The sequence below is a fragment of the Arachis hypogaea genome, chromosome 15 (assembly GCF_003086295.3).
Source record: "Arachis hypogaea cultivar Tifrunner chromosome 15, arahy.Tifrunner.gnm2.J5K5, whole genome shotgun sequence".
Classification (NCBI taxonomy): domain Eukaryota; kingdom Viridiplantae; phylum Streptophyta; class Magnoliopsida; order Fabales; family Fabaceae; genus Arachis; species Arachis hypogaea.
The window spans coordinates 116904710-116976798 of NC_092050.1; the positions used below are offsets into that span (position 1 = coordinate 116904710).

Here is a 72089-nt window from a genome sequence, read left to right on the forward strand (position 1 = left end):
AGTTCATGAGATTATACCTCAAGAACTCTACAAGGTGGCTGACAAGTCCTCCACTATGGCAAGGTTAGCCTTTCCTCACCTCATTTGCCACCTATGCAATTCGGCTGGGATTGACATAGAGGGAGATATCCTCATTAAAGAGGACAAGCCCATCACTAAGAAAAAGATGGAGCAAGCAAGAGAGCCCATTCATGGAGCTCAAGAGGCGCATGAAGCTCATCACCATGAGATCCCGGAGATGCCTCAAATGCATTTTCCTCCACAAAACTATTGGGAGCAAATCAACACCTCCCTAGGAGAACTAAGCTCCAACATGGGACAATTAAGGGTGGAACATTAAGAGCACTCCATCATCCTTCATGAAATAAGAGAAGACCAAAAAGCAATGAGGGAGGACCAACAAAGACAAGAAAGAGACATAGAAGAGCTCAAGGACATCATTGGTTCCTCAAGAAGGAAACGCCACCATCACTAAGGTGGACTCATTCCTTGTTCTTACACTCTCTGTTTTTCGTTTTCTATGTTAAGTGCTTATCTATGTTTGTGTCTTCATTACATGATCATTAGTAGTTAGTAACTATGTCTTAAAGTTATGAATGTCCTATGAATTCATCACCTCTCTTAAATAAAAACTGTTTTAATTCAAAAGAACAAGAAGTACATGAGTTTCGAATTTATCCTTGAACTTAGTTTAATTATATTGATGTGGTGACAATGCTTCTTGTTTTCTGAATGTATGCTTGAACAGTGCATATGTCTTTTAAAGTTGTTGTTTAAGAATGTTTAATATGTTGACTCTTGAAAGAATGATGACTAGGAAACATGTTATTTGATAATCTGAAAAATCATAAAAATGATTCTTGAAGCAAGAAAAAACAGCAAAGAACAAAGCTTGCAGAAAAAAAATAAAAAAAGCAAGCAGAAAAAGCCAAAAGCTCTTAAAACCAAGAGGCAAGAGCAAAAAGCCAATAACCCTTAAAACCAAAAGGCAAGGGCAAATAAAAAGGATCCCAAGGCTTTGAGCATCAGTGGATAGGAGGGCCTAAAGGAATAAAATCCTGGTCTAAGCGGCTAAACCAAGTTGTCCCTAACCATGTGCTTGTGGCGTGAAGGTGTCAAGTGAAAACTTGAGACTGAGCGGTTAAAGTCAAGGTCCAAAGCAAAAGAAGAGTGTGCTTAAGAACCCTGGACACCTCTAATTGGGGACTTTAGCAAAGCTAAGTCACAATCTGAAAAGGTTCACCCAATTATGTGTCTGTGGCATTTATGTATTCGGTGGTAATACTGGAAAACAAAGTGCTTAGGGCCACGGCCAAGACTCATAAAACAAGCTGTGTTCAAGAATCATCATACTGAACTAGGAGAGTCAATAACACTATCTGAACTCTGAGTTCCTATAGATGCCAATCATTCTGAACCTCAATGGATAAAGTGAGATGCCAAAACTATTCAAGAGGCAAAAAGCTATAAGTCCCGCTCATATGATTGAAGCTATGTTTCATTGATAGTTTGAAATTTATAGTATATTCTCTTCTTTTTATCCTATTTGATTTTCAGTTGCTTGGGGACAAGCAACAATTTAAGTTTGGTGTTGTGATGAGCGGATAATTTGTACGCTTTTTGGCATTGTTTTTAGTATGTTTTTAGTAGGATCTAGTTACTTTTAGGGATGTTTTCATTAGTTTTTATGTTAAATTCACATTTCTAGACTTTACTATGAGTTTGTGTGTTTTTCTGTAATTTCAGGTATTTTCTGGCTGAAATTGAGGGACTTGAGCAAAAATCAGATTCAGAGGTTGAAGAAGGACTGCTGATGCTGTTGGATTCTGACCTCCCTTCACTCAAAGTGGCTTTTCTGGAGCTACAGAACTTAAAATGGTGCGCTTCTAATTGCGTTGGAAAGTAGACATCCAGGGCTTTCCATCAATGTATAATAGTCCATACTTTGGCCGAGTTTAGACGATGTAAAAGGGCGTTGAACTCCAGTTCTACGCTGCTGTCTGGAGTTAAACGCCAGAAATACGTTACAACCTGGCGTTCAACTCCAGAAAGAGCCTCTGCACGTGTAACATTCAAGCTCAGCCCAAGCACACACCAAGTGGGCCCCAGAAGTAGATTTATGCATCAATTACTTATTTCTGTAAACCCTAGTAGCTAGTTTATTATAAATAGGACTTTTTACTATTGTATTAGACACTTTTGGAATCTTTGGACGCCTGGTTCTTAGATCAGAGGGGCTGCCATTCGGCCATGCCTGGACCTTTCACTTATGTATTTTCAACGGTAGAGTTTCTACACTCCATAGATTATGGTGTGGAGCTCTGCTGTTCCTCAAAGATTAATGCAAAGTACTACTGTTTTCTATTCAATTCATCTTATTTCGCTCCTAAGATATTCATTCGTACTTCAACCTGAATGTGATGAACGTGACAATCATCATCATTCCCTATGAACGTGTGCCTGACAACCACTTCCGTTCTACCTTAGATTGAATGAGTGTCTCTTAGATCTCTTAATCGGAATCTTCGTGGTGTAAGCTAGAATGATGGCGGCATTCAAGAGAATCCGGAAAGTCTAAACCTTGTCTGTGGTATTCCGAGTAGGATTCAATGATTGAATGACTGTGACGAGCTTCGAACTCGCGAGTGCTGGGCGTAGTGACAGACGCAAAAGGAGGGTGAATCCTATTCCAGCATGATCGGGAACCTCAGATGATTAGCCGTGCCGTGACAGGGCATCTTGGACCATTTTCACAAGAGGAGGGGATGTAGCCACTGACAACGGTGATGCCCTTGCATAAAGCCAGCCATAGAAAGGAGTAAGATTGATTGGATGAAGACAGCAGGAAAGCAGAGGTTCAGAGGAATGAAAGCATCTCTATGCGCTTATCTGAAATTCTCACCAATGATCTACATAAGTATTTCTATCCTTATTCTATTATTTATTTTTGAAAACTACATAACTATTTTATATCCGCCTGATTGAGATTTACAAGGTGACCATAGCTTGCTTCATACCAACAATCTCCGTGGGATTCGACCCTTACTCACGTAAGGTATTACTTGGACGACCCAGTGCACTTGCTGGTTAGTTATGCGAAGTTGTGAAGATATGTTTAGACCATGGTTCTGTGCATCCGTTTTTGGTGCCATCGCCAGGGAATCAATTTCGAACAATAATTCACAACCTGAGTAACAATTTCGCATACCAACCACCTAGCGACGAATGACGACGATGCCATGGAAGACGGCAGCAGAGTGCGACGGAGGAGAAATCCAATTTGAAACTTTGGAGAATAACTTAGGGGTAGTTAGAGTTCTCTGATTTTGGGGGACAAAATATAAAGAGTATTTTTGGTATTTCAAAAAAATAGAGATGTTTTTAATTAGGTTTTTTAGCTAAATTATGAGAATATTCGATTTTTTGATGGAATATTCTGTTATTTCAAACGGTTTTATGACGGTAGGGACTAAATTGAAAAAAAAATAACGTATAGAGACCTAATTGAAAGGAAAAAAAGTATAGGGACCTAATTAAAAATTTCGCGAAATTATAGGACCAAGAGAGTAATTAAACCTAATATTAAATGAAAAATAACTAAGTTGCTCATTTATCTCATCAGGTAATTACTTATCTAATATTCTAATGAGCAAGAACCAATTTGTCAAAAAAAAAAAAACTAATTTGTGTGATACAAAATTATTGGAATCAATTTGAAGATGCACACTTGCACTCTAAAAATAAATAAATAAATAAATAAACGACACAATTTAATCTAAACCTAATTTAAATACAAATAAAAAAATACGAAAAAATGAAATAACTTTCACTCAAGTTGGCAAGCGGAGCTTGATGTCACGATAAATTTTAGAAAATTAAATTTAATGGTATTTGTATAATTTTTTGGAGTGTTTGAGAATGTTCTAAATGATTTCGGAACGTTTTAGAATATTTTAAAAGGTTTTGAAATACTCTAAAAGGTTCTAGAAGACTCTAAAAAGTAATTGAATATTTTAAAAAAGTGTGGATATATATAAAAATATGAAAAGTAATATAGAATAATTTAAAAATATTTAAAAAAATATGATAAGATAGATATTTATAATTAAGATTTTAAATGATTAATATGACCCTTTAATTATATTTAATCCTAACTATTTATTGACAAAATAAATAGCTATAAATAAAAATGAGAGTTAGAATTTAAATATATGAGTTATTAGTACAAATAATTGAATAATAAAATATTTTTTTGACTAAAATTTCTTTTTTTTTTCAACGCTCTTTTATATTCTTAATTTTCTTAAGAAATATTAAAGATCAGACTAAACTGACTTGATCTTTAACTTAAAAAATTAAATAAGTTCAAGCAGTAGTGGTAGAATGTGTCCATGACATTAGATATTCCAACTTAACAAGGGATCAGTAATTCACCAAATGTAGAGGGGACATAGGGATGCAATTAAATTGCCTCGTAATTATACCCATAGGTGGATCTTGAGAAGAGCAAAATAAAAGCGTTGTTGCTTGTCGGTAGTCCTAACTCCTACTGCTGCTCACTAGCACTCACTCCTCCTAAGTCTTAATAATGGCTTCACTACTGTCTCCCGCACTTGTCTTGTTTGCTGTAAGACTTTCAGGATTTGCAGTTGGACTCCTTGTTCTGTTCTGGGTCCTTGCCTTTAAATCCACCTTTCTCCCTTCTTCTCTTTCCCAACAAGACTTCATCTATGCTGTATGCAGTGCACACATTCACACCACTACTCTCTTTTCTCTTTACTTTCTGCTTCCCTTTTTTACACTTTCCATTCCAAAAACTTAATTTTTCTTAAATGCTCTAAATAATTGCAGGTTCTTCATCCTTTGCTGATGGTCATTGGGTTTATTATCTTAAGTGGAGAAGGTACTTAGATTTAATTAGCTTTAGAATTGTTTGAAAGAAATCATGATGTAAAATTTAATTAATTTATTTATTTTATAATTAGTGTATAATTTTTGCAGCAATTTTGGTGCACAGATGGTTGCCTGGTTCTATGCGATTGAAAAAATCAGTGCATTTAGGGCTTCAAAGTGTGGCTCTAGCTTCTGGAGTATTTGGAATTTGGACTAAATTTCAGGGGAAGGATGGGATTGTGGCCAATTTCTATAGTCTTCATTCATGGATGGGTTTGATTTGCATTTCCCTCTTTGGAACTCAGGTACTAATACACTTACATGGTGGTTGTTTTCTTTATCTATGGTTCTTTATTTTTTCCCCCTTAATTATCATGAAATTGTATTTCTTACCATAGTTCAACTTTTTATCTAGTGCAACGTGCAAGCAACCTTCAGTCATATTTATTAACTTGCTAACAAAAATAATTGCTTCCTAAACTAGATAAGACTCTAGCTTAGGAAATGTGTGGGCCATCTTTTGTCATGCGACCAATAATTTTATATATAGGAAAAATGATTGCATTCCCCAGGTGTTGCTCCAAGAGGATCCCATGGTCTCTATTATATGGAGAGAAGCCCAATGGGCTTTTGCTTCATTGATTATGGTTCTGGTCGAATTTTTGTGTCTTGGAGGTTGGCAATTTCACTAAAATTGTTCCTATTCGTGTAGAGAATAGAGAATAGAGAATAGAGGGGTAAACTTTTTTAAATAGAACAACTTGTGACAAATTAGTTTTCAGTATGTCAAATTAAAAAATGCCCAGGAAAAAAAAGATATGTGCCCTATGGCAAAAAAGAAGAGAAGGATATATACCCCTTCGAAAGTAAAATATCTATATATTTAGTATTATTTTTTTTTGAACATAGGTAGCTCAACACAGTAAAGTGGAGCATAAAGAACATAAGACCAGAAAAAACATAAATGAAAGTTGTAATTCGTTGTCATCTCCGGCATTGCTATCAACAATCAAACAGATAAACTCCACACCATTCCTTGTCTCTACCCTTTGGAAAACTCTGCTATTCCGCTCCAACCAGACATTCCAAATAACCGCACAAAAGCCTATCAGCCATTTTTTTTGCTCAGACTTTCCACCTGCTACTCCAGTCCAACTCTCAAAGAACTCCTTGACTGTTCCCGGAATGGCCCAAGCTCTATCAGTAAACGTCAACCATGCACACCACACCTATCACGTGAACTCACAAGCAAAAAATAAATGATGCACAAATTTTATGTCTTTTTTACACAATACACAGATATTGTCATGATGATTAATAATGCCAAGTCTACTCAGCCTCTCCTTCGTGTTTACCCTGCCTACTAGCACAAACCAAGTAAAAAGTTCAACTCTTGGAGGAACTAAGCCTCTCCAAATGGAGCTTGTGAAGTTGTAGCTCGTAATGTCGGCTGAGATAGTCTCTTTTTGTAGCACCTGCACAAAAGAATTAGTAGAAAAACTCCATTTTTATCAAATTTCCATACAACTGAATCCTCTCTATTAACCGATAACCTTACAACCCGTAACCGATCGTGAAGTTGATTGAGCAACTCTAGCTCCCATTGGAAGAGTTCTCTCCTCCATTGGAAGTCCCAAACCCACTCTAGCCCATCCCAAAACCCACAGTCCCCTATTACGGATTCTTGCTGATTTGAAACAGAGAAGAGTCTCGGAAAACAATCTTTTAAAGAGCCATCTTGTAACCAAACATCCTCCCAAAAACGGATGTTTCTGCCATTTTTCACCTCCACGGACAGACCCCGATCATCATATCTCAAACCTGTTGCTCCTTAATATTAAGCTGGCAAATATCTTTCCACGGCCCCCTTCTAGATGGCAACGGTTGGTTTGAGAACATTACCGTTGGGTCCAACTGATTACAAGAGCAAACAATCTTCTTCCAAAGCGGGCAGTCCTCCTTAGAAAAGCGCCACCACCACTTGAACAGAAGCGACGCATTCCTAATTAGAGCATCTCCCACCCCCAAGCCATCTAGCTTTTTCGGAGCTTGAACTATCTCCCATTTCACCAGTGGTATCCCTTTATTCCCATCTTCTTTACTCCACAAGAACCTTCTTTGAAGCCCAATGATCTTCTCTGCAACTCCCTTTGGCATCTTATACAAGCTTAAGTAGTAAATCGGCAGGCTATTGAGAACAGATTTTATGAGGACCAACTTACCCGCTTTGTTGAACGATCTCGCTTTCCATAAGCTCAGCTTGTCTTCCACCTTGTCTATGATTGGTTTCCAAGTCTTCACTAATCGAGGATTAGCACCAAGAGAAATTCCTAAGTACCTGACAGGTAAAGCCGCTTCGGCACATCCCAACAGACCACACATATTCGTCACCCATTCCTTCTCATAATTGACTGAAATTAGGCTCGACTTTTCAAAGTTGATACTCAGGCCAGACATTAACTCAAAACAGCGTAGGAGCCTCTTGTAATTCAGTAACGTCTCCGTTTCCTGTGGACAAAATAATATGGTGTCGTCTGCAAATTAGAGATGCGATAATTCTATATTGTCCCTTCCCACCAGCAGTGGAGAAATTCTGCCATTTCTAACCGCCTCTCCCACCATCCTATGCAGAACGTTAACAACAAGAACAAACAGGAAAGGAGAGAGAGGATCGCCTTGGCTGAGGCCCCTCTCCATCTTGAACGGCTTGGTTGGTGACCCATTGATCAACACTGACATAGATGCTGTAGTCACACATTCCTTCACCCAGGTTCTCCATCTAAGACCAAAGCCCATCTTCTGTAGCACTATATCCACAAAGCTTCATCTCACTCTGTCATAGGCTTTCTGAAAGTCTAATTTAACAATTGCCGCTTCCTTCTTTCGCAGCTTGAGCCAGTGGACCGTCTCACAAGCAATGAGAGCACCATCATGTATTTTGCGACCCTTTACAAAAGCAGACTGAGTCTCCCCCACTAGATGTGGCATCACTGATCGCATTCTTCTTACCAGCACTTTGGATATCACCTTATATAAGCAGTCAACCATACTAATCGGTCTTAAGTCTTTGATTTCCTTGGCCCCCACAAATTTTGGAGCTAGCGCCACCCAAGTAACATTTGCATCTATTGGTAGCTTTGCATTCTAGAAAAAAACCAACACAGCTGCAGTAAACTCCTGACCAAGCTCATCCCAGCATTTCTTTATGAAGTTCATATTATAGCCATCACTACCTGGAGCTTTACTGGGCTCACAATCCCACACTGCCTCTCTTACTTCCTTCGTCGATGGCATTTCCTCTAGCACTGCTGCCTCTTCTTCAGTAATCTGCTTGACCAGCCCATCACGGATTCCAATCAAAGGGGCATGCTCCTGCCTATACAGTTCTTTATAAAAACCCATAATCGCAGTCTTTATTCTGGCCTGATTCCGTACCAATCTTCCATCCAACACTAGAGAATCGATTTTGTTGTTCCTCCTTCTTGCCGATGCTAGATTATGGAAGTACCTAGTGTTCTTATCCATATCTCTAGTATGCTTGGACCGGGACATCTGCTTCCAATGCATCTCTTTTCTGACATACCACTTCGCACAGCAAGTCACCAGAGTCTTACATCTAGCCTCCATTGTTCCGTCATAACTACCAGCACTAACCTTATCATCAATCTTCTTAATCTCTTCCTCAAACTTCTTTATTCTGTTGTCCATGTCCCCAAAATTATCCCTATGCCATCTCCTGAGTGGTACTGTCAACGCCTTCAACTTGTTTGTAAACATGTCACCTCCCAATTTCCTCCACTCATCCTTTACCAATTGCAGAAACCCTTCATGTGTAAACCAGGAGTCCAAACTGCAAAAAGGTCTTGGACCCGCACAGATTCTAGAGTCTTCTAAAATCAATGGGCAATGATTTGATAGGCCTCGCGGTCCTCCTTTCAAACGAGTATCTGGAAACTCCTCAAGCCACTCCAAACTGACCAGAATCCTATCAATGCGGCTACAAGAACTACCTCGAAACCATGTGAACTTCCGGTCGATTAACGGTAAATCGACTAGCTGTAAATCTTGTACCCATTCCTTGAAATCCTCCGCAGATGCCGGTAGGCTAGTAGCGCCTTTCCTTTCTTCCAAATGTAGTATCTTGTTAAAGTCTCCCATGAAGAAAAACGGAACCTGACATAGACCCATCATGTAGCTTAACTCCTCCCACATCACTAGTTTCTCACTCCGAACATGTGCACCATACACCAAGCAGAATGCACATTTGAAATTATTTTTTATCAGAGAACCTTCAACACACAGCCAGCCATACCCTTTATAGCAGTTCAATCGTTTAAATAAAAAATTATCCCACATTAACAATAAACCACCGGATGCACCGACAGATTCCACAAAATCCCAATCCACTGTATCACAACCCCACAAGCGTGCTACATCAAACCTAGACATAGACTCCCTCTTGGTTTCAATCAAACCTAGCATATTCAATCTATATTTTTTCTTCAACTTTTTCACCATACTCCACTTGCCATGCCCTCCTAGGCCTCTAACATTCCAACAACTATAAATCATTTAAAATAATTTCTACACACCTTGTGATGTTGTTTGGGTCTGCTCCTCCTAGCTTTCTCTTTTTTTTTTTTGCCATCTTTCTTTTTGCTGCGATTGCTTCATTCTGACTTTGTAAAATTGCCATAATATCTTCTTCATCATCATAAAAAGCTGCACCTGACTCCACTGCTAATTTCAATGTTTCCTTATTCTCTACTAACTATCCTGCATGTAAGCCCCTCTGAACAGAATCTAGTGGTGCATTATTAATATCTGTCTCAAAACCAGCATCCTCATTATCCCGTTCAGTCACATTGCCTTGACCCACATCTTCATCTTCCCCTACTATCTCTTCCAAATGTACAGACCGGCCGCTTACTTCTTTAACCAAACTATCCACTTTCGGTTCATCATCAAAAGCAGCCGGCGATTTTCGTCCCACCGTTCTCCCAGCTCTTTCACCGGCGTACTGTACCAGGACAAGGCTATGGTCCTCTGCTTCCCCGCCAGGACAGTCGGCAACGCCTCTCCTCGACGCAGAGGGACGCGCGCTTTCCCGGTTATCCACCCCATCCACCACGGGAGGCGTCGTGCGGCTAGTCTCATTGAGAACGCCCCTGGTTGAGTCCCCCCTTCATACATCTTCGAACCGGGAGTGCAGGGAGGCAGCTGACCCTGTCCAGACCCGCGTCGATGTTGCTGGTCTGCCCTACCCTCCTTCTTCGACCCGGATCCACGAGCACGCAACTGACCCGGTCCATCTTCAACTCCACGTTCCAGATCCTGGCTTGTCTCATCATGGTCTCCAGGCCCAGATCCGCGAGCCCGCAAGGAACCCAGCCCAGCCTCTTGTTCGTCTCCTTGTTGGAGCTCCACGCCACTCAACTCTCCTTGGGCCTCGCCTACACGGAACATATGGACTCCACTCAGCAGCCCATCACGCCAATATTCCTTCTCAAGCCCATTGCTTGAATGCCCCAGCAGCTGTTTGGTGTTATTACTAACCTTGTGGGCCTCTCTCCCTTGTAAAAACCCATTTACCTCATCTCCAACGTGAATAATGTTCCTTAGCTGTTTGGTCCCACTTCTTTTTTCAATGCATAACTGTGTAACAGTTTTCTCTGATTCACTCTCTATACACTCATCAAATCCCCCAAAATCAGCATTGTCATTAACACCTTTAAATTTGAACTGATCCGTCATCCGTTGTCTCTTCATGGCCATTAAATTATCTTGATTGCAATCATTCAAAAAAAAATGCCTGTTGTGACCATTGTACCCTTGTTTTCACCATCGTCATTAGCTCGTGTTCTGATTAGGTCTGCCGCCGGATCCCACATTGCCGCTGTCAACAACATTTCTCCGGCTTGTGAACTAGCGTTTGCATATATTGACTTCACGCTTGCGTCTTCCAAAAAGCATTCATCTCCGTATATTTCACGCCCTATTTCCTTCACAAAAACATCAAAACCACTAGTCCCAACCGTGATATGAATCCTTTCCTTGATATCGTCAAAGACACAGGTATCAATTAACACTCTCCCAACACTGAAGGATAATGCAGACTTCGTCACATCATCACACTTGACTACTTCACCCCATAAACTGCCTATTGTATTGAACGTCTCCATTGACCAGACATGTAATCGCACTCCATGGCATTCTAACCACACTCTTCTAGTCTCACTACGTTCGGATTCCTCCCATCTCCAAACCCTGTAAAAGAATTGTAAGAAGCTATTCATTTTGAAGGTAAACGCTTCCTCCGCGTTCTTCACCGAATCAAACACTAGTAAGGCTTTGTAAGCACCAAGCTCTCTGACTTCAACAATCTGAGAAAAGTTGTTAACGATGGCTCTCCGTAAAGCTTTGAAGTCCATTGGTCTTGTGGTACCGCCTACTAAACTCCTCAGCAGCCAATCGAAATTCTCTTTTGCTACTGGCACTTCAATCTTTTTCGTCCAACCCTTTCCTTGGTTATCCTTGACTGGTCTTATCTTCTTACTTTCTTCCACCCTTGTAGAACTTTCACCCTTCTCGAGCTGCCTGATCTCCACCTCAGATCTTGCCATTTCCCCCTCGCGTGCCCCAGTATTCTCTCCTCCCATAGCCCTTCTGTATTTGGCCTCACTTACATAGATGACCTTTCCACTTATTCTTGTATGATGCATTTCGGCTATGGCCTTCATCGCTCCCCCCTTTTGTTGTATATCGTATAAACGCAAACATATACACAAATCCATTTTTCAGCTTCCAACCCAGATAGATGTCGTTAGTTCGTCCTATCCAATGGAACAAGTGAAATAATTCCTTCTTCGAAACATCATTCGGCAGATTGTTGACAAAAATCGAAAAGAAAACATTTTCCAAACGTTGTACTCTTCTCGATTCCAAATCCTAGGATCTCGTTTCTGAAAATTCCTAGTTCTACCCCACTCAGTGTTCCCCTCTCTCATTATATTTAGTATTATTAGATGCTGGAAGAATATATCTTTATTCTTTATTCTGAAGTGAAAATCAAAAGCAATATTTAATTTCAATATGCATTTATGATTGAATTTACGTAAGTTTATTAAAAAAGTTGTGGGATTAAAATTAATTTTACATTATAATTCGGGTTAATATGTTATAAAAAATAATTGTTATGACTAAAAACTATTGAATCTATATTTCCTTTATCTAACTAATAATTTGTTTGTACGTTGTACACTAATGTTAGTACAAAACAATGAAACCCCAAAGAATTGTCTATTGTTAAAATATTGTTATGATTTTGAAAGGTAAGACGTTATCTGGGTTTTGACAATATTTTATTTTTATTTGATTATTATTAAAAAGGATTAATTACCAATTTGGTATCCGAAAAATTCAGTTACTCCAAAAAAGTCTTTGAAAATACAACAAAAACAATCAATAAATATTATAATTTTTGTAAGTAACAAAAAAACTTTCATATTTAACAAACGATTTATCTATTAGATCTAAATTTTTGGGACAACATTTGAATAAATATTTAGAAGATATATAAAAAATTTGGAGCAAAATTTAATCTCTAGATTTTTCTTTTTATTTTTTCAAAAAAATATGATCATTCACAATACTTTTTTTTTTAAAAAAATCACTTGATAAAAAATGACCAAATTTTAAGCATAAAAATATTTTATTTTTTAATAATGATTGAAAAAATTTGCATCAAAATTTGATTTCTAAAGTCATTTTTTAGAATATATATTTAATATATAGTTTTTTTCGTTGTGTTTTTAAATCTTTTAAAAATTTATTTGTCGTTAGCGTTTTTTGAGATTCGTTTTGTCAACATACAAATTTGCGGATACCATTTCAGTAATTTACTCTATTTTAAAATAATTAAAACAATAAAATAATAAAATATTTTTTATTTTTATTTTACCCTTATTTGGGAATGGATCCGTAAAACTAGGGATGAGCATGGGTTGGTTTGTTCAGGTTCATGGTAAAATTAGAATCGAACCGATAAAAAAGTAATTGGTTTAGATTTGCATTTTTTTGTGCTTGTACCCGAACCAAACCAAACCGATTAAGAGTGGATTGGTTCGGTTCGGATAGCGGGTATCCGATGACTTTGAAATTTATAAAAAAACCAAATTAGCAAATTTTTATCTTAAAAATTCAACAAAATACAATAAACATGTAACATCAATAGAAATAATGCAAACATATTAAACACCATATACATTAAAAACTAAACTCATCAAAATCCAAATATATTAATAGTGAATAATCTTTGTCTAATGAAAATATAAAAGTGCAATAGAAATATTAGAAGTTAAATACAAAAGTCTAGTGAATAATCTTTGAAAGAAGCTAAAACCAAAACACATTAAAATCTAAACATTAGAAGCTAAATACAAAAGTGCAATAAAAATATTTGTCTAGTTTCAAAGTCTTCACTCCATAATCCTTCACTCCATCAATCAATCATATTCAAGAGAGGAGTTGTGACCTTCAAAAAATCAGCATATAATTAGCTAATGTCAATATATAAAATTGATTAATTAAAAGTAATTCAACAAATAAATAATTAGTGAAAAAATGTTAACCTCAAATTGTTGTAAACAACATCAACTCCAATGGCTTGATTAGATATTGTTAAAGCTAAAAGCTCTACATTAATAGTAATTAAATTATTATTAGAGACTCAACAATAACAACAATTACATAATAATTTAAAAAAATATAATTTAAAAATAATTACCTAATTCAAGTTTTTCTTAGTCCTCCAGTTCTTGCTTTAAGTCATACATCTTCTCTTGAGTCTTCAACTAATTTTGTGAGCAAATTAGAGACTCAACAGTAGAAGGACACTTCTAAATTGATCAAGCACATGACCACTAGTACTAAATGCCGACTTAGAAGATACGGTAGATACGGGAATAGCCAACAAATCCCTAGCCATGTGAGCAAGAGCATAATACTTCATTGATTTCAATTTCCACCAATGCAAAATGTCAAAACCGGGAATGTTATCCTCCACATCATCTTCCATGTATCTTTCCAATTCATTCCTTTTGACCTCATCTTGCTTTTTTTTTAACCCTCAATCTAAACTCATCACCAACAATTAGATTTAATATGTGAGCACAACATCTCATATGCATGAACTCCCCATTTAACAATGTTGACCCATTCCAATCACCCATGCCTCTAAGTAAATGCGAAATTGCAACACCATTAGCACTAGCATTGTCAACAGTTACACAAAATATCCTTCTAATACCCCACTCTTGCAAGCACTGTTCTAAGGCTCTCCCTATAGTTTCACCCTTATTATCAGTAATCAAACCAAAATTCAATATTTTTTTATGCAATGTCCAAGACTCATCAATATAATGTGCAGTCACACACATATAATTCAAATTCTGAATTGAGGTCCAAGTATCGGTAGTAAGGAAACCATTTGGCAATTTTCAGATAACAAATTTTTCAACTTCTTTCTCATATCTAAACAAAGCCATACAATCTCTAGCAATTGTCCAACGGGAAGGAACCTTAAACCTAGGTTGTGCTTTACTCATAAATTGTCTAAAGCCTTGAGCCTCAACAAATTTAAAAGGAAGTTCATCAACAATTATCATATTTGCAAGAGCAAGACGAGTTTTCTCTTGATTAAAATCAACAAGCTTCATAGTGACTGCATTAAGGTCATCCTCAAATTGGCTCCCAAGTGCAATAGTTTTCTGCCCCTTTTCAGCTTGCTTATGAGGGTTTTTAGTGACAATTCTTAAATGTTTATGCAAGTTTGTTGTACCATGACTAGAACTATTGCATGCATTTTTTTTACAATAGTTGCAGTAGGCTTTATTAGGAGAAATTTTTAGAAAAATGCGCCCAAACACTACTAGGTGCTCTACTGGGTTTATGTTTTACCACATTTAGAGGCTCGACAGTAGTTTCAGCAACTTCGGTTTGTGTTTCTGATGAAGGATTTGAGGCAGGCAACGGTGGGGGAGCTGGACTTTGCGATGTTCCACCAGAAAGACCATCGTTCTCAGCAGCGGGAGTGGCTACACTTGGAAAAGAAATACTTCCAACAACCGTATCACTTTTAGGGTTAGTTTTCTCCTTTTTTTTAATCTGCAAAATAAATAAAATAAGAGAAGTCATGTATTTGTTACTAACCAATTAGTACAATTGAAAGACCTTACTGTAGAGTATTTATTAACATTGCAAGCAATATGTCCCCAAAATGAAAGTTTACAATAAAAAATAAAACAATATAAACAATATAACACTGTAGAGTATTCATTTAATTACTCAACTAATCAGAGTATAGTTTACATATGATTTCTTCATAGTTACTATCTTATATATAGTGTGTACCGCTAATATAAATCTAAATCTCACCATTAGTAAAATTCAGTTCTAGCTTTCTTTCAATTTTTTCTTCGTTTATCTGCTACCATGAATGATAATAGTAAATGAATAGCATAATATTTTTGAAGTTAAAAATCAAAATTAGCTTATAGAAGATCCTCAATTCAAAATCAAATCTAGCTTTTACATAAGAGCAAGATTCTATTAATATTTAAAAAATTGAACAGCACGATTGCTTCAGAGTGATCAAGATTGATTTATTCAACAACAACTAAGAATGTATAATTTCAAAAATTGAATAAAAAATAAAACAATTAACACTTTAACATATAACATTCCCAAAAAATTATAGACTAACCTGACTGACTGACCGGAGAAGACGACGCTGGAGCCTGGAGGAAGCTGGCTGCTAGAGAGGGAACGACTGACTGAAGACGAAGCTGGCTGTTGGAGAGGGAACCGCGAACAATGACGCTGACAAAGATACTGACTGAGACACCAACGACGGAGAGAAAGTCGGTTGCTGCGTCGCTGCCGCTACTAGGAAGACGATGGAAAAGACGATGCATCAGATGGTCCCACGGGCGAGGTGGAGAAGACGATGCGCCTGACGCCTAATGGAGAAGACGATGAAGATTGGAGAAGCTGGTTGCGTGGTAGGAGGAAGCTCTGCCTTTGCTAGGGTTTCTACTTTCTGGGTTTACTCCATGGTTGCGCCGTTAGTGAGATAGTATTAGGGTTATAAGTTGGAAAACACATAAAAAGTTATATATATATATATATATATGATCGGGTTCACGGGTTGGTTCGGGTTCCGCGCCCCCAAAACCGATATCCGAACCAATCATCAACAAATGTCATCGGTTTGGTTCGGGTTGGACCCGATTACCCGTCGGTTCCAGAACCAATTTAGTTGGTTCGGTTCGGGTTCGGACGTGTAATCGAGTACCCGCTACCCGTGCTCACCCCTACGTAAAACTCGAGTTTGAGGGAGAGGGAGATCAGAAGATCGGATGGGGTGTTCGATTTAGTGCGTGTTGAATTCTCCTCTCTTTGTGATTGATGGATACCAAAAAGAGGAGAATCAATTAGGGTATGTGTAGTTTAAGTATTATTTTGTTACTCAAATTCTATTTTTATGGGAATCAAATGTACTAGGAGGAATGTGGGAATTGAAATGATTGTATTTTGATTCTTTAGAATCAAATTTATTTAAAAATAATTTTTCAAACTTTGAACCAAACATAAAAATATAATATTATATTAAAATTTCTAGGAATTATTTATAATTCCTCTAACCACACACACTCTTAGAATTATTAAATAAACTAATGGACACCCAACATGTTAATCATCTAAGAAGTGGATATTTAGTTGGAATTACACTAATTAATGAGAAATACTAAAAATTATTAGAATTTATTATTTTAAAAATTAATTGATGGTCAAATACAATAAATTCTGATGATCTTTTAATATTTTTTTAATTAATAATGTCCTAATAAGTTAACTAATTAGATTATAGAAAGTTAGTTGGAGTTATGTTTTAATTAACAAGGTCCTAACTTATCAATCAACTAGGAAGAGGAAAGTTAGTTGAAGACTTAAAGTTGTATTAATTGGCTCAACTCAATTCAACTTGAATTATCAAGAGGACTCAACTCAATGTCAAGAGGACTCAAGAGTTACTCAAAAACTTTTCCTTAGCCAAAATTCCAGATTATACTCCTTATTGAAAATAATTTCAACAAACAGTGTAAAAAAAAAAAATCCCAAAACTCACTGCTCAAGAATAAAGTCGCAAATCCACTAAATTACAAGAAACATAACAGTTGTACAATTGAATATAAATTCCAAATTCATTTGATTCAACGAAGACTTCAAAATAAAAAGAATCCATTAACATAAAACAAGACTAAAAAGGGTAAAGAGATACAAACCAACAAGTAGATGTTCCTCCTTAATTACAAATTTAAATTCAACATTGGATTTCATTACCAAAAATTGCTAATCGTTCATTGAAAAAGGAAAGTGTTGCAGAGATTTAAAAAGACCATGTAGATGTTTCATTTGATTTTTGGTAATCTCGACAGGATGTCGAATTAAATTTGTATCAAGATCTCAATTTGAGGAGCAAATACGACTCCTCTAAAAAAGAGTGAACTAAACTCGGAAATTACTTAGCGTAAGTATCGAATCTATGTATGTCGAAATATTTGTGATAAATTGTAAACCAAGAAAATAGATAAAGCGAAGTAAAAACTTGGAAATAAAATGCTTGAAAGAAAAGAATCAAAATAAACAACGTAAAGACAAAAATAGGACTGCACATGGATCGAATAATATCCGCATATCCGCGGTAATTATCCGCATCTGATTCGCAGAGCTATCGGATTGGATCGGATCCAATCCGCACTATAGTAGGATTGGATTGCGGATTTGGCAGTGATATCCGCGGATCCGATCCGCAGATCCACACATCTCATATTAATAGCATAGTTTAAGAAAGTAAACCCTAATGTGATATGATTTTTAGTGTGTTGTTTTATAAATTTTATGATATCTTGTTTTTAATTTTTTATGTTGTACTTTAACTTAGAATAATTAAACTTAGATATTGTATTATTATTTTTCTTTTGTTATTCAAGAGAACTTTTATTGATAATAATTTAGAAGTAAATAGGCTTAAACAAGTGAAAAAAATAGATTTTCTAGAGTAAAAAAGGGCCTTAAAACAATTTTTTTTTAATTATGCGGATATACCCGATATCCGATCTGATTCGTAAGTATGCAGATCGAATCGGATTGGATTGGATCCAACTTGAAAAAATGTGGATATCGTATCCGATCCGATGAGTGCAGTGCGGATCGGATAGAATTATAGGTTATATCCGATTCAATCCGTGTGTAACTCTAGACAAAAATAATAAGAAGGGAAAGAAATGAAATAAATAAGAACTGTAAATAACAAGTAAATTGAAGCTTAAAATAAATGAACAAAATAAATAAAAGTATCCGAAAAAAATAAAAAACAATAAAATGAAATAAAAGGAAAAATCAATGTAATGAAAAATAAAATGAATAAAAGAAAATTGACTCAAGACACTCACATGTACTTGCACTCCATCGATCTCCTTGGTATTAGTGTGATTTTGGATTTTGTAGAGTTTTATGTGATGAGGAGGTGTTCAGATTAAAATTCTCTTTTCACTTCTGCATTTCTTTTATTTATAGACCACAAGGATAGATTTGCAGAGTGTCTTTTTCTTCCTACGATTTAGCTTTTTCCTATTTCTCAGGTCACGACACTGTCTTAATTATGAAGAATCTTGACTCCCAAGTTTGACATCCCACGTCTTCTCTTACCTTGATCTTTAAACCCCACGTTCCATAAAGTACTTTTGGATAAAGTCTTTGTGTGATTATCTCATTTTGATTTTTAAAAGTCACTGACTCGACTCTTTAATTATTTTCTTTTCACTTTCTATGATAAGTCAAACCCTTATGCTAACGCTTTTATGGAACAACACATGTGTTATGATACTTTGACCTATATTCTCATAGAACAAATCACATGCTATGATACTTTGACTTATATATTATCAACTCACCTTTAGGTCAAACAATCATGGTCGAGTTATTTGTAATGTAGAATTTTTGTGCTAACATATTGCCCCTTGAAACTTGTCTTCTCAAAAAATAAAATGAGAAGTTTCACTTGATTACGTGCCTTGCACGTGCCATTTTTTCCAAATTTTAAAATTTTGAAAAGACAGTTATGCAGAAATGAAATAGTTCATGCGTTTTTTCTAGGAATATATAACGTTCCCCATGGGCTTTAATGGGCCTCCTCTTTTTAAACCTTTTTACATTCTCAGGGTTTACTTCTTCATTCAATTCCACCATTCTCATCATTCTTCATTTCTGCAAAAATCCTTCTCCTTTTCTTTGAAATCCCTCCTTGTCTTTTCCATGAATTCTCAATCTGGTCTTTATTCTAGCAGTACTCTTGCTGTTGCCGCCACTTCTTCTTCTACTACCATTGCTGCCACAACCTCTACTACTGTTCCTATCACTACCTCAACCATCGGAGCCACCACATCATCTTCTCTTCCTACTTCCACTATTGGCACTGCAGCGTGCAGCTGCCACTTCTGCTCCTGGCGGAGCTTCTGCTGCTCACATCTCTCCTTCATAAGAAGAGGGTGAGGAGGATGTTCAGGTTATAGCACCTCCTCCTCTGGTTGTCGATGTGGCACAATTCTATAATAATGATGGTACTCTACGGGCTCCCAATCCTGACGTTGAGACTACCAAATTCTGGAGAGCCAGGTCTTGCTTTCATTCAAAGTCATAAATGTCTTATATTAATATTTGGGGCCACGTTCAACTCAAGAACAAGTCGAGTCTATCTCTTCTTTCTTTCCATCTTCCCGTGAGCATCTTCTATTGATTTTTCGCAAAAATGTTAAGGCTCCTTACTTCCTAGTCGAGTTTTTAGAACAACACCTCCTAAGGAATCTAGCTCTTTATTCTCGACTTGGATGTCGAGGGTATCTTCAACTTACAAGTCTATATGAAAGTCTTTTGGCATTGCTTTTGCCCTTAAATTAGCCACTTTTTACTTGTCCTATACTATACCTCTCTTAGGAGCTAGTTTGGACTTTTGGTGCCCAACTACAAATAACTTCCATTTTCCTTATGGAATGATGTGCCCGACCTTGATGAAAATTTCTGCTTTCACTGGCATTGCTCCTGAGAGGGAAGATGCATGCTGGGTCACTGCATACCCTGATGATGTCTTCGATATCAACTTCGACTTGACCTCTGTGTCAGATTTTATTCAAAACAACACGAGTTCTAAGGCTGACTCTGTGAGTAACAGAGAGCATATAACTTTCTTACTCTTGTGGGTAAATGCTTTTTTTTTGTCCAAAGTCGATTTAGAATAAAAAAAAGCAATTATTTGCCGCTAGCTATCATGCTTCACTGTAAAAAATATGTTAACCTCTCTTCTCTAATGTTGGCTCAATTGTATGAAACACTTTCTTTAGTAGTTAGTGAGATTCGACGAGGTGAGTCTTCGATCAACCCTTTTAGTCCTATCTGGGTTGCAATCCTATGGTTAAAGGCTGTACTCGAACCTTGATTCACTGCTTCCTTTGTTGAAGTTCCAAAAGCTCAGCTTGACGGTATCCAACTTTCTTTCCTTTCTTGGTTGAAACCAAAAAGCATGTCATCTATCGACACTTTTTGTTACTTCATCACTCTCCTTCTCACATCAAGACTAATGATGACTCTTATTACTACCCAAATCCATGTACTTGTCAAAAAAGCGTTGTTGGGTATCTCCATTCTTTAACTAGCCGCAATCCTGAAAATAAAGAGAATGTCGATGAACTGGCCGAAAACCTTAACTCCCAAATTCTTCTTGTGGGTCTCCCTCATGAGTTGACTATAACGACCCAATTTTCAGTATGTCTAGATCATACCAAAAATTGAGTGCTACCAACTTGTCTTCCTAATTATTATCTATTATTTATTATGAGTTTGATTCGTTGTTAAAAGCGTAATTATTTTGCGAGGTACTTCTTTTTTAGAATGTTTGGATTAATAAACGGAATCATTCATAGTCAATTCACAAAGGTTAGCAGATAAAATAGTTATAGACAACGATACTTATATACATCTCAAGCAATTGACAACATTCAGTCATCCAGCCTTTATTAGAGTATAGATTATAGATCTGAGTTAAAACACACACACACACACACACTCGCACACACACATATATATATATCCCAGGTCCTGCTCAAGAAGTCCCTAAGCTAGCACCCAGGCTAGCCTAGATTCTATACTCACCTAATCCTTTTAAACTACAAAAGCGAGGAAAAGTACTTCATTGAGTGGCCACATAACAGCAACATTGTATGGAGGACTTAGGCTAGAATTTGTAGATAAACAGGGTGTAGAAGTCAGTTGGTCTCACAGTATATACATATAAACAGAGAACGAGATTCACCCTAGACTTAGAAGACTACCTAGAGCAGAATCCTCTTTCCAGAACGGTCATCAGCAAACTACGGAAGGGTACTCATGCTTCCATCTGAAGGGGGAAGGGAGAGTAGGGGTGTGAACTTGGGAATTCTTAGTAAGGTCGGGGTTTAGAGTTAAATTCATTTATAATGTCCATTTGCAAGTTTTTAAATCTTTTGAAAATCGATGGTTTAACAATAAAAAATTCAAAACTTTTTTAAAAGAAATCAGTTAATTAACCAGAAATCTAAACTCCCTTTTTAGATAAAAGAATCTTAAAAGTTTCCTAATGATATGAATGACCAACCTGTTCCAAACATAGGTTCATTAAGTCTATGCTGAACCAGCTTGATATTTCATACTTTACTAAACCACAACTCAAACCAATCACGGCCTCAGGCCCATCACATAATGAATTATGGCTTCAGGTCCAAACAGCTCGATCACATCCAATTCACTACAACCCAACCAATTTTAGTCACAAACACAAGTAATAAGGTTCAAGCACAATCAAGAGCAAGTATAGCAATTAGCAATTAAATAGAATTATTCACATAGGCAAACTAATTATAATATCACAAACAAGTATGATGCATGTCTGACCCTACTGCAGGTAATGAGATCATTTGTCGGCTACATACCCGCTTCTGACGTTACCCGGAGTCCTTTGACCAGGTAAGGCTTCCCTATTGGCAATACCCATCGCAAGAGTCCTTTGACTTGCGAGGCAAACCACTGCAAGAGTCCTTTGAATTGCAGGACGGAGCTAGTTAACTTATATATGCCCAACACACTCACTGTAAGAGTCCTTTGACTTACAGGAGCATATGCTAATTATGTGTTTTCTCGATACCTCTGTAAGAGTCCTCTGACTTACAGAATAGCATTATAGCTAGGTATCCCAGGAAAGCATTCTCAGTGGTCGCACCACCATCTATCTGACTGCCTCTCTGCAGCAGATTCTTACATAACCATTCTCAAGCATCGCCCGAAGGCTCATAAGTCACATATAACCATACTTTTCATCACTTAGAAATCATCTTTGTCATCTTTCCACAATCATAAATCGAGCATCACAACATCATAGTGGTCTCATTTCACAATTCTCTGCTTACTCTGTAAGGTTAAACACACTACTATATAGCTTTTAACTCCTTTTCTTTCTAACATGTTTGCAAGTTTTTAGAACTTGTTTCATTACCTTACATACCTCTATACCTTCTCTTATACCTTTACTTAGGTGTTTAATAAAGAGAATTAGGGAATTCTGAACTCAAAACTGCCTTCTTGAGACTTTTAGGAAAAACTGCCTTTTGATCAATATTTTATTACTATTAATAAAATAATATTCAAATAATAATATTTTATTCAACTTTCAAAATTGCATTTTTATCCCAAACTTTTTGAAATTTGCATTTTAACCCCTTTAATTTTTAATATTTGTACTTTGGCCTCTCAACTTTTTTTAATTAACTTTCAACCTCAAATTTTTTAATAATTATGATTTGACCCCAAAATCATCAAAACCAAAAGCTTTTCTTGTCCTCCAAAAACCAAAAACATTTTTTCAAAAGTTCATCATCAGATTTCAACTTGATTTTCAACCAATTTTTCAATCTTTACGGTAACCGATTTTTATCCAATTTTTGCCAAACCAAAGAGCAACCTTTAAGTCATCAAATACAAATTAAAAACACATTAAATATATTGAATATCATGACTGGAAAGCCACGTTTTCCAGCAACAACAACAGCAACTTCACAACCTTCAATAACTTGATTTTCAAGTATTAAAACAACAAGATCTCATGATCAAATCATCACACAAACACTCAAAATCAAGCCTCAAGTAACAAGATCTGATTTCACACTTCAAGAACACAACCAATCATTGATTAATTTACCAAACCTTACTTCCTTTGCAGCTGCCAAGAATTGAATCAAGAACAAGCTTCAAAAAGCACTTTTACGCCTGATTTAACATAAAAAAAACAACTTTAGAACCATATGAACCATGAAGGTTGAAGCTTCATGATGATGAAAAGAAGGTTTTCCGCAACTTAAAGCAGCTAGAAATCACGTTTTCTTAGAGCCTATGGTGATTGAACAAGAGATCCTAAGAGAAAATATGAAGAAAACATCATCAGCTTGAGTTTCCACCATGGCTGAAACTTCAAGGAGGAGGAGCAGCCATCATACCTTGATTTTCTCCTTGAAAATTGATATAGAAATGAAAAGGAAGAAGAGTTGAACACTTTGGTCGGATTAAATTTTTGATAGGGTTTTAGTTTGAGAAAGAACGGAGGTTGAAGCTTAGGCATCCATGAAAGTTTTTCTTGATTTCTCTCATGGTATTTTCGAATTCTAGCTTGTTTTGGAAGAAAAGGTTGATGATAATGATGAGCTTAGGGACCCGTGAGGTTAGGATAAGCATTATCCTAAAGTTTGGTGTAAAAATATCTCAAGAAAGGATAATTACTAAAGTTAGATGTATTAGAATACAAGGGTTTCTTACTTTTTCCTTAAGAAACCTTTGCTTGGAGAGTATGAAAGAAAACATGTGGTGGCTATCCCTGGGAGAGCCATGTGTCATAAGGTGCTGAGTCATCAGAATTTAATAATAAAATATCATTCTGAAGATAATTTAATAATACATCATATTACACTACTAAATGATAAGCATGAGCTTTACTAGTATAAATGGTACTAGTAACAAGATAATCATGAGAATAAAAGATGTATGATGAAGCATTAGCATTGCTAAGTTCATCTAAGAATGCCGGTATTATCCATTACCGATAGATTTCTAGCTCAGTTATTATATCACTAAATATATATCAACATTAATCACAACAAATGAAATAATAATATAATATTTTAAATAAAATAATAATATTTGAATATTATATTAATATACATTTTTTTTGAAATTCGGGACCGACTCGTCACATAGAGACTAATGACGGAAGTTAGAATTTTGAAATTCGGACCTGAAGTGGCTCAAAAACGCAACTTTTTGCGACGTGCTTGCTTAGATCAAGAGAGGTGTCTGATGCAGTCAAGCTACAGACTCAGTAGCTTGATGACACAACATCTGCGCAGTGGAGGTGCTTATATGCACTAAAATTTCTAAAAATTTCATAAAAATTCTGTTTGATCACGAAATAGCGTTGTTTCTTCGAGACTAGGCTGTTACATCGACCATGGCTCTTAAAAAGAAATTGGTCACCTATTCCCCCCTAATATGTGTCGAGACAATTTAGTCTTGCACAATTGTTGCCTTCTCCTTTTTATCTCGACCTTGGAGCACAAATAATCCATTATAAGGTATTGAGTTTGGAAGAGTTTGATCAAGTTTTGGACCTCAATCACCAAAGGGTGACTTCTCAATATCAAAGATATGACATCAAATTTTGCTTTCTCTCGACACCTGCATTCCACAAGTGGTGGTTGACCTATTATAATTCTCATTGCACATCATCTGAACAAGCACTCTCTAATTTGGTTTTTCCTACTGCACAGACTGTCGCATGATGGAAGAAAACTAAAGGTGAGAATGTAAAAAAAAATCTTAAATTAAAAAAATATTATAAAATAAAATGGCATTTCAGGAAGATAAAGTATGTTTTCAATGAGGCCTTAGAGGTATGTGAAAAGAAGAAGTAAACACACTTTCATAGATGTCTCGACCGTTACTTCAAGACTTATGCTCGAGATCCTTATGCTAAAAAAGGACACTTTATGCAAAAGTTCAACTTCCATTCTTTTCCCAATTTCCCTTTTGGTCTTGCTGATCGACTACTTAACCCTCCTAAAGGAGTCTTAGGAGTGAATTACTGACTCCAAAAGAAAGATTCTCGAACTCTGGGCATCAACATGATTGGTGTTGTTTATTACTGGGGCTTTCGAAATAAGATTCATGGTCGAACGAGAATCACTGGATATCCTCCAGGTACCATATTTTCTTAAAATTTAAACCTTTGAGTCTTTACTTATCTTATATTCTCTATGTCTTTTCAGCTGCTCGACCTACACAGATAATTGGTATGGCTCCCGACCCCAAACTAGTCAAGGAGAATTGGGAGTCAGAAGAGGATGCTGCTCCAAATAAGACCAAATCCAAATGGGGTCGAGGAAGAGGACGGTCGAGTGAGGCCACACTTTTCTCAAAAAAGCATAGTGCTGTTGACATCCTTCTTGGAGCTAACCCCAAGAAAGTTCAAAAAATAAATCCCACCATTTCTTTTAAGGTATTTTTGGAACACCTTTAAGCTTCTGTCCAAAGTTTGTTTTGCATAAATACTTAATAACTCTTTTCTATTCAGTTTAAACAGTCGAACAAAGCTCCAGATCTCGGGTTTAAGTAGAAAGTCGCTCTGAACGAGAGGTTGACCTATCCGATATCGAGACTGAAGTGACTCAACCTACTCCTCCCATTGTTCCTCGACTGGTGGCTATACCACCCATTCTCGTTTTAAGTCCAGTACAACCCAGTCCGTTGACTGCTGCCTCTCAAGCCTCAACTGATTCTCCATTGGAAAATTTCTTCACCATTTCCATATTTCATTTTGATTGTTCATATTCACATACTTATCTTTTGCAGGCGAGCTATATGCCTTTGCCAAGTAATGCAGAAACACATAGAGAATCAGGTCCTATTTCGACAAATGCTGTAGTCACTTCTACACTAACTTCGGACACAGGTCAAACTGCTGTCAAACAGGATTTAGAACCCCCAGTCCATGTTCTTGCACCAGAGACTGGGGATTTAGATTTTGAAGAATTCAACTTAGATCTTGCCAACATTCTGTTAGAAGCTCGATAAGTATACTCTTCAGAAGGAACAAGAGTTCTCTCGTCTTCAGAACCAGAGGTTGTTCTTTTTATTCAAGAATCATAATCAATTCTTTCGATCCGTGAAGATCTGAGGAGGTTACTTCTCCTGAGCCTCAAATGCTACCAGGTTCTGATCCTCTGGTTGTCGAGAGGGTGAACATAATTCTCGACTGCCTCAACCATCCTTTCGAGGAGATCAACAACAACGCTGACCTGAAGGTTTGACTCTTCAAAGCTCTTGGTTTTCTGGACCAAAAGATTCCAGCTGGGATCTATACAGTTCTAGGTGTCTTTATTGAAGATATTTACAATTATATTTCCAAGTTTGAAATAGTCGAGGAAAAGTTGAGCAAGTTGATCGAGGCATTGGGTAACCATGACGCCCAACTAAAAAAATGTAAAATGGAAAAATCTCAAATCGAAGATGTCTTATCAGAGGGTCGAGCTAAAGAGCAAACATTGGTATCGAGAATTGAAACTCTTGAAAAAGAAATAGCTGAGTTGAAGGCTAGGAAGGGAAAAATTGCAACAGCTAACTCGACTCTTACTCCCTGGCTTGAAAAAATTAAGAAGGTACATTCCTCCAAAGTCTCGAGTCGATCTGCTTTACTAGAAGCCATCACTCAAGCCAACAGGGTTAAAGATGAGATTTCTCAAGCCGCTACCACCTTGGGTAGAAAATAAGAGGACTTAAAGCTTAAATTTAGGACTTTGTTTGAATCTTAATTGTCTGTATTATGATCGACTCTTTGTATATGGTCGACATTTTGTTATGAACTCTCGTATTTAATGATAATTATATGTTTTGAGATATTTTCCATTTATATGTTCAATCTTTCGATTATTTCTTATATCTCTTAACTCATATGTATTACCATCAAATATTTTTTCGACCTTAAAAGTTCCTTCCCATAATGGTGACTATTTTCCTTTAACTTGTTAGGTAAGAAGCACTAATTTTAAAAACAAGTCACCAACTGCAAATCGCTTCTTCTTTACTTTTTTGGTTGTATGACTTAGTTATAAATTCTTTCTGTCAAATTATTCTATCTAAAGTCATTAGTCGAGTTTGATCTAATTCTTTTAGTTCATCTATCATACTCAACATGTACTATTCGACAGACAAATAATTTTTTTTAGTCACTCTGATGGTTTGTAAATTTATCTCAAGTGGTAAGACAGCTTTGTGGCCATATATAAACTCATATGGTGTCAATCATGTAGCCTCCTTAGGTGAGCATCTATATGCCCATAACACCTGGCTCAAGGTATTATGCCAATTTTGAGGGAGTTTCCTGATATGTTTTTTAATCAAATTTATTAGAGACTTGTTGACGGCCTTGACTTGACCATTAGCTTGTGTATAATACGGAGTCGAATGTATTATTCTAATACCTCGTGATTCAACAAACCCCTTTATTTGTCGACCTGTAAACATGGTCCCTTGGTCTATAGTCAAAGTATGGGGGATGTCAAATCTATAAATGATCGATTCCTCAATGAAGTCAATTATCTTGTCTTGGATAACTTCTTTCATGGCACAGTTTTCACCTACTTTGTAAAGTAGTCGACTGCCACCAAGATAAATTTATGCTTCAAAGTCAAAGGAGGATGAATCATTCCTATTAAATCGAGAGCCCATCCTTATATAGCCAAGGTTTGAGTATAGCATATAAATCAAAGGCAGGGACTCTTTGAATAGGTGCATGTCTTTGGCATTTTTGTCAAGCAAATTCAATACAATCCTTCATCATTGAAGGCCAATACAATCCTTGTCGATGCAAGATCCAATGTATCTTTCAACCCGACTGGGGAGCTCTACAAATACTTTCATATACCTCGGCCAAAGCTAGATAAGTTTCTTGAATGCCAATACGTTAGAGTAAAGAACCATCGACACTTTTCTTAAACAAATCCCTTCCAATTAATACAAAACTCAACACTAGGTATTTAACCTTTCGATCTATTCTTTGATTAGGATTTTTGATATGGTCAATGATCTTGAGCCTCCAATCACTTACGTCTATTGTGTTTGCGCAAAAAACTCCTCTTAAATCCAAAAGAGTTAAATTAGTTTTGATTTCCCTTAACTTTTTCATCAAATTAGGAGATATTTTATCCAGAAGTCATTTGAGCCAATTCATTAGCCTCTTGATTCGACTCTCTAACTATGTGTTTTACTAACATGAAGTCGAATGCAGCTAATAGTCGAACTGTTACTGCAAAATACTTAGCCAAAATATTCAGAGAGAAAAAGGGGTGGGATCTGTGATGGCAAATACGGGTATTAGGGCAGGGTATGGTTTCTTTTTTTTTTATAAACTTAAACGGTGTTATTTTGAAGCAGCCATTGAATCAAAAAGTACTAAAAAAGTCCGGCTGATTTCGACAATTTACCAGTTCTCTACCAATTTGACCGATTTTTAAACTGTTTTTTTATCATACCATTTTTAAAATCAACCAAACTAACCAAATAATCGATTTTCAATTAATCTGATTGAATTGGCTAGTTTGATTCGATTTTTAGAATCTTAATTTTTATCCTAAAAAATTATGGCAGCATTTTGAGCCATGTTACATGACAATATCTTTTTTTTTTACTTCTTTAGTTTAACATATATCTTTAATCTTTGAGTGAAGATCTCCACGGTGTCGGGGTACGTTCCCCGTATCCACTTTAAAATTTTTTTGGGTTTCTTCCTCCTTTTTTTTTTTTTTTTCTTTTAATATTTGCACCTATTATCATATAAAAAGGTCTTTAATATCTAACATTAATATCTACTTGGATGTTTTATATATATATATATTTATTTTTTCCATGATATTAATATTCATAAATCTTTTTTAAATACATATAACAAAATTATTAGGACAATTTTCCTTTCTTTATGATAATAAAGCATAAAAAGTAGAAGTTATTTATCACACATCAACACTTAATAAAACAAACTAATTAACAACGAAAACCAAAATAGATATTCTTTATATTTTATTGAATCTAAGACCCAAAAAAAAAAGTTATAAAGACCAAGATAATTTCCTTATTTGATAGGTCACTTATTAATAATTTTTTTAATTAAAAGAAAATACTAATCATAATTAAGGAGTACACTAATTACTTGATTAACTCAAATTAGTTATATATATTATCAAATAAAAAATATTATATGTAGATAAAAAATTAATCTTTAAATCAATTATTATGTATTTATAATACATATATTATTTAAATTTATTTTTAATGTGTATTTTATATTTTAATAAATATTTTATATTAATAACTAATTTAATGACTGAGTTTTTGTGTATAAATAACATAATTATTATCAAATATATAATATTATATTTAATTATACAAAATTTTAATTTTGACCCCTTCAATTTAATTTTTGGTTCGTCCATGATGAAAAGACTCAAACCCAGAAATGTGGTTTATGGGGCTTATATATTTTTCACTGGCGTCAAAGCCTCACCACTGCACTTTAATTGTTTACCTAACACTCCCCTTTCTAATGTCACATATTTGTTTCTAATTTAGTGGTTGTTAGGCTTCTTGAACTTTTGGCACAGAAGAGAGGCAAAGATTGCGAGAATAAAGATTTTACCTTGGCATGTATTCTTGGGCCTATACACTTATGCGTTGGCAGTAGCAACAGCGGAAACAGGGCTTCTGGAGAAATTAACACTCATACAAACAAAGAGAAATAATGTATCCAAACACAGTGCTGAGTCCATATTGGTTAATAGTTTAGGATTATTTCTAGCCATGCTAAGTGGTTTTGTTATTCTGGCTGTTGTTTCACCTAAGTATGGGTATCATACCCTTCAAATTAGACAACATTAAATTCTTGCCTCTTACGACCAATAAATTATTCATGGTCATGGTTGCCCCATATTCGAGTTAGATTTGGAGCAGTATGAATTTTGAATGAAATTTGTATGGGTCATGTTTGTGCAAAAATGGGATAGATTTATCAAACCAGCTAGCCTTTATTTTGCACCCAAAATTGTGCCTTCAAATGAATTTTCACGGAGAAAAGTCTTTGTATATGGTCAATATCTCTCATGTGTAGACGCATTGACAAAACGTTAGCAGGATCAACTAACAGGTGTATCAAAATAGGGTTAATCCTTACTAGACTCAATTTTGTTTCATAAAATTTCAAAATTAAATTGTGAAGAGCTTGTATTCATTTCCAATTTTTTCCCTTTTTTGAAACAAATATTATTGGACACTCCAAATACCCATCCATTATCCAGTACTAGAAGTGGCCTGCGCATACGCGGACGAGTCGTACGATTTTTTTTGTAAATTTGACCTTTTATATTAGAAATAATTATTTTAAGTATAATTAATTAATACATGGTATAATATATGATAAAAAGTTAAAGAAATTTTAAATTTAAATAAGTAACATATATAGTATTAAACATAAATAAAAGAGGTCACAATATTCTCAATTTTTTTCCATAATTAGCACGATTTAAAAATAAAAGATGAGTATGTTGGTACATGTGACATTGTAGTTTGTGTCTATGATAGAGATTTAATGAAATTGGATATTTTAATAAATAAAATACATAATACTAAATAATTTAGATCCAAATTTTTAAGGTCATGTACTTGTCAAAATATGACTAAGAGTCTTATATAACATAATTGTAACTAGACATAAAATATAAACTGGCCAACCAAAAATGGAATAAATGACATTATGGTCAAATTTCTGGTATAATCTGTATCACTATTGAAAAAAAAAAACGAAAATATTTTAATTGAATTTGATATTGTAGTTTATGCTTGTCATGGATGTTGAAAAATAAAAGCTACCAATAATTGACATATTTATATGTAAGAAGATGAGATAAATTTAATGAAACTCTATCATTAGTATTTTGAAATCATTTTTACCTATTTTAATATGTCATATAATCAAATATTTTTAAAAATTTCATGATAAATCACATTATTTGTTGTAGAATTATCATGAAATATGACCATTTTTAAGCTGTTTTTTATGGTTACTCTTGATACTACAATATAAAATTGTTTGCGGGTCAAAACTCTTGTTTTAGAAGTATGCCTACACAGTCTAATGATTATTCTTGACTTTTATTTATATTCATTGCATATGATAACATAAAAAAATTGACGATGTTAAAACTTGAAAGGTAGTTTAGCATCTGATGGAGTTAATGTCATTTCTTAGAATAAAGACCTTTCTTTTGGTATTATTTACGGATAAGATTTTTGTTTCAATGACTTTCTTACCAAGTCTAGTAATGATCAACCTAGTTCCATTACAAAATCTAGATGAATGATTAATATTTCAGAGCAACATAGCCGGGCATCTTTCTTTGAACGAAAGTTCATCATTTGACAGTCTAAAAGATTTTATGGTTGTCAAAATTCAAGAATATATATACTAACAGCTATGTTATCAGTTTCTTTTTTAAAACAAGATGAGTTAGAACTGAGATATATTTTATTTTCATTGTCATTTAAAGATAATATATAACCATTTACTTGGTCAACAATATTAATAATTGGGGTTAGAATGGCTCTACCTTTTCAGGTGATCTAAATTAGTCGCTATAAGTAACTTGAACAATAGCCTCAATAGGGTCATTAAAATCACTGATTAAAATTTTAGGCGGTATAGTAACTAAACTACATCCGTCTTCAAAGTTGTCAAGTTTTCCATCACCTAAATCAAGAATCCATTTAGCAAATCCTTTTAAATTTTGAATGCTTTGTTTGTCATATGAAGATTCTACTCGCATATTTTGTGTTAATTTTAAGAAATAGCAATCATGCCACATGTAAGAAAAATTGATAGATGCATTGATAATATTATATCTAGATTTTTTTTGTCATTATCTGAAGTATTTGTCTAAAATCTCCACAAAAAAATAATTATTTTTTTCCCAAAAAATATGATTAAACTTGATTCATTTGTAAAGCGAAGTAAATTCCTCATTGTTCGATCTAAAACTTCAAAACAGAACTTATTCATCATGGGTGCTTTATCCCAAATAATGAGTTTCATTCTTAAGATTAATTTAGCTAATGGACTGCCTTATTTAATGTTGCAAGTAGAAAATTCATTAGGAGATAGTGGAATTGTAAACCTAGAATGAGTTATTCTCCTTTCCGGTAACAAAAGAGATGTGATACCTCGAAGCAACAATTAATACTATTTCAACTTTCAATCTAAGAGCAACTGACAGTGTTTTTCAAAAAAAAAAATTCTTCAGTATCTCGATATATGGTGCACGAATCCCCACACTTTCGTACAGCTGTACCAGCAAGTGCACTGGGTCATCCAAGTAATACCTGAGCGAGTCAGGGTCGATTCCACGAGGATTGTGGTTTGAAGCAACCTATAGTTATCTTGCATGTCTTAGTCAGGCGAATAAGAAGGTTATTGGATTTGTGAGATCTGAACTATGAAGACATATAACTAATAAAATACTCTGTAAATTAAATAAAATCAGTAATAGGAATATAGTTGAGGATTGGAGTTGCTTTGTCTTTCTGAATTAACTCTGGTAGTACTGTTTCCTTTGCTTGTGAGTGATTTCTTCAATGGTAGGCTGTATGTGATTGACGCTGGTTTGAGCAGCCGCCAATACTCCTCTGGATCTGAACCCCAGGGTTAGTGTGGATCCATCTCTGCTTGAGGGTGAAGCTCGTACAGTCCATTCTCCTTAATGATCCTACTCAAAACGCCACAGACAAGGTCGAATCTTCCGGATCGGAGGATGCTGTGCCTTTGGTTCTAGCCTCTACCATAGAGACCCTAATCTCCCCGTAAATCGGCTGAACTGATGTCTCAAGAAGTCCCCAACGAAGTCGTGGATTAGCCGTCTGAGAGATGTATAGTCAAGCTGGTGGTTCATCATTGTCCGATGAAAGACGCACTCTGAACCCGTGTAGAATGTGATAACCTTATGTCAGTTCAACGCATTCATATTGATGAAGAACAAATATACATCTTAGAATTAATCAAACACGGATCGAAGAAAAATAGTAATACTTTTATTAATTCATAGGACTCAGCAAGGCTCCTCCCCTCAACCTAGGAGGTTTAGAAACTCATACTAATAGGAAAAGACAATGTAAAACTCAAATATGGTGTGTAAAAGTCTAGATGATCTCGATCCTCCATGAATAACATGAATATAATCCCTTAAATACTAAACAAATGACTAGTAACGGTAAAATAGTCTTTCTAGTACTAAAATCCACTTCTGGGGCCCACTTGGTGAGTGTTTATGCTGAGCTTTGGTGAGATCCATGTGCTATGAGGCTCCTAGAGTGTTGAACGCTGGCTAGGGGGTCCTCTCTGGGCATTTGGACGCTGGACTCTACTTTGTGGGCACTGGACGCCTGGAAGGGGGTAGGTGGCTAGCATTGGATGCTAGTTTTGGGCCTTCTAATCTGAAGCAAAGTATGAACTATTATACATTGATGGAAAGCTCTAAAAGTCATATTTCCATAGCCATTAAGAACGCTCTATTTGGAATTTTTTAGCTCCAGAAAAGCTCTTCCGAGTGTAAGGAGGTCAGATCCGAACAGCATCTGCAGTGCTTTCTCTGTCTCTGAATCATACTTTTGCTCCAGCTCCTCAATTTCAGCCAGAAATTACCTAAAATTGTCCAAAAACACAAAAACTCATACTTGAATCCAAAAGTGTGAAGTTAACACTAAAACCTATAAAAACTTAATAAAAACTAAACAAAACATACTAAAAACTATATGAAAATGATGCCAAAAAGTGTATAAAATATCCGCTCATCACAACACCAAACTTAAACTGTTGCTTGTCTCCAAGCAACTAAAAATACAGTAGGATAAAAAGAAACTTAAGATACAATAAATTTGTAAGTTTCCAATGAAGCTTAGTTATAATTAGATGAGCGGGACTTAGTAGCTTTTTGCTTCTGAATAGTTTTGGCATCTCACTATCCATTGAAACTCAGAATGGTTGGCATCTTTAGGAAGTTAGACTCCAGATGATATTATTGACAATCCTAGTTCAGTTCTTTTTATTCTTGAACACAACTTTCAGAGTCTTGGCCGTGACCCTAAGCACCTTATTTTCCAGTATTACCACCGGATACAATAATACCACAGACACTTTAACTGGGGAAACCTTTTCAGATTGTGACTCAGCTTTGCTAGAGTCCCCATATAGAGGTGTTCAGAGTTTTTAAGCACACACTTTTTGTTTTGGATCACGACTTTAACTGCTCAGTCTCAAGCTTTTCACTTGACACCTTCACGCCACAAGCACGTGGTTAGGGACAGCTTGGTTAAGCCGCTTAGGCTAGGATTTTATTCCTTATAATCCCTCCTATCCACTGATGCTCAAAGCCTTGGATTCTTTTACCCTTGCATTTTGGTTTAAAGGGTTATCAGCTTTTTGCTCTTGCCTTTAGGTTTAAAGAGCTATTGGTTTTTTCTGCTTGCTTTTTCTCTTTTTTTTTTCTATTTATTTTTTTCGCATGTAAGCTTTTTATTTTTTTTTGCTGCTTTTTCTTGCTTCAAGAATCAATTTTTAGATTTTTTAGATTACCAATAATACTTTTACTTTTTTCTTATTTTTTCAAGAGCTAACATTCTAAAATTCCAACTTCAAATATGCACTGTTTATTCATACATTCAGAAAATAAAAGCAATGTCACCACATCAACAAAATTAAACTATTCTTATTTTAAACTTGAAATTCATGCATTTCTCAGTTCTTTTCAATTAAATTTTTTTTAAGCAAGGTGAGAGATATATGGAACATTTTACATCTTTAAGACATCAATGCAGATGATCATGCAACAAGAACAAGAGAACAGACAAAACATAACAGAAAATCGAAAAATAATAAAAGGGAAAGGAGGTAAAAGAGAACGAATCCACCTTTAATGGTGGCGGCTAGTGCTCCTCCTAGAGGATCTAATGTGATGCTTGATCTCTTCTATGTCATTCCTTTGCCTTTGTTGTTCTTCCCTCATAGCCCGTTGTTCTTCCTTTATAGCTCTTTGGTCTTCTCTTATTTCATTGTGGGTGATGGAGTGCTCTTGATGTTCTACCCTCAATTGCTCCATGTTAGTGCTTAGTTCTCCAAGAGAAGTCTGCCATTGATCCCAATAGCTTTGAGGAGGAAAGTACATCCCTTGAGGCATCTCAGGGATCTCATACTAAGGTGGTTGCACAGGCTCTTGTGCATGCTCTATGGTATGCTCTATCCTCTTCTTAGTGATGGGCTTATCCTCCCCAATGGAGATATTTCCTTCTATGACAATTCCAGCTGAATTGCATAGATGACAGATGAGGTGTGGAAATGCCAACCTTGCATTGGTGGAAGGCTTCTCAGATATCTTGTACAGTTCTTGAGGAATCACCTCATGTACTTCCACCACACTTCCAATCATGATGCAATGGATAATGATAGCTCTGTCAACAGTCACTTCTAACCGGTTGCTAGTGGGGATGATGGAATGTTGGATGAATTCCAACCATCCTCTAGCTATAAGCTTTAGGTCAAGCCTTCTTAGTTGAATGGGCTTGCCTTGTGGTAGCACGAATCCCCACACTTTCGTACTGTTGTACCAGCAAGTGCACTAGGTCGTCTAAGTAATACCTGACCGAGTCAGGATCGATATCACAAGGATTGTGGTTTGAAGCAAGCTTTGGTTATCCTGCAGGTCTTAGTTAGGTGAAATCAAGAAGTTGTTGGATTGAGGCTTAATTGCATTAAGAGAAATATGAGAGAAGGGAATAAGCTATTTTGTCAATGAAATCAGTAAAAGGGTTATAATTGAGGATTGGAGTTGCTTTGTCTTTCTGAATTAACTCTGGTATCACTGTCTTCTTTGCTTGTGAGTGATTTCTTCAATGGCAGGCTGTAAGTGATTAACACATTTATTGAGAGGTCGTCAATACTCCTCCGGATCTGAACCCCAGGGTTAGTGTGGATCCATCTCTGCTTGATGGTGAAGTGTGTACAGTTCATTCTCCTTAATGATCCTACTCAAAATGCCACAGACAAGGTCAGATCTTCTGGATCAGAGAATGCTGCATCTTTGGGTTCTAGCCTCTACCACAGAGGCCCTAATCTCCCCGTAAATTGGCTGAACTAGTCCCTCGAGAAATCCCCAACGAAGTCGTGGATTAGCCGTCTGAGAGATGTGTGATTCAAGCTGGTGGTGTGTGCTTTCCACTGAAGTATTCACACGAACCCAAGTAGACGCATGTATTTGTTGGGCACGTTCATCTTAATGTGATGAACAGAGCTGATTGTCACTGATCATCCTATCCACCACGTTGAAGTACGAATATACATCTTAAAATTAATTAAACACGGATCGAAGAAGAAACAGTAATACTTTTATTAATACATAGGACTCAGCAGGGATCCTCCCCTCAACCTAGGAGGTTTAGAAACTCATACTGATGTAAAATACAATAGTAAAAATGTGTATGGTGTGCGTCCACACCAGAGGTCTGTGAATAACATGAATCTAATTCCTTAAATACTAAACAAATGACTAGTAAGGGTAATGCCACCATTGGTGCCTTCGATCTCAACAAGAGAGTGGCATCCTACGCCACTTTTCAAGTGCAACGCATTCGACCTCCTCCAAGAATGGGTGTTTAATGCCTACTCCATCAAGTGCCATACTGGGCCAAAGTTTAGAAAGCCTTCAAGAAGCAAATACATTAGCGTTAAATGCCCTTTTCCAAGTGCCATGTGATAAACCACTATTTTATGGTTTATCTTGTGCTCAATTGAGTGGTTTTTATCAATTCTTTATTCACTTATTCATACTAATTGCATGGTCTTACATTTTCCTTCCTAATTCTGTGCTATGATTGAAAACATGCTTCTTTGGCCTTAAATTTGCTATGTTTAATCCTCTCTTATTACCATTCGACGCCTTGATATGTGTGTTAAGTGTTTTCAAGGTTTATAGGGCAGGAATAGCTTAGAGGATGGAAAGGAAGCATGCAAAATTGGAAGGAATACAAGAAATTGAAGGAATTGCTGAGCTGTCCAACTTGACCTCTTCGTACTAAATCGACCATAACTTGAGCTACAGAGGTTCAAATGATACGGTTCTAGTTGCGTTGGAAAGCTAACATTCGAGGCTTCAAAACGATATATAATTTGTCATAGTTGCCACGCTGTTAGGCGACGCACATGCATGGATTACGCGCACGCATGACCTGGAGAAAATTCAATCCACGCGTACGCATGGATGACGCGTACGCGTGACTTTGCCGCATGCTGGACGTCTCAGAAATTACTGGGGGCGATTTCTGGGCTGTTTTTCACTCAGTTTTCGGCCCTGAAAATAAAGATTAGAGGCTACAGAGTGGAGGAATCAATAGACAACATTCATTATTCACAATTTTAGGTTTTAGATGTAGTTTCTAGAGAGGGAAGCTCTCTCCTCTCTCTAGGATTTAGGATTCTTAGTTTTATGCTGTTGAGTTGGATATTGAAAAAGTCATCACCTCCGTTGAAGTCATTATTCTACTTTGTTTTCTTTGTCCCTTACTCTTTCATATCCTTAATTTTTGTTCAGAGTTACAATTGGATTGTTTTTAGAATTTATTAATGCAAGGAATACCTTTTCATTTAATTTTATTATTTATTTAATTACTTTCAATTTTATTTCCATTATCGTGTCTCTTTTCTACTCCCTTCTCCCAACAACGAAGATGGTATCCATGTTGATGGAGTATACTCCCAACTTGACATGGGGATTGATTAAAAGGAGACACTTGAGTTGGAATGCTTAAGTGATTAGTTAAATTGGAAGTTGTTGGCTAATTCTCTATTTACTAACGCTAGTTGATGCGTAAGCATCTTTCCTATCTTTTCCTAGTGAATTTGCATCTAAATTGTTGAGTTTAATAAATAATTAATTATCTTTTAGCCACTATGGATGCTACTTTGAGTTTTGTGCAATTCTGTTTATTTTAGGTAGCATTCGGCTGGATTTGATGGAGTTTCTATAGCACAAAAATCATAGGAGATGGCAGCGAGGAGCGACGCATACGCGTGACTGACGCGTGCGTGTGACTGACGCGTACGCGTGATTTGAAGATTTGCTCAGCGACGCGTACGCGTGACTGACACATACGCGTGACATGTGCCACGTGCAGAAAATGCAGAAAAATGCTGGGGGCAATTTATGGGCTGTTTTGACCCAGTTTTCAGCCCAGAAAACACAGATTAGAAGCTGCAGAATGGACGAAACAAGTAGTCCCTACCCATCAATTGAAGACTGGCTGATTATCTAATTAATTCTGATCTAAATTCAAATCTTATTTTTAGGAAAAGATATTATTTTAATTTTAGAAATTAGATTTTAAATTTATTAGGATTAGATATAAAAAGAAGAAACTTTTCTTCTCTTAGGGGGATTGCTAATTAGTTAACTTTTCATTCCACCTCAGCCCAATTTACAATCCTAGTTTTCTACTCTGAACCATGAGCAACTAATCCTCTATTGTTAAGGTTAGGAGCTTTGTCTATTTGTATAGATTGATTTTATTACTTTTTCTATTTTAATTCATGTATGGACTTACAACTTAAGAATTATTTTCGCTCTTTATTTTATGAATTTGGGTGGAACGGAAGTATGACCCTCTTTCTACTTGAGTTCTTGTATAACTTGGAAAAAATCTTTACTTGAACAATAGCTTGAAAACATATTCTCCTAAATTTTAATTATCTGGATTTAACGGGATACGTGACATATAATCCTTTTATTTTTGGGTAATTAGAGTTTTTGTGGCATATAACTAGAATTGAACTTCACCCCCTAATTGGAATTAATTGACCAATGAATTGGCTGTTGATGAATTTTAGGGGAGACTAGAAAGGTCTAATGAATTAGGGTCTAGTCACATATAGTTGCCATAAATTGAATCCTGCATGATTAAAATAGTTAGTAAGAAAAGTTAATCCGGAAAAATAGATAATTCTAAAGCCTTAACTGCTTTCTCCATACTTTATTCCCAACTTATTTACTTGCCTTTCTTTAATATTTTTGCTATTATTTAATGTCTTTGAACTCTCAACACTATTTTTTGTTTGCCTGACTAAGCTTATCACTCAATTATTGTTGCTTGATCCATCAATCCTCATGGGATCGACCCTCACTCACCTGAGGTATTACTTGGTATGACCCAGTGCACTTGCCGGTTAGTTTGTGGTTAGAATTTCCGCACTAAGTTTTTGGCGCCATTGCCGGGGATTGATAGTGATTAACAACTATCAGTTGTTTGATTGCTTATATTAGGCATTTTAGTTTACATTTTTTTTATTTTTTCTTTAATATTTTCGAAATTTTTTTATATAGCACTAATATTTTTTCTTAATTTCTGAAATTAAGTTTGGTGTCACCTAATTAATTTTATTTTATTTTTCCTATTTATTTTTCCTGTTAATTTTTGAATTTTTTTAATTAAATTCAGTTATTATTTTCGAATTTTTATTTATTTATTTATTTAGTATTTTTATTTTATTTTACATAGGTTACCTCACTGGGAGTTCTCTACACTCTGACGTAGAGAATTCCATCTTTTCTTGTCTTCTGTCTGTTTATGAGCAAGAACAGGGACAAGGAACTTCTATTAGACTTTGATCCTGAACCTGAAAGGACTTGTAGGCGACGTTTACAACAAGCAAGACTTTACAAGCCTGCAGAGTCCACTATAGATAATAATAATGCTGTTAATGCCAATGTGGCAAATCCAAATGGGGATGATCAATAAAGGATAGTGCTTGGCTCTTATTCTGCCCCTACTGCGGATATTTATGGAAAAAGTATTGTGGTGCCTCCTATAGCTGCAAACAACTTTGAGTTGAAGCTACAATTGGTCACCCTGGTGCAACAAAACTGCCAATATCATGGACTTCCTCATGAAGATCCAAATCAGTTTATATCTGATTTTCTGCAGATTTGTGATACTGTGAAGACAAATGGAGTGAACCCAGAGGTGTACAAACACATGCTCTTCCCGTTTGCTCTGAGGGATAAAGCAAAGCTATGGCTAGATTCCCAACCCAAGGAAAGTCTGAATACTTGGAAAAAGGTTGTCACTGAGTTCCTCAGAAAAGTTTTCCCACCAAAGAAGTTGACTAAGCTTAGGTTGGAGGTTCAAACCTTCAGACAGAAGGAGGGTGAAACTCTTTATGAAGCTTGGGAGAGATACAAGCTATTGACTAGGCAATGCCCTCTGGACATGTTCTCCAAATGGACCCAACTAGATATCTTTTATGAAGGTTTGGGTGAGATATCCAAGATGAACTTAGATACTTCTGCAGGTGGTTCATTACACAAGAAGAAGACACCAGAGGAGACTATTGAGCTTATTGAATTGGTTGCTAGCAACCAATATTTATACTCATCTAACAGAAATCCTGTGAACTCTGAGACCTCTCAGAAGAGAGGCGTGTTGGAAGTAGAAGCTGTTAATGCTCTTCTTGCTCAGAACAAGCTTATGTCTCAGCAAATAAATCTACTTACTCAGCAGATGGGTGGCATGCAAGTCTCAGCTATCAACACTCAAAATCCACCCCAAGATGTCTCTTATGACATGGCAGGTAATTTTATGCAAAATGATACTTATGATTATGCTCAACCCTCTTCTGAACAGGTCAATTATATGGGGAGTGGTCCTAGGAATCCCAACAATGATCCCTATTCTCAGACCTACAATCAGGGGTGGAGAAATCACCCAAATTTTGGATGGAGAGACCAACCTCAAAGACCTCAGAACTTCAACAATAATTCTCAGGGCGGCTTCCAATAGAACAATTATAATAACCGCCAATTTCAGTCTCAGTAGAAAAACTCTAAATCCCAAGAAGATGCTAATTGGGAGATGATGAAGAGTTTTGTGCAGGAAACCAGAGCATCAATCAAGAATTTGGAGATTCAGATGGGTCAAATAGCCACAAGAGTTAATGAAATTGATCAGAAGACCACTAATAGGCTTTCTGGTAATACAATTCCAAATCCAAGAGAGGAATGCAAGGCTATCACCTTGATAAGTGGACAAGTGGCAAGTACGAAAGCACAGGCCAATGAGGAGCCAGTTGAAAAAGAATATTGCAAGGTTATTCAATTGAGAAGTGGTAAAGTAGCTGGCTCTGAGACCAAGATCAATGGAGAGTTAGTGGAAAAGGAAGCTCCAGAGGAGAAGAAGGAAGAAGTAGAGCACGTCCCTCCAAAGCGTACAGACAACCCATTCCCAGACTCTCTTGACACTTATCCTACATTGGCAAAGGCTTCTGAGTACAAGCCTAAAATGCCATATCCTCAGAGACTTCAAAAGGAGACCAAGGACAAGCAGTTTTCAAAGTTCTTGGAAATCTTCAGAAAGTTGCAAATCAATATTCCTTTTGCTGAGGTTTTGGAACAAATGCCTCTCTATGTCAAATTCATGAAGGAGCTGTTGTCAAAGAAGAAGCCTTTAAAGGGAAATGAGACAGTGGTCCTGACTAAGGAATGTAGTGCCATCATTCAGAATCACTTACCAAAGAAGATTCCAGATCCAGGGAGCTTTCAAATTCCATGCACCATTGGGAGCACAACCTTTGTAAAAGCGTTATGTGATCTAGGAGCAAGCATCAATTTAATGCCTTTATCTGTGATGAAGAAGCTGCAAATCCAAGAGGCATAACCCACGAAGATAGCATTACAGATGGCAGACAAATCTATGAAGCCTGCATACGGATTAGTGGAGAATATCTTGGTCAAAGTGGGTAAGTTCTTCCTCCCAGCAGATTTTGTGATTCTTGACATAGGGGAGGATGAGAATGCCTCTATAATTCTAGGAAGACCATTCCTAGCCACTGGAAGAGCTTTGATTGATGTAGAAGTGGGAGAATTAGTGCTTAGAGTGCATGATGAGCAACTAGTCTTTCATGTCTTCAAAGATGTACATGCAACAGGTGAAGAAGAGAGGTGCATGCAGACTGAGCTTATTGATCCAAACCTTCAACAATCCCCTGATGATGCACAGGAGAAATTGCAGCTCAAACCTCCTTTAGTGACAACCAATAAAATTTCTCCTGACATCAAACCTAAGTTTGGTGTTGGGAATGCATCATCCACCAAGGAGGAGGTTCCCAAAAAGAAGAAAATACCCAGGGGATGAAAAAATAAAAAGATCCCCACTGAAGGTTTCTCCCCAGGAATGAAGGTGGTGTTGACTAAGAATCCAGTATGGACTTATACAGTAAACAGAATCCTCTCTCTGGAGCATATTGAGCTAATTTATGGAGACACAAGAAAGAAGTTCAAAGTAAGGGGTGAAGAGCTGAGCCCCTATGATACTTCTCCCTAGAGGAGTTGACCGTCAAGCTAGTGACGGTAAAGAAGCGCTTGTCAGGAGGCAACCCGATAAATTCGTATCCTTAGTTATTTTTCGTAGTAGTGATTTTCTTATTTATTTGATTTTTATTGAGTTTTTATTGTTTTTCTTCGTTTTACGTGTGTTTTGATCATGCAGGTATTTTAGAACAGGAACCGGACAATTTAAAAAAAAAATAGGAAAATAAAAAAGAGCACACGACGCGCAAGCGTTGTTGACGCGTACGCGTCAGATGAGTGTGCGTGAAAAATAAAAATGAACAGAGAGTTGCGCGGGAGTGGCACAGGAATGGTGCCTTGCACACAAATATCCTCACGCGTACGCGTCCATGACGCATGCGCGTCATTGGGGATTTTGGCACTCCACGCGTGCGCATCACTGACGCGTACGCATGACCTTGAAAATCGGCGTAAATAAGTGTTTGGGCAGAGAGTTGTGCTGGCTTGGGGCTGGAAGTGTGCTAGAAGCACAAAACATGTTCACGCGTACGCGTCCTTAACGTGTGCGTGTCATTTGCACAAATGGCCATCAACGCGTGCGCGTGCATGATGCGCATGCGTCGTATGAAAATATTGGTTCCCAAGCCACGCGAACAGAGAGTTGTGCGTGCGCATGGCTAGCTTCACGCGATTCGCACAAACCAAGGGCACGCGAACGCGTGCCTGACGCTCACGCGTCATGAAGGAAATTTTGCGCCCTATGCGTACACGTGCCGTACGCGTACGCGTCGCCTGCGCTGCACAACTACACTAGTTCACCGCCCATTTTTAATTTTCATTATCTCTCTCCCAAATCCTAATTCTCTCTTGTTCTTTTATCCTTTTATTCTTCTTTCATCTTACTACTTGCTTTTGTTTTCAGTTCTTCTTTGCTTGAGGAAAAGCAAACCTTTAAGTTTGGTGTTGACGTTGCGCTTAGAGCTTTGCTGTCTAATTTTATGGTACCAAGGGGAGGCGAATGATCTTCACGGAGGAGCACAACCTGAAGAATAAAATGACCGCTAGGATAACTAAGGTGGTTGAGTTCCTTTCATTCTATATTCCTTCCCACTTTTACTATATTATGTTCCGGTTTTCTGTTATTTTGCTTTGTTTGTTGCATGATCCTTTATTAGTTAGAATCCTAGGTCTAGTTTAGTTTTTTCTTAATTGCTTTAATTCTGAAAAGATGTCTCATGTATTACTCACTGAGCTTGAATTCAAATAAAAAATACAGAAGTGATATATTGCATGAAAAAGTGAGTTTATATTAAAGAATAGTCTTATTTACTTAGATGTGGTAGTATTTTCTGTGATTCTGAATGCATGACATGAACAGTGCATATTTAAATTAGAATCAAAGAATGTTGATGTACAAGGAACGAGAATTTAGAGAATTATTATGATTTCTCTAAAATTAATGAAAGTTTAATCCTTGAAGCAAAAGAAACAGCAAAAGAAAAATAAGAGCAAGGTCCAAGGCTCTGAGCATCAATGACTAGGGAGGTCAGACATGATTAAAAGCTCAAAGAGTTCTTTCCCTAGTCACATGCTTGTGGTGCTCTTGTGTCGAGTAATCCTTGAGATAAAACATTTAGAGTCAAGATCAATTGCAGAGTACGCCAAAGACTTTGAGCACCACTGTCTGGGAGTAACTGAAAAAAAAACATTTAAAGCACCAAAAAAGAAAAAAAGAACCAAAGAAGAATTGCTGTGTTCAAGGGTTAAATTGAGTTATAAAAGATCAGAGAGTTCATAATATTATCCGGATTCTAATTCCGAATGACAGTGACATCCTTCTGATTCAAAGGAGAGTGAGATGCCAAGCCTATTCAGGATTACAGTTGTAAACTCCACTTTAAGAATAGACATGAGCTTAATCGAACTCTCATTCTCATGCAAATTCACATCCTAAGTTTATATTAGTTCTGGTTGCTTGAGGACAAGCAACAGTTCAAGTTTGGTGTTGTGATGCGTGAGCATCTTTCCTATCTTTTTCTAGTGAATTTGCATCTAAAATGTTGATTTTAATAAAGAATTAATTATCTTTTTGCCACTATGGATGCTACTTTGAGTTTTGTGCAATTCTGTTTATTTTAGGTAGCATTCGGCTGGATTTGATGGAGTTTCTGCAGCACAACAATCAAAGGAGATGGCAGCGAGGAGCGACACGTACGCGTGACTGACGCGTGCGCATGATTTGGAGCTTTCCATGGCGACGCGTGCGTGTGACTGACACGTACGCGTGATTTGAAGATTTGCTCAGTGACGCGTACGCGTGTGATGAGCGGATAATTTATATCCTTTTTGACATTGTTTTTAGTATGTTTTTAGTAGGATCTAGTTACTTTTAGGGATGTTTTCATTAGTTTTTATGTTAAATTCACATTTCTGGACTTTACTATGAGTTTGTGTGTTTTTCTGTGATTTCAGGTATTTTCTGGCTGAAATTGAGGGACTTGAGCAGAATTCAGATTCAGAGGTTGAAGAAGGACTGCTGATGCTGTTGGATTCTGACCTCCCTGCACTCAAAGTGGATTTTCTGGAGCTACAGAACTCGAAATGGCGCGCTTCCAATTGCGTTGGAAAGTAGACATCCAAGGCTTTTAAGAAATATATAATAGTCCATACTTTGGCCAAGAATAAATGATGTAAACTGGCGTTCAACGCCAGCTTTCTGCCCAAATCTGGCGTCCAGCGCCAGAAAAGGAGCCAAAACCAGAGTTGAACGCCCAAACTAGCACAAAAGCTGGCGTTCAACTCCAAGAAGGACCTCTACACGTGCAACACTCAAGCTCAGCCCAAGCACACACCAAGTGGGCCCTGGAAGTGGATTTATGCATCAATTACTTACTTCTGTAAACCCTAGTAGCTAGTTTATTATAAATAGGACCTTTCACTATTGTATTAGACGTCTTTTTGACCATCTTTGGACGCCTGGTTCTTAGATCAGAGGGGCTGGCCATTCGGCCATGCCTGGACCTTCACTTATGTATTTTTAATGGTAGAGTTTCTACACTCCATAGATTAAGGTGTGGAGCTCTGCTGTTCCTCAAAGATTAATGCAAAGTACTACTGTTTTCTATTCAATTCATCTTGTTTCGCTTCTAAGATATTCATTCGTACTTCAATCTGAATGTGATGAATGTGACAATCATCATCATTCCCTATGAATGCGTGCCTGACAACCACTTCCGTTCTACCTTAGACTGAATGAGTATCTCTTAGATCTCCTAACCAGAATCTTCGTGGTGTAAGCTAGAATGATGGCGGCATTCAAGAGAATCCGGAAGGTCTAAACCTTGTCTGTGGTATTCCGAGTAGGATTCAATGATTGAATGACTGTGACGAGCTTCAAACTCGCGATTGCCGGGCGTAGTGACAGACGCAAAAGGATAGTAAATCCTATTCCAGCATGATCGAGAACCGACAGATGAATAGCCGTGCCGTGACAGGGTGCGTTGATCATTTTCACTGAGAGGATAAGATGAAGCCATTGACAAGGGTGATGCTTCCAGATGATTAGCCGTGCCGTGACAGGGCATTGGATCATTTTCCCGAGAGATGACCGAAAGTAGCCGTTGACAATGGTGATGTATCACATAAAGCCAGCCATGGAAAGGAGCAAGACTGACTGGATGAAGATAGCAGGAAAGTAGAGGTTCAGAGGAACGAAAGCATCTCCATTCGCTTATCTGAAATTCTCACCGATGAATTACATAAGTATTTCTATCCCTATTTTATTATATTATTTTCGAAAACTCCATAACCATTTGATATCCGCCTGACTGAGATTTACAAGATGACCATAGCTTGCTTCATACCGACAATCTCCGTGGGATTCGACCCTTACTCACGTAAGGTATTACTTGGACGACCCAGTGCACTTGCTGGTTAGTTATGCGAAGTTGTGAAGATAAGTTTAGACCATGGTTCTGTGCATCCGTTTTTAGTGCCATTGCCAGGGAATCAATTTCGAACAACAATTCACAACCTGAGTAGCAATTTCGCATACCAAGTTTTTGGCGCCGTTGCCGAGGATTGTTCGAGTTTGGACAACTGACGGTTCATCTTGTTGCTCAGATTAGGTAATTTTCTTTTTGTTTTGTTTTCAAAAATTTTTCAAAAATCTTTCAAAAATTTTCTCATCTGTTTTCGAAAAAAAATGTTTTCAAAAATATATTTTTCTTCAGAATTTTTAAGAATGAATTCTAGTGTTTCATGAAGCATGTGAAGCATGGCTGACTGTAAAGCCATGTCTAATTCTTTTGGATAGAGCATGTTAGGCTTGTCATGTCTGAATTACACTCATGTTTTTATTAAAGCTTGGCTGGCTATTAAGCCATGCCTGACCCTTTGATTGGAGCTTTAAGACTAACATGACAAGATTCCTGGAATTCATATTAAAAATTTTGGAATCCTTATTTTTATTTTTCACAATAATTTTCGAAAAAAATTAAAAAAAAATACAAAAAATTCATAAAATCATAAAAATCAAAAATATTTTTGTATTTCTTGTTTGAGTCATGTGTCATGTTATAAGTTTGGTGTCAATTGCATATTCATCTTGCATTTTTCGAAAATTCATGCATTCATAGTGTTCTTCATGATCTTCAAGTTGTTCTTGGTAAGTCTTCTTGTTTGATCTTGATGATTTTTTGTTTTGTGTTGTATGGTGTTTTTCATATGCATTCTTGAATTCTTAGTGTCTAAGCATTAAAGAATTCTAAGTTTGGTGTCATGCATGTTTTCCTTGCATTAAAGATTTTTCAAAATTGTGTCTTTGAGGTTCATCTTGACATTCAAAGTGTTCTTGGTGTTCATCTTGACATTCATAGCATTCTTGCATGCATTCATTGTTTTGATCTAAAAATTTCATGCATTGCATCATTTTTCTTGTTTGTCTCTCTCATTATAAAAATTCAAAAATCAAAAAAATATCTTTCCCTTTTTTCTCTCTCATAAATTCGAAAATTAGATTTGACTTTTTCAAAAATTTTTAAAATCAAGTTGTTTTCATGAGTCAAATCAAATTTTCAATTTGAAAATCTTATCTTTTTCAAAATCTTTTTCAAAAATCAATTCTTTTTCAAATTTTTTTTTAGTTATTTTCGAAAATTTCAAAAATATTTTTCAAAAATATTTTTCTTAATTTTACATCAAATTTTCGAAAATAACATTATCAATTAATGTTTTGATTCAAAAATTTCAAGTTTGTTACTTGCTTGTTAAGAAAGATTCAAACTTTGAGTTCTAGAATCATATCCTGTGATTTCTTGTGAATCAAGTCATTAATTGTGATTTTAAAAATCAAATCTTTTTCAAAAATAATTTCAATCACATCTTTTCAAAAATATCTTCTTATCTTATCTTTTTCAAAATTTGATTTCAAAATATCTTTTCTAACTTCTTATCTCCTTCTCTTTTCAAAATTGATTTTCAAATTTGTTTCAACTAACTAACTAACTTTTTGTTTGTTTCTTATCTTTTTCAAAACCACCTAACTAACTCTCTCTCTCTAATTTTCGAAAATATCTCCCCTCTTTTTCAAAATTTCTTTTTAATTAACTAATTATTTTAAATTCTTATTCTAATTTTCGAAAATTACTAACATCTTTTTTCAAAAACTATTTTCGAAAATCACTAACTCTTTTTCAAAAATTATTTTCGAAAATTCTATCCCTCTCTCATCTCCTTCTATTTGTTTATTCATCTACTAACACTTCTCTTCATCTCACATCTCTGCTCTCCTCACAAATGTGTTTCTTTCCTTACATTACACCCCTATTCCTTTTCTTCTTCTACTAACAATAAGGAACCTCTTTACTGTGACATAGAGGATTCCTCTTCTTTTCTTGTTTTCTTCTCTTTCTTATGAGCAGGAACAAAGAAAAAGGCATTCTTGTTGAAGCTGATCCAGAACCTGAAAGGACTCTGAAGAGAAAACTAAGAGAAGCTAAATTACAACAATCCAGAGACAACTTGATTGAAAATTTCGAACAAGTAAAGGAGATGGCAGCCGAACCCAACAACAATGCAAGGAGAATGCTTGGTGACTTTACTGCACCAAATTCCAATTTACATGGAAGAAGTATCTGCATTCCTGCCATTGGAGCAAACAACTTTGAGCTGAAACCTCAATTAGTTTCTCTGATGTAGCAGAACTGCAAGTTTCATGAACTTCCATCTGAATATCCTTTTCAGTTCTTAACTGAATTTTTGCAGATATGTGATACTGTAAAGACTAATGGAGTAGATCCTTAAGTCTACAGGCTCATGCTTTTCCCTTTTGCTGTAAGAGACAGAGCTAGACTCTGGTTGGATTCTCAACCTAAGGATAGCCTGAACTCATGGGATAAGCTGGTCAAGACTTTCTTAGCCAATTTCTTTCCTCCTCAAAAGCTTAGTAAGATTAGAGTGGACGTTCAGACCTTCAGACAGAAAGAAGGTGAATCCCTCTATGAAGCTTGGGAGAGATACAAAGGACTGACCAAAAAGTGTCCTACTGACATGCTTTCAGAATGGACCATCCTGGATATCTTCTATGATGGTCTGTCTGACTTAGCTAAAATGTCATTGGATACTTCTGCAGGTGGATCCATTCACCTAAAGAAAACGCCTACAGAAGCTCAAGAACTCATTGACATGGTTGCTAATAACCAGTTCATGTACACTTCTGAGAGGAATCCTGTGAGTAATGGGACGCCTCAGAAGAAGGGAGTTCTTGAAGTTGATACTATGAATGCCATACTGGCTCAGAATAAAATATTGACTCAACAAGTCAATATGATTTCTCAGAGTCTGAATGGAATGCAAGCTGCATCCAACAGTACTCAAGAGGCATCTTCTGAAGAAGAAGCCTATGATCCTGAGAACCCTGCAATAGCAGAGGTAAATTACTTAGGTGAACCTTATGGAAACACTTATAACTCAACATGGAGAAATCATCCAAATTTCTCATGGAAGGATCAAAAGCCTCAACAAGGCTTTAATAATGGTGGAAGAAATAGGTTTAACAATGGTAAACCTTTTCCATAATCCACTCAGCAACAGACAGAGAACTCTGAACAAAATACCTCTAATTTAGCAAACTTAGTCTCTGATCTATCCAAGGCCACTGTAAGTTTCATGAATGAAACAAGGTCTTCCATTAGAAATTTGGAAGCACAAGTGGGCCAGCTGAGTAAAAGGATCACTGAAATCCCTCCTAGTACTCTCCCAAGCAATACAGAATAAAATCCAAAAGGAGAGTGCAAGGCCATTGACATAAGCACCATGGCCGAACCTGTAAGGGAAGGAGAGGACGTGAATCCCAAGGAGGAAGACCTCCTGGGACGTCCAGTGATCAATAAGGAGGTTCCCTCTGAGGAACCAAAGGAATCTGAGGCACATCTAGAGACCATAGAGATTCCATTGAACCTCCTTATGCCCTTCATGAGCTCTGATGATTATCCCTTTTCTAAAGAGAATGAGGATGTTACTGAAGAGCAAACTGCCAAGTTTCTTGGTGCAATCATGAAGCTGAATGCCAAATTATTTGGCATTGATACTTGGGAAGTTGAACCTCCCTTGTTCATCAATGAACTAAGTGATCTGGATCAACTGACATTGCCTCAGAAGAGACAGGATCCTGGAAAGTTCATAATACCTTGTACCATAAGCACCATGATCTTTAAGGCTCTGTGTGACCTTGGTTCAGGGATAAACCTCATGCCCCTCTCTGTAATTGAGAAACTGGGAATCTATGGGGTGCAAGCTGCTAGAATCTCATTAGAGATGGCAGATAATTCAAGAAAACAGGCTTATGGACAAGTAGAGGACGTGTTAGTAAAGGTTGAAGGCCTTTACATCCCTGCTGATTTCATAGTCCTGGATACTGGAAAGGAAGAGGATGAATCCATCATCCTAGGAAGACCTTTCCTGGCCACAGCAAGAGTTGTGATTGATGTTGACAGAGGTGAACTAGTCCTTCAATGGAATGAGGACTCCCTTGTATTTAAAACTCAAGGATCTCCCTCTGCAACCATGGAGAGGAAGCATGAAAAGCTTCTTTCAAAGCAGAGTCAACCCAAGCCCCCACAGTCAAACTCTAAGTTTGGTGTTGGGAGGCCACAACCAAACTCTAGGTTTGGTGTTGAACTCCCATATCCAAACTCTAAGTTTGGTGTTGGAGAGTTTCAACAATGCTCTGAACATCTGTGAGGCTCCATGAGAGCCCACTGTCAAGCTATTGACATTAAAGAAGCGCTTGTTGGGAGGCAACCCAATTTTTATTTATCTAACTATATTTTTCTTAGTTATAGGTCTTTATAGGTTCATGATCATGAGGAGTCACAAAATAAATAAAAAAATTGAAAACGAAATCAAAAACAGTAGAAGAAAAATCACACCCTGGAGGAGTATCTGCCTGGCGTTCAACGCCAGAACATAGCATAGTTCTGGCGCTGAACACCCAAAATGGGCAGCATCCTGGCGCTGAACGCCCAGAACAAGCATGGTTCTGGCGTTCAACGCTAGAAATGGCAACAAATGGGCGTTGAACGCCCAAAATGGGCACCAACCTGGCGCTGAACGCCCAGAGTTGTGTGCAAGGGCATTTTACATGCTTAAATTGGTGCAGGGATGTAAATGCCTTGACACCTCAGGATCTGTGGACCTCACAGGATCATCTCAGGATCCGTGGACCCCACAGGATCCCCACTTACCTCATCATCTCTCTTTCCATTCATAATCATCCCTTCTGTTTTCCATTTACCACTCACATCCATACACCCACTACCTTCAAAATTCAACATCTCTCTCCCACCCAATCCCACCCATATGGCCGAATACACACATCCATCCATCTCCTCCATATCTTCTTCTTCTTCTATTCTTTCTTCTTTTGCTCGAGGATGAGCAACATTCTAAGTTTGGTGTGGTAAAAGCATAGCTTTTTTGTTTTTTCCATGACCATTGATGGCACCTAAGGCCAGAGAAACCTCTAGAAAGAGGAAAGGGAAGACAAAAGCTTCCATCAAGGGTCTATAGCTCAGTGGTAGAACATTTGACTGCAAATCAAGAGATCCCTGAGATACCTCAGGGGATACATTTTCTTCCACACAATTATTGGAAGCAACTAAGGGTGGAACATCAAGAGCACTCCATCATCCTTCATGAAATCAGAGAAGATCTAAAAGCAATGAAGGAGGAGCAACAAAGGCAAGGAAGAGACATAGAAGAGCTCAAGGACATCATTTGTTCCTCAAGAAGGAAACGCCATCATCACTAAGGTGGACTCATTCCTTGTTCTTACTTTCTCTATTTTTCATTTTCTATGTTAAATGCTTACCCATGTTTGTGTCTTCATTACATGATCATTAGTAGTTAGTAACCATGTCTTAAAAGTATGAATGTCCTATGAATCCATCACCTCTCTTAAATGAAAAATGTTTTAATTCAAAAGAACAAGAAGTACATGAGTTTCGAATTTATCCTTGAACTTAGTTTAATTATATTGATGTGGTGACAATGCTTTTTGTTTTCTGAATGAATGCTTGAACAGTGCATATGTCTTTTGAAGTTGTTGTTTAAGAATGTTAAATATGTTGGCTCTTGAAAGAATGATGACTAGGAGACATGTTATTTGATAATCTGAAAAATCATAAAAATGATTCTTGAAGCAAGAAAAAGCAGCAAATAACAAAGCTTGCAGGAAAAAAAAAGGCGAAAAAAAAATAGAAAAAAAATAGAAAGAAAAAGCAAGCAGAAAAATCCAAAAGCTCTTAAAACCAAGAGGCAAGAGCAAAAAGCCAATAACCCTTAAAACCAAAAGGCAAGGGCAAATAAAAAGGATCCCAAGGCTTTGAGCATCAGTGGATAGGAGGGCCTAAAGGAATAAAATCCTGGTCTAAGCGGCTAAACCAAGCTGTCCCTAACCATGTGCTTGTGGCGTGTAGGTGTCAAGTGAAAACTTGAGACTGAGCGGTTAAAGTCAAGGTCCAAAGCAAAATAAGAGTGTGCTTAAGAACCCTGGACACCTCTAATTGGGGACTTTAGCAAAGCTGAGTCACAATCTGAAAAGGTTCACCCAATTATGTGTCTGTGGCATTTATGTATCCGGTGGTAATACTGGAAAACAAAGTGCTTAGGGCCACGGCCAAGACTCATAAAATAGCTGTGTTCAAGAATCATCATACTAAACTAGGAGAATCAATAACACTATCTGAACTCTGAGTTCCTATAGAAGTCAATCATTCTGAACTTCAATGGATAAAGTGAGATGCCAAAACTATTCAAGAGGCAAAAAGCTATAAGTCCCGCTCATATGATTGAAGCTATGTTTCATTGATAGTTTGGAATTTATAGTATATTCTCTTCTTTTTATCCTATTTGATTTTCAATTGCTTGGGGACAAGCAACAATTTAAGTTTGGTGTTGTGATGAGCGGATAATTTATACGCTTTTTGACATTGTTTTTAGTATGTTTTTAGTAGGATCTAGTTACTTTTAGGGATGTTTTCATTAGTTTTTATGTTAAATTTACATTTCTGGACTTTACTATGAGTTTGTGTGTTTTTCTATGATTTCAGGTATTTTCTGGCTGAAATTGAGGGACTTGAGCAGAATTCAGATTCAGAGGTTGAAGAAGGACTGCTGATGCTGTTGGATTCTGACCTCCCTGCACTCAAAGTGGATTTTCTGGAGCTACAGAACTCGAAATGGCGCGCTTCCAATTGCGTTGGAAAGTAGACATCCAAGGCTTTTAAGAAATATATAATAGTCCATACTTTGGCCAAGAATGGATGACGTAAACTGGCGTTCAACGCCAGCTTTCTGCCCAAATCTGGCGTCCAGCGCCAGAAAAGGAGCCAAAACCAGAGTTGAACGCCCAAACTAGCACAAAAGCTGGCGTTCAACTCCAAGAAGGACCTCTACACGTACAACACTCAAGCTCAGCCCAAGCACACACCAAGTGGGCCCCGGAAGTGGATTTATGCATCAATTACTTACTTCTGTAAACCCTAGTAGCTAGTTTATTATAAATAGGACCTTTCACTATTGTATTAGACGTCTTTTTGACCATCTTTGGACGCCTGGTTCTTAGATCAGAGGGGCTGGCCATTCGGCCATGCCTGGACCTTCACTTATGTATTTTTAACGGTAGAGTTTCTACACTCCACAGATTAAGGTGTGGAGCTCTGCTGTTCCTCAAAGGTTAATGCAAAGTACTACTGTTTTCTATTCAATTCATCTTGTTTCGCTTCTAAGATATTCATTCGTACTTCAATCTGAATGTGATGAACGTGACAATCATCATCATTCCCTATGAACGCGTGCCTGACAACCACTTCCGTTCTACCTTAGACTGAATGAGTATCTCTTAGATCTCCTAACCAGAATCTTCGTGGTGTAAGCTAGAATGATGGCGGCATTCAAGAGAATCCGGAAGGTCTAAACCTTGTCTGTGGTATTCCGAGTAGGATTCAATGATTGAATGACTGTGACGAGCTTCAAACTCGCGATTGCCGGGTGTAGTGACAGACGCAAAAGGATAGTAAATCCTATTCCAGCATGATCGAGAACCGACAGATGAATAGTCGTGCCGTGATAGGGTGCGTTGATCATTTTCACTGAGAGGATAAGATGAAGCCATTGACAAGGGTGATGCCTCCAGACGATTAGCCGTGCTGTGACAGGGTATTGGATCATTTTCCCAAGAGATGACCGAAAGTAGCCGTTGACAATGGTGATGTATCACATAAAGCCAGCCATGGAAAGGAGCAAGACTGACTGGATGAAGATAGCAGGAAAGCAGAGGTTCAGAGGAACGAAAGCATCTCCATTCGCTTATCTGAAATTCTCACCGATGAATTACATAAGTATTTCTATCCCTATTTTATTATATTATTTTCGAAAACTCCATAACCATTTGATATCTGCCTGACTGAGATTTACAAGATGACCATAGCTTGCTTCATACCGACAATCTCCGTGGGATTCGACCATTACTCACGTAAGGTATTACTTGGACGACCCAGTGCACTTGCTGGTTAGTTATGCGAAGTTGTGAAGATAAGTTTAGACCATGGTTCTGTGCATCCGTTTTTGGTGCCATTGCCAGGGAATCAATTTCGAACAACAATTCACAACCTGAGTAGCAATTTCGCATACCAGCGTGACTGACGCGTGACACGCGAAGAAGACCATCGACGCGTACGCGTGACTGACGCATACGCGTGACTTGCGCCACGTGCAAAAAAACGCACAAAAACACTGGGGGCGATTTCTGGGCTGTTTTGACCCAGTTTTCAGCCCAGAAAACACAGATTAGAAGCTGCAGAATGGACGAAATAAGTGGTCCCCGCCCATCAATTGAAGACTTGTTGATTATCTAATTAATTCTGATCTAAATTCAAATATTATTTTTAGGAAAAGATATTATTTTAATTTTAGAAATTAGATTTTAAATTTATTAGGATTAGATATAAAAAGAAGAAACTTTTCTTCCCTGAGGGGGATTGCCAATTAGTTAACTTTTCATTCCACCTCAGCCCAATTTACAATCCTAGTTTTCTACTCTGAACCATGAGCAACTAATCCTCCATTGTTAAGGTTAGGAGCTCTGTCTATTTGTATGGATTGATTTTATTATTTTTTCTATTTTAATTCATGTATGGATTTACAATTTAAGAATTGTTTTCGCTCTTTATTTTATGAATTTGGGTGGAACGGAAGTATGACCATCTTTCTACTTGAGTTCTTGTATAACTTGGAAAAGCTCTTTACTTGAACAATAGATTGAAAACATATTCTCCTAAATTTTAATTATCTGGATTTAACGGGATACGTGACATATAATCCTTTTATTTTTGGGTAATTAGAGTTTTTGTGGCATATAACTAGAATTGAACTTCACCCCCTAATTGGAATTAATTGACCAAGAAATTGGCTGTTGATGAATTTTAGGAGAGACTAGAAAGGTCTAAGGAATTAGGGTCTAGTCACATATACTTGCCATAAATTGAATCCTGCATGATTAAAATAGTTAATAAGAAAAGTTAATCCGGAAAAATAGATAACTCTGAAACCTTAACTGCTTTCTTTATACTTTATTCCCAACTTATTTACTTGCGTTTCTTTAATATTTTTGCTATTGTTTAATGTCTTTGAACTCTCAACACTATTTTCTATTTTCCTGACTAAGCTTATCACTCAATTATTATTGCTTGATCCATCAATCCTCGTGGGATCGACCCTCACTCACCTGAGGTATTACTTGGTACGACCCGGTGCACTTGCCGGTTAGTTTGTGGTTAGAATTTCCGCACCACTAGTCCTTCCCAAGGGAGAAGATTAGGATTTGCGAATAAGAGTTAGCTCAATCACTTGCCTTTCTTTTATTTAGTAAGGGTTAACTAAGTGAAAATAACAACCTTTTGATACTACATTTGAGAAAATCCAACAAGGATAGAACTTCCAATTAATCATTCTCCCAGTCAAGGCTTTTTATTTTAATTACATAAATCTCTTGTTAATTTTCATTGCTTTAATTTATAATTATTTATTTTCCCATTCCTCATTCCAAAATTTCTCAGAAAATTCGTAACCAATAATAACTACACCTCTCTGCAATTCCTTGAGAGACGACCCGATGTTTAAATACTTCGGTTATTAATTTTATTGGGTTTGCTTTAATGACAAACAAGTTTTTGTACGAAAGAATTCTTTGTTGGTTTAGAAACTATACTTACAACGGGAATTTATTTGTGAATTTCTTTACTAGCAGAAATCCGATCGTCAAAATGGCGCCGTTGCCGGGAAATTGCAAACGTGTGCCTTATTATTGGTTATTGTAGATATTTGCTTTTTCATTTCTTTGTTAGTGTTTCTAGTTTTAGAAGTTTATTTTCATTAATTTTTATTAGTTTTTATTTTCTTTAGCTACTATGAATTTTCATCCCTCTGGTTTTAAGTTTGGTTCAATTGTTGTAAGGAATGGAAGCTATAATTAGAATAGACATCAAGGTTGAAAGAATCAAAGATGGGAGGAGCCACAAGGATTTGATCAACCCTCTTGGAAACAACCCCCTCTAATGCGCTATAACCAACAACCATTCTATGATGCATACCAAGACAATAGTTATGGTGGACCCCTTCGTGACAACCAACCTCCACCAAATTACTATAGTCAGGAGCCATTCCAGGATGTGTACCAAGATGATAGATATGGTGGACCCCCTTGTAGTTACCAACAAGCCCCACCATATGCCTATGACCCCCTCCTTAATATAGGTTTGAACCACCAAACTCATAAGCCCCCTTCCACCATTCACCTCCATATGACCCTAACCCTTATCCACCATACTAACCACCTTATGAGCCATATGAACCATATATAGAACCACCCCAATTCCAACCCAATTACTCCCAAGAACCACCACCTCCATACGTACCATATCCATATCCATCAATCCAAGAGCCTTATGGTCCTACTTATGATACCCAAGCGGAACAAGAATCAAAGGATCGTCTCAAGGAAACAACGGATCGACTTCATGCAACTCTTCATCAACTGGAGCGAGCGATAAACCAATTTGCTTCCCAACGTTTGAACACTTAAGGAACCCCATGGCTTCATGTGGAGAATCTACTGAAGAACGCAGCATGAAGGAGAAGCTAGAAACTCCGGTGGACAGTGAGTAGCATGACTTTGTATTGGAACAATTGGAGGAAGCCGTAATCGTTGAAGAGGAAGAAGTGGTCGAAGACTTAGGAGATGCGGAACGTCCATAGGAGAGCCCAGTCATAGAGCCACCTTCTAAGGAGTTTGAATTTGATGCTGAGGAGGGTGTACAACCTCCAAGACATATCATGGTTGAAGACTTTGAAGGGGATGATCAAGAGATGGATTCAATCAATGATGAATTCTTATCAACATTTGAATCCTCTCCCATTGGACTTGACATGGAGCTTAAAGAAGAGGAAGCACAACCTCCCATGCCCTTGGTGAATAATGAAGAAGAGATCGAATTGGAAGAAAGCTACCAAGAGGAAGAGGTTGATATTGAAGAAGCTTGCAAAGAGGTGGAAGTTGTCAAAGAAAAGCCTAAGGAAATGGAGCTGGAGATCACCTTGCCAAGGTTGTTGGAGACCTCTCCCCCAAAGTCATTACCATCCATCCCTTCATTCAAGTGGGTAAATCTCTCATCTCTAAGCTTAATTATCCCACTTGAATATGCTTTGCTTGAGACGGATGGGCAACTTAGAGCTCTTTGTGGCTATAAGAGTAAGAAGGAGATGGTTAGTGGTTGGCAACACAATCCTAGGTTCATTGTGGTAGGAAGCTCAAGGCTGAATTATCATGGTTGGAAGAATACTAAATTGTGTGGGTCTAGGAAGCTGTTTGGATGTCTTAGTGAGAACTCAGATTGCTTGCCACCCGGTTGGAACAATGATGATCACCATGAAGACGGGTGCAAAAGCAAGGTTTGGGACCCCGGAATTCATTCCAACAATCAACACTTTTGGGGCCTTGTCACTTACTTTAGATTGCTTGATGGTATGCACCTAGTTTGGGATCCCGGAGGCCATTGGAATTACAAACATTGGTGGGGATTCAAGGATCAGTACAAGCACAAGCCACCATGACAAGGAGCTCACTAAATGTCTAACTTAAGGACTTTAACTAAAAGTGTTAGGTGGGAGATAACCCACCATGGTATGATCGTCTCTTTTTATTCTTAGTTTTATTTTATTTTAATTTTATCAGTGTTAATTCGTAAATTCTGCATTCTGCATTCTGCATATAAAAAAAGAAGAAGAAAGAAAAGCGCATACCACGCGTGCGCGTGAACCACGTGCACGCGTCACATACGACGCTAAACCTTACAGAAAGTTATGCGGGAGCTGTGCAGGAAGGGTGCCTTGCGCACGAGCCAACCCACGCATACGCGTGGGCGACGCGTGCGCGTCACTCGTATTTTAGTCACCCCACGCGTAAGCGTCAGCGACGCATACGCGTGGATTGCCAGATCGGCGTCAATGGGTGATTTGGCCGAGAGTTGTGCTACATTAGTGCTGGTATTGTGTGTTTAGCACAACCAGTGGTCACGCGTTCGCGTGACCGACGCTTATGCGTCACTAGGATTCTTACTCACCCACGCGTAAGCGTGAACGACACTTACGCGTCGCTTCGCAGATTCCATTCTTCTCATTTTCTCTCTCCTTTCTCATTCTTTCCTCCTCCTTTCCTACTTTCATCTCCTCCCTCTTCCTTCTCATTTTTTCTCATTACATTTACATTCTTTCATTCATTGCATTTTAACTGTATGCATGTTTTTATTTTCTTTTCTATGTTTGTTATTTTTCTATTGGTGTTAAATGTCTTTATTCCACTGTTGCATTTCTCTTGCTTTCTTTTGGTGCTTAGTGACTTGTTTTACACTGTTAGATGATATTATTTATCTGTCAATGCCAATCTTTTATGATACCTGTATCCCTTTTGCATTGACATGAATTTATATTATCTTGCATTACCCACACTCTCTCCTCCATTGTTGTAACTTTTGCACTATTGATATGCCATTTGCTTCTACTATTTTCTCACTTGCATGTTGTAGCTACCATGTAATTGAGACCCTTATTATTTGGCATTAACCCACCCATACTTTATTTATTTTCTTATCTTTATTTCTGGGTTACTTTTCTTCTTTTTCTCTTCTTTCAGGATGGCCACCAAAGAAGGGAAAGGAAAAGCTTCTAAATGGGGAGACAAACAAGACCATCTGCACAATTCTTGGAGAAAAGCGTCAGTTAGAGCCACCCATCCACTTGTACATCTTAGCATGACCGAGGACGGTGCAATCTTTAAGTGTGGGGAGGTCGATACCGATCTCCATAGGTTAGTTATTTTCTTCTCAACACCAATGTCTTATTTTCTTTATTAGTTCATTGTTGCATTTACATGTTTGATTGCATGTTTTCTTGATTTTGTGCATATATTTGCCCCTGCTTGGTTAAAGTAATGAGTTTCTTTTCAAGACTCTATTTTATAATATTTCACTAATTTAAATTAAAAATTTGTGTTAAACTTGTTTAAAGACTGTAAATTGGAACATGAATTATAGTTAAGAACACACAACCTGTGAGATTTGAGCTTAATTACATGGTTATATTATTTAACCATAATATTTTATTCTTGTGTGTTTTCTTCTCTATAATTGCAATCGTTACTTTGTTCCATTCTATATGTCCACTATTTAGTGTATTTACATGCTTGCATATGATTGAGGCCATTATTTGATTTTCGCTCACTTATCCCAAATAGTCTACTCTTTCAATCACCTTTGTTAGCCACCTTGAGCCTTTTAATCCCCATTTATTCTGTATTTTACCACATCACTAGCCTTAAGCAGAAAAATAAATTAATTACACCCAAATTGAATCTTTAGTTAGCTTAAGATAGAGATTGTGTATCAATTAAGTGTGGAGAATCGTGGGAACTTGGGTTGATAGGAAAGTGTTGAATTGACAAAATACTTGGAATTTGGGTGCATGCTCATGTGAGACCAAAATAATTAAAATATCATGTGCATTGATATGTTATGTTTATTTTCAAAAAATAAAAATAAAAAAATAAAAATAAAAAGAAAAAAGAAAAAAAAGAAAAGAAAAAAAAATATATTATTACAATATAAAATAAATAAATAAATAAGGGGACAAAATTACTCTAATGTCAAGTTTAATAAAAGATCAATGCATATGGGGTGGAATTAAGGAAAATTCGGTACATGAGTATGTGATACAAAAGTGGAAATTATGGGTAGTTGGGCATGAATTTAGAGTTACATAGAGTGTGTATGTATGTTAGGTGAAAGTTTAGGTTAATTAAAGATTCATATTATAGCTCACTTGGCCATACATATATCCTCACCCTCACCTTAGCCCCATTACAACCCTGAAAAGACCTCATGATGTTTGCATTGGTATACTAAATATTTGTTGATTGGTTAGATGAAGAACAAAGTTTTAGAAAGCATGACTAGGGAAGAGTAAAGTGATTAACCCTAGACACTTGAGAGATTGGAGTGCATACACACTACCAGTGAGGGTTTAATGCTTGATTCTATGTTTCCTGCTTTTATGAGCTGTCTTCTCGCAAGTTTACTTGTCTTTACTGTATGATTTGAATTAGTGAAATTTGATTTATGTTTATTTTGAAGAACTTGTTTACTTTTAACCAAGTGGACAGAAGCATCTTAGCATATAGTTGCATTCATATGTAGGTTGCATCTCATGAGTCTTACTTTCCCCTATTCATTCTTTTTGTCTCCTTGAGCTTAGCATGAGGACATGCTAATGTTTAACTATGCCAAGACCAATCCAAGCCCAAGTTCAATACCAATTGCAAGGCCCATGATATCAATGAATACTAGACACTCTAAGTAGCGACCAAATTTTGATTTTCAATTACAAGGAGAAGATCACTTTCAGTTTAGATTGATTAGGAAAGATTTGATTTGATTTTTATTTTGAATTTGAAAACTAGGTTTAAGTTAGAACATAAATAAGTGCTAGAATTCCTCCGAGGGATTTGCAGGGGATTTCATCGGTAGCACTTTACAATTCATCTTTGTTTTTGTTTCCACATCATGAGCAACTAATTCTTCTTTGTTAAGGTTAGGAGCTCTGTCTATTTGGATGGATTAATATTATTGTTTTTTTACTTTTAATTAATGCATTGATGTTTTATTTAAAAAGCAAATTTTCGTTCTTTATCTTAAGGATTATAATGTGTTAGAAAATAATTTTCATCTGACTTGAACTTCTCTATTACCTTGGAAAAGGTAATCATTGGAGTTAGCTTGAAACTTCTTTTCATAGTTCTTCAATTGTCTAAAACTAGTCTCAATAAGTGACATAAAATCAATTAGGGTTGGCCTTTAAGAATTGTGTGGCTTTAAACTAGAAGTATGCTTAACCTCTTATCATAATCAATTGATCAACAAATTGATGCTTGATTAGGTTAAAAGAAATTGAATCACCAAGGGATTGAGATTTGATTATTTACAGTTTGCCATGAATACATCTCTGCATGATCAAAGTAGATAGGAAGAAGTGTTTATATTGAAACTTAAACATCTCCAAGGCTTTAACATATTCACTCATATTATTTTCTTCTAATCATTCATAACTTGCGATCTTTTAGTTTTTTGTTTCAACGTTTAATTCCTCTCATACAAGTTTTCAAATTGTCTAATTAGAATATCTATTAATCATTATTGTTCAGTCCATTAATTTTCGTGGGAACGATATCCACTCACTGTGGTATTATTGATACGATTCGGTATATTTGCCGAGTTGGGTTTCACACCATCACTTGGCTCATCAATTTATCTTTAATTAATCAATCGTCAATTTCTTGGTCAACCGATTAACAAAAGAGGTTTAGCACAAAACTGATTTAGTTTCAATTAAAATTCAAAAGTAGTTCTAGGACGAATTATATGTTGCGTATTTAAACTAGTCCTAAAAAATTGAGAATTAAAAGAAAGACAACGTCGCACACTTTTTAAAATACTATTCCTAGTCAAATTAAAAAATCATGAGAAAGAGTTTTCAAGCAGTAATGTTGATATTAAATTTCCCAAAGTAATAAACAGAATTCAAAATAGAGTTAGCATATTTTCCAATACTACTAATTCTTTAAAGAATGAAGAACGAAAACTCAATCTTGAAAATAGATCAATGCATAACCTTAAAATAAAGTAATGCTTATTAATAATCCATGAAAACATAAACAGAATTCCTAACCCCTTAACAAAGGAATTAGTGACTCATGGTGGATTGAAACAAAGCAAAAGAAAAGAAGAAGAAGAAGGTGTGGTATTGGATCCGAAGATCCTCCCCCTTTTCCTGTGAGCTACATTCACTTATTTATATCCTAGGTTTACCTAAAATTTGAATTCAAAAGCTAAATCTTATCTTATCTTTTAAAAAGAATAAGATAACTAATAATAATAATTCAAATACTAATTAAAACCAAATGAAATCAAATCTTAACTTAACATAATCTTTTCAATCTTAACCGAATATACACCTCTAAGAGAGTGGACTTCAATTGGCATTGGGCTTGTGGCGTGGCATGCCTGGGTTTGGTGTGGCACGCCACTTCTTCCAAAGCTCCAGGACTTCAAGGCGTTACACGCCAGCTTGGAGAGCCTCGAAAGCGTTGCACACCACTCTTCTTTTGCTTGGAGGGTGTTGCACACCAGTTTTAGGCGTTGCACGCCAGTTTTTGGCGTGTAAGGGCATGTAACTTAAAGTCTTGGGCTCTGTTTTTGTGACTTGAAAGTTGATAGTCATGCGTGGCTCAAACTAAATGTCCACTATAGACATATGCATATCGTTTTAAAGCTCTGGATGTTAGCTTTTTAACGCCACTAGAACTCCCTCATTTGGACCTTTATAGCTCAAGTTATGATCACTTGAATACAAAAAGGTCAAGACTGACAACATTCACAAATTACCCTTTAGTTGTAAAATATAACTTGAATTCATAATAAATTTAAAACAACTCCAAATTTATTATTAGTCATGAAAACTTCATTTAAAATATCAAAACATAAAAAAAACTTTAATTTAAATAATAAAAAAACTAAAATATATATATATATATATATATATATATATATAAATTATTAAAGATGCCAAGGCATCAAATATGTTTAAAATATTTTATAAAAATTTAAATAAAAATAAATCATACCTTAATGTATTTAAGTATGTATTTAAGTATGAGATGTAATAATTGGGTTAAAAATTTAGATCTATAAACTCTTTCACTTTTGTTGGCAAATTATGTGCTTTTATGCTTGCTTTTCATGATCTTGTATTTTTTTTCTTTATCCAAATTTTATTTTTGAAAAGAATTTCAGCATTGAAATGCTTTTTTTGAAACTCTCATCATTGCATTTATTTTACTAAAAACAATAGGTGTCCAAGTCTTTCCATAACTAAATTTAATCAAATTATTTAAAAATAAAAATTTGAGCTACTTTTTTCTATTAGGTGTCTAAATCTTTTCATAACCAAGTTTAACTAAATTGTTTAAAAATAAAAACCTGTGCTATTTTTTCTTTTCTTTAACGATTGTCACTGCTGCTTCTTCTTCTTATGTTCCTTCTTCCTTTTTTCTTCTTTAATGTTGTTATCGTCGTCACTGCCTCCTCCTCCTATTATTGTTGTTGTTGTTAATTTCTTCTTCTCTTTTTTTCTTTTTATTCTCTTTTATTATCATTATCATCGTCCCATCGTCTTCTTCTACTCTTATAAATGTTTAGAAAATTAGAGCGCAGAAATTTTGATGCACAAACATAAATTTTGGTGTATAACACACAAATTTTAGTATACAACACAAAAATTTTTAAGGACCACATGCCCAAAACATTGACACCCAACCAATAAAATACGCATAACACATAATTTGTGTGAATAGCAAAAAAAATCTTGTTGCATAGTATAAAAATTTTGATGTGCACGAGGACTACATACCTAGAATATTGACTCACCTAACTAATAAAATACATTCGCAACAAGAATTTGTACTTGTGAAAAGATTTGTGTGTTATGTGCAAAAATATGTGTGCAATGCGTAAAAATATTTGTGCTACATCAATAAATTTGTATTATGTACAAAATTTTATGTGTTAGGATTCGAAAATTTGTGTGCTATATCAATAAGTTTTTGTTCTCTCCAACAAAAACTTATGTGCTACAAAAATGCAGAAAAAATAGTAATGATGTATACACGCTTTTTTTTTCTGCAAAACTTTACACCAATTTAGTTGGACTTAGTTACAAAAAGATTTGTACATGTAGCATCAGTCAAAATTAAATGCAATGTAGATATAATAGTAATGTCAATGATTTAAATAGTTGATAAAAATAATCAAATGACATGATAATTACACTTCATCATCATGATTTGAAAATTATACATTTGAAACCTTTCACCTACATTTTTTTGGGGTAAAACTCAGAATGAAGAGAATGTGACAAATGAATTGTTCACATAGATAGTAATATTGTTCAAAAATGTTTTTGCTCTTTCAAATTTAGGAGTTATCTAAATAAAATTGTAGAGAATATGTTAGAGATATGATTCTGTCATTATCCTCTTATTCTAAATTTTTAGTGTCTCAAATTACTATTTTTATGAGTTGTTTGATGCTTTGTTGCGGCATCATATTAATATGATGCTCTTAACCTTATATATAGTTAATATTGTAATCTTTTCTTTAAAAAGAGAAAAATTGTTATCATATTCTCATTAAACTCATAAAATTGAGTGATGAGGAATTAAGTAGATTGATAAGGAATTATTGTTGTAGGTTATTCCTTTAAAGTGTAATGTCTTGAAATTTGAGATAATAAGTGATCATCAAATAGATTTTTTAGACTTGAGATACTCTTAAACTCAGTTTTTAAAAATAATGTTTTTAGAGAAATAGTCTAAAACAAATTGATATATAAATTTTAAAAATTTGTAAAAACTATTGTATTTTATTAAACAATAGTAAAAATTTATTTGTTTAATTTTTTATAAAAATTAATTTGTCTAGTAAAATAAAATATAAAAAATTAATTTGCTGATCAAATTTTATTGAAGATTAAAATATGCTATTAAGAGTTCCTTAAAACTGATTTATAGAAACCAAGACAGAATTTATCCTCCTCGTGCACAACAGCAGGAGTGGGCCATAGTACATGGATTGGTTTGGTAATGCTTAATAGTATTAGATTCGATTATCCCTCTGGCTCTACCACGCCACCCCCGCACCCCACCAGCTGAGCAGCTGACCTTCACCTTCCCCATCTCCATTCTTATTTTCGAAGCGAAAACCAAAAACTCTGATAACAACTTCCCCAAAATTCCGCAAACCCAAACCCCAGACCCTAGCTAGGCCGTGTCCAAAAAATAAAATGTATTCTGCAACTTTCTCCCGTCGCTTCCTCTTCCACCCCTCCAACACTAACACTAACACCTTCTCCCGTCGCCACATTCTCTTTTCTTCAAATTCCTTCCGAACCCCATTCCTCTGCTTCTTACGACCCTTGCTTCCACTGCGCACAACCACTCGCTACCACCACCATCGCCATCTCTCCGCTTCCCTCGCCCACCACACCAATCTCTCCCTCTCTTGGCTCTCTCCCCCTGACGACGACGAGTTCCGCGGTTGGGCCTTCCTCGAGTATCCGGCCCAGCCCAAGCCTACCAACAAAGGTATGTTTCCTCCACCTCATCGGTATACCCAATTCTTAATTATGATTATCAATAAATTGCGACACTGTTTAATTACGCTTGAATTTTTAGTCGCTGTTAGTAATTTTAATAGTTAGGGTTTGATGGGGAAGAAAGTTAAGGTGTGAAATTTGGCGTTGACTTGCCTGTAGGGTTTCCTTCCTATGTGGTAGTAGGCATTGGGACTACGCTTGCTGTGCTTGTTGCTCTGCTTGCTACGCTCTCTCTATCAAGGAAAGGTAAACTCTTGTTATCTGAGTTGTTTGTTATATTGATGAGTGATGATTTGGGCAGTGAATTTCAATTTTTGAAGTCTCTGGTTGCGTGTAATGTAGGATTCAAGATTCAATTCAGAGATCCGATGCATGTTTTGCAAGGGAAATGGAGTACTGTCAAGATTCAAGATGATCGAAACAAGACTGCAGAGTTTGAGTCGAATAGTGAGAGCAGTTTGACTACCGAGGCAGCGGAGGAGGCTGTCCCTGCCTCTGTTACTGCCCCTGAAACGGGTACTTCTTCTAAGTATAGTTTTCCTGTCAAAATTACTGCGATGATATTCCTCTTTAATGTGATCTAAGGGCTAAGGCTTTAAGTATATGTCTCGTGTATGGTGTTGTTGATTTCTGCTATAACTGGGAAGCTATTCTGATTGCTATACTAAGATTTTTTATATTGCTTTCATTATTTAGAGTGTGTTTGTTTCAGCTTTTTTTTTCTGACAAAAGATTAGCTTTTTTATTAAAAAGATCACTTTTCACATATTTGTATAAATTTATAAAATAATCAACAGTTCCAATAAAATTCAGTTTTCAGTTTTTTTTTTCAATTATAAAAAGTTAAGAGATTTAAAATCACGTTGTGTATGGTGTTACCTATGGTGGTATCTTGAAATGTCCTAATGCCTTGACTCTTATCAGCAACACTGGAAAAGCTTGATCGTATTATAGTCCCAGTTTCTGTGGATGCTACACAAGAAGAAGCATTATTAGTCTTAAAGACTTTGAAGGTTGGTTACTAGAAGCATGATTTTTGTTATGAATCCAAGAGACCAGTGGTACTTACTGGAATGTGTTACTTGCCAATACAAGTGCAAAATTACTTCATTGTTCATGTAAAACCGTTATGGGAACTTGGAAGAACTTGAAGTACTTAATCATTTTAAATTAAACCATCATTAATGGGAACCTAGAGTCCTGGATGCATTTAAAAAATTGTTCAGTTATGCACCAAACCATGTCAGCTAAATATAAATTAAGATCCACAAATATTGTAAAGTTTTATTATTATTACCCTATGAAAATTGTGTTTTGAAAAGGTCAAATTCGACATGAAGTGTAATTAGTTACCTTTTTTAGTTATTAGTATTGAAATCTTGTAAACATTGCAATACTCATTTAAGTATGGTTATTGTTGTACTGATGTCTCTAGTGAATGTATGGTTATAAAGTGATAAAAATCAAGCAAGAATAGAGGCTAATATGCTTATAAAGTGATAAAAATCAAACAAGAATAGAGGCTAAGGTCCAGGGAAATGCTCATGTAGACAGTATGCGGGCAGGTGCTATAGTAATTTGTTATAAATTCATAAATGATAAGATTACACCCTGATTTAGAGTAAGATTTATCATGTGTGTCTATATTTAAACAGTATGAATATTGTGGACTTTGCCAATTTGTGTAGATAATTGATGATGATGTTGAAGCCTGTCAACTATGTACCAGAAGAGAGTTTGCCAGATGGCTAGTTAAATTGAATTCTTATCTTGAAAGGTTAGCTCCCGAGGCATGCACCGATTTTGAATTCTTCTTTCAAGAAAGATTTATTGCTTAAGCATGGCCTGACATCGATTGAAAGTTATTTCTGTGTCTTTCTAGGAACCCCAAACACAGGATTGCTCCAATTATATCACTTTCCGAGTCCGTAGTTACTGCATTTGATGATGTCGGTGTGGAAGACCCTGATTTTAGATCCATTCAAGGTAAAAACTGGCAGAACATTACTTCATATGAAAGTTATTTTTCTTACCTGCTGCAGAAGTTTGAATTTTTCCTTCTTAATTTGAGGTTAAAGCCTTAGCAGAAGCTGGTGTAGTCCCCAGCAAATTGTATTCAAACGATAATTCTGGTTCTGGTGGATCGAACAGCAAAGATAACATAAATTTTTGTCCTGATAGGTAAGTATCAATTTGTATGAAATCCATATTATACGTTTTATAATAGACATTCAATTTTCATTTTTACTGATTCAGATATATGTATGCTGCAGATTCATCTCAAGACAGGATCTAATAGACTGGAAAGCTCAGTTGGAGTATGAATTTTTTTCTGGAGTTACTGATCAGGTAGGCCGTTTTCAAAATAATAGTGTATGGAGTTTTGAATATATTCTGTTTGTCAGCTCTAAAAACCTGACTTGTTTACAGTCCAGATATCAATTAAAAAAGCAGGCTATATGGATGTGAAGGAGATCACTTCACCTGCAGTGTACATGGACATGTTGGCAGGAGATAGGAGTATACTCAGAAGAGTTTTTGGTATAATCCCTCAGGCGTTTTGTATAAGCACTGATGTTAATCTTCTTTTCTCACATTGACTATTACACAAATTTGTCAAGTATATCAGTTTTCCCTACAGTTTTATGTACAGTAAAATACGGTCATTTTATTTCTTTTGAGAATTTGAGCTTAGGAAATTGTGACATGACATAGATCACTAGAAAAGATTCATTATTTCATTTCATTGAAGATCATATTGCAATTTTTTTTGTTTACGTAGTTATACTCTTTTAAAAATGTAAATTCTTATGTGTTCTCGTGATGTCAACTGTAGAACAATGTAGAACTGTAGAAAACTAGAAATATAGTAAAAATGAGAGAAACAGCATTCAGCTCAGAATTTTCTATATCCAGCTAATGCTTACTCGCTGTCAATTATTATGGCTATGTAACTGAGTGCTAAAAATGTGTAATAATCATATGAGAGCTCTATTTTGAACATACTGTTACAGGACAGAGCAAGCGATTTCAGCCAAACAAACCATCATCAAACGCACAAGTAGCAGTGGCTCTGACAAGTGGCAGGATGAAGGAAGCAATTTCTGCTGAATTGTCAAGAATAGAAGCTGAGAATTCTGTCAGGCGAGCTGAAGCAGAAGAGATCAGGTTTGAGCTGCTTAGCCGAGGAGACATACAGAAGTTTTGGGATCAGAAATATAGTGAGGAGAAAAATCGAGGTGTTGATCTAGAAAGGATTTATCATGATGCAGTTAACACTTTGGAGGAAGAAAAGAGTAACCAAGATAAGATATATGCAGAATATTTGAAAGAAAAGGCGGCGATGGATTGTCAGAAGCAGCTGCTACTTAATTTAAAGAAAGAAGTTGATGAGATATCAGAAAGGCTTGCATCAGAGAGAGTCATATATCTCGATGAAAATCAAACTGTACAGAAGTTGCTCAGTGATTTAAAGTCCAAGCATGAAGAAATACTTGACACCAAGTCCACACTGGAAGCTGAGAAAGAAGCTCTTCAGATTCTTAGGTAATTTATGACTTCCGCCTTCCCCTCATACATATTACCCCACTATTGTCGTGTTTAAACTTGTTTATGTTCGAAACTCCTATTTCATTTATGGCTTTATAAATTACAATCTCAAAACTTGTAAGCTTTGCAAAGCCAGAGAAAGAGAGGTAGGATAGTTGGTAGTGTGCAATCACATTTCTAATTAGTTGTCATAATTTATTTATTTCTAGTGCTATTCAGTTGTTTGGTTTTGGGGCAACATTATTTGAGGTTAAAAAATTTTCGTTTACTTGGCTACATATATTTTGAGTTTAACTTTTTCTTGAACAAAGCATAAAATTTAGAGTAACGCTGGTGCAGAATTTGCAAAGGGCGATGGTTAGGTTTCTGGCATTAATGTTGCAGCTACCATCTCTTGATGAAACTAAGTTGTTTCTCTTATACATAAAATATAGAACAGAGCATTTTAGAACTTTGATTTGATGCACAAATTAGTTCTGAGTTCTGCTACAATATTCATGGTATAAATTGTGATTTCTATTTTGAGTTGTATGCGGTGACAGTCTGATGAAGAGAGCAAATGTTGCAGATCATGGGTGGAGGATGAGGCAAGAAGAAGCCAAGCTCGCGCAGCTGTTCTTGAAGAGGTGGGAAGAAGATGGAAATGGGATGACCAAGTTTGAATGGGTACATGTTCTGTGAGAGTGTAAATTACTATAATTCTTCTGTTTGCTGAAAGCAGAAATTCATTAGCTTATCAAATTCTAAAGAAAGAACTTTGCACTTTTTGCTGTGTTATCATGTCTGTATAAGTATATCAATATGCAAGTCATTTGCAGGGTTTTAATTGTGGGTCTTTTGTTTTAGGCACGGCCAGTCGCTACGGCTTTGTTTGGATATTGTTTGGATATTGGAAAGAAAATCAAAGCAAAGAAAATAAGAAGAAAGAAAATAAGAAGAGAGAAAATAGAAAGAAAAGTGAAATTATTTGTGTTGTTTGGATAAAGAGAAAATAGATGGAAATAAAATAGAGAAAAAAAATTTTTTTATTTGGATGGAAAGAAATGTGAAAAGAAAGAAAATTATAATAGTATAAAATTACATTAATACTTTTATCTATATTATATGGAAATTATAATTTATTAATAATAAAGATAAATGTGTAATTTTATTAATGTTTGTTACATTTTTCATTTTCATCTCATCTTTGGGTGAAAATATTTTAGTGGGTTTGACATTATTTTTTTTTTTCATTTTATTTTCTCTTCTCATTCCAAAAAAAAAATCACTTTTTTAACCATTTTCTCTTTTTTCATTTTCTTTCCCTTTAAATTCTTCCAATCCAACAATGTGCTTTCTCTTGGCTATTCAAAAAATAAATAAATAAAAATAAAAAGGTAAGAGACAAGAGGGGAGGGGGATTACAGTTGTATTCTGTTATAATATAGGCAAGTGGGTGATGTGATTGAGGAGAATTCTAGTTACCTCGTCTTTGAATATGTTCATTGTCTCCATACATTGCTTTGGAAGCAGCATGAGATTTCATTTCTACTGTAATTCATTTACCCTATATTTCTGCTATTTGATCATGCTAAGTGAAGATTCTCAATAGCCTAGAGAAGGGGAGTGAATTTATAGTCTTTTTTAAATGTGAATATTTTAATTTTAAATTGGATTTAAATTAGAATTTCTGTTGAGTTTGCAATATTGATTAAGCAGGATACAATTTTATTGTCTCGTATCGAGTGAAAACAGACATAAAGTAGGAAAAATAAATGACACAGTTATGTATTTTGGTTCAATTACTATGTGCAATGAGATTTACATTTAGTCTCCACCATAACTGTGGTAGAATTTTCACTATCTTTCTCAAAGTTAACAACCACCAATTTCAAGAATTCTACCAAATCCTATCAAGACAAACTCCTAGATTTTCAACCACTAAGTGCTCACCTAACTTAGCAAGGGAATCTCATCTAGATCATGAATATAAAATAAAAAACAAAAGAGATTGAAAATAATTTTCTGGCTTTTTTCCATGATTACTCTATTTGACTTTTTTCTCATTGACTTTTACTAATACTTCACATATTTGCCTTTTTTCCGTTGAATGAAAAACAAAGAATGATAAAACTAAAGAACAGAAAATTCAATGTAAAACCATGAAGAAGGTTTAGCTCAAAAGCTATGAAGACCCAAATATTGTACTTACTCTCCTTGCTTCAATATCTGGCCGTTTACCTTTTTAAATAAGAGTAAAGCTTCCAAAATTTGAGCTTGGTTGAACATCTTTGACTTTGTTCTTCTTCTCCAAAAATTAGAGCCGAGACGCAGATGAGAGATGTGACAACAACAGTGATTCATGGCTTGTAGAGTTTATCTCTTATCCGAAAATGTGCAGCAAAAAGAAGGGTAGCTTCAACAAGCTAGAGTTCTTGCACAAGAATGGGACTGTTATGCTGATATTTCTTCCGATTCAACCTTTGATTTGATTTTTGCTTTTAGTACCAACATCTGACTTTTTTTTTTCTTTTTTCTCTTTGATGATTACCTTTTTCATTGTGATGGAACCCTAATCTGCACATACCTTTTTACTTGTGAAACTTTTCATCATTGATTTAAGGTTAGTCACGTGGGTTATAATCAGAAGAGAGAAGAGTGTTTGGATAGAGTGTTATCGATGTGAGAGTGTTATCCGTTACTCCTTTTCAGGCTTCTTGTATAATACTTCCTTCAATTATA

The 72089-nt window shown here is 36.2% G+C and overlaps 2 protein-coding genes and 2 non-coding genes across 5 annotated transcripts; 2 read left to right on the top strand and 2 right to left on the bottom strand.

The window, feature by feature from the left end:
• Positions 1-4387: 4387 nt before the first annotated feature.
• LOC112750517 (probable transmembrane ascorbate ferrireductase 4) lies at positions 4388-30147 on the top strand. Its single transcript, XM_025799276.3, has 4 exons — positions 4388-4735; positions 4852-4903; positions 5002-5198; positions 29707-30147. The coding sequence occupies exons 1-4, from the start codon at positions 4589-4591 to the stop codon at positions 30010-30012; spliced, it is 702 nt and encodes a 233-aa protein (XP_025655061.1). The 5' UTR covers positions 4388-4588; the 3' UTR covers positions 30013-30147.
• A 10179-nt stretch (positions 30148-40326) lies between these two features.
• On the bottom strand, positions 40327-40433 carry LOC112752885 (small nucleolar RNA R71). Its single transcript, XR_003177294.1, has one exon. It is a non-coding gene; the product is annotated as a small nucleolar RNA R71 (small nucleolar RNA).
• An 8517-nt stretch (positions 40434-48950) lies between these two features.
• On the bottom strand, positions 48951-49057 carry LOC112752430 (small nucleolar RNA R71). Its single transcript, XR_003176868.1, has one exon. It is a non-coding gene; the product is annotated as a small nucleolar RNA R71 (small nucleolar RNA).
• Positions 49058-65240: 16183 nt separating this feature from the next.
• On the top strand, positions 65241-70194 carry LOC112750518 (uncharacterized). Of its 2 annotated transcripts, none has more exons than XM_025799278.3 (11): positions 65241-65808; positions 65979-66065; positions 66162-66335; positions 66744-66832; positions 67508-67596; positions 67702-67805; positions 67898-68000; positions 68093-68168; positions 68255-68360; positions 68834-69365; positions 69937-70194. In XM_025799278.3, the coding sequence occupies exons 1-11, from the start codon at positions 65508-65510 to the stop codon at positions 70028-70030; spliced, it is 1755 nt and encodes a 584-aa protein (XP_025655063.1). In that variant the 5' UTR covers positions 65241-65507; the 3' UTR covers positions 70031-70194. The 2 variants fall into 2 exon arrangements, with proteins under 2 accessions (XP_025655063.1, XP_025655062.1); XM_025799277.3 differs by having other exon boundaries at positions 65253-65808; positions 69911-70194.
• The last annotated feature ends 1895 nt before the right edge of the window (positions 70195-72089 follow it).

Excerpts from the sequence above, each read along its gene's own strand:
- LOC112750518 (XM_025799277.3), top strand. The coding sequence starts at position 65,508 with ATGTATTCTGCAACTTTCTCCCGTCGCTTCCTCTTCCACCCCTCCAAC. Across the intron at positions 66,066-66,161 it reads GCTCTCTCTATCAAGGAAAG|GATTCAAGATTCAATTCAGA; the intron begins GTAAACTCTTGT and ends CGTGTAATGTAG. Across the intron at positions 66,833-67,507 it reads TAGTCTTAAAGACTTTGAAG|ATAATTGATGATGATGTTGA; the intron begins GTTGGTTACTAG and ends CAATTTGTGTAG.
- LOC112750517 (XM_025799276.3), top strand. The coding sequence starts at position 4,589 with ATGGCTTCACTACTGTCTCCCGCACTTGTCTTGTTTGCTGTAAGACTT. Across the intron at positions 4,904-5,001 it reads TATTATCTTAAGTGGAGAAG|CAATTTTGGTGCACAGATGG; the intron begins GTACTTAGATTT and ends TAATTTTTGCAG. Across the intron at positions 5,199-29,706 it reads TTTCCCTCTTTGGAACTCAG|TGGTTGTTAGGCTTCTTGAA; the intron begins GTACTAATACAC and ends TTTCTAATTTAG.